Source organism: Galeopterus variegatus, unplaced genomic scaffold (genome assembly GCF_000696425.1).
Source record: "Galeopterus variegatus unplaced genomic scaffold, G_variegatus-3.0.2 Scaffold4790, whole genome shotgun sequence".
Taxonomy (NCBI): Eukaryota; Metazoa; Chordata; class Mammalia; order Dermoptera; family Cynocephalidae; genus Galeopterus; species Galeopterus variegatus.
Genome location: NW_007730901.1, coordinates 109470 through 175883, shown reverse-complemented (window position 1 = coordinate 175883; position 66414 = coordinate 109470). Strand labels below are relative to the sequence as shown.

The 66414-nt window shown below is 38.7% G+C and overlaps 1 protein-coding gene across 1 annotated transcript; it reads left to right on the top strand.

Moving 5' to 3' along the window:
• Positions 1-9575: 9575 nt before the first annotated feature.
• FNIP2 (folliculin interacting protein 2) lies at positions 9576-52061 on the top strand (the record flags this gene model as incomplete). Its single annotated transcript, XM_008588369.1, has 10 exons — positions 9576-9745; positions 17150-17351; positions 17678-17766; positions 20663-20809; positions 20928-21097; positions 27080-28433; positions 29335-29491; positions 45922-46122; positions 49769-49884; positions 51890-52061. Coding segments are annotated over 10 exons (2685 nt in total), but the record flags the coding sequence as incomplete, so codon positions are not given.
• Positions 52062-66414: the final 14353 nt, after the last annotated feature.

Here is a 66414-nt window from a genome sequence, read left to right as displayed (position 1 = left end):
GTGACCAGCAACAGGATCGCAACCCTCAGTGTCGCGCACGTACCGCGACCGGCAACGGGATCACAACCCTCGGTGTCGTACCCGCACCGCACTCAACCAGTGAGCGGACTGGTCTCTATATGGGATCTCAACCCTCGGCGGGAGTGCCACCGCGCTCCCAAGCGCCGCACTCTACCGAGTGCGCCACTGGGCCGGCCCTGCTCTCTCTCCTTGAGGGCAGAATATCTACCTAAGTTATTTGGAATTCTTTTGCAAGGAAGATATATCTCTTTCCCCAATTTAGTTATTTATTTGGTTATTATATCCATATGGACTCAAGGATATTTATTTTTCGAAGGTTCCTGCATGTGATTATAACCCAACACTACTACTTTATTTATCTTGTTGCTCAAATTGTTTCATCTTTGGCCATTGGGAGCTCTTTTGTTAGGCTCTTGTGTTCTTTAGCATATTCTCACCTGTGGGAGAGGTGGGTATTTTGAGCAGTTCCTTATTACATTCTGGCACTACAAGGTGCTCCAAGATCATCTTTCCTACCCCGGTCCTAGAATCGGCCATTTCTCTATTCATGGAATGTGGCTGGAAGAGGACACAAGTAGGACAGGTATGGAGGGGGAATGCATTCTCATTGTATTCTCTTGGATATTTTGAATGTGTCTTCTGTGCATATATAAATCACAAAGATAGAAATTAGAAATTTTCAAGTAAGATCTTAAGAGAGAAGAGAAATGGTTTGAGCCATACCAAGAGGTAGTACTGGCATGACTCAGTGACTAATGGGACAGGTGATATGGGGGAGGAGGGAGGAAGCAAGGACGACTGTCCAGTTTCTAATTTGAGAAAACAAGCAGAGGATGATGGCATTAACCAGTACGGGGATGATATAAATTTTTAGCTAGAAGTGACTACAGGTTCTCCAGTTGTAAGTAGTCAGCTGTAATTTAGAAATAGGAAACTGGCTCTAAAGAGATGGGTCAGAGTCGTAGCTAAAATTTGGAAGTCTTGGGTACATGAGAAGAGTAAGGTTCAGAGGGATAGGATTGAGACCAGCATCATAGAGCCTTGTCATCTGACCTTAATTCAGCCTTAGATTCTCTTCCTCATCAGAATGTTCAAATCATTGGCAGGAAAAAATAATTTTCCCATTCTCTCTGTAACTACATTTCCTCTGTTCTTAAAAGTGGTAACATAAAGAGATCAGTATGAGAAAACTTCTAATATGTGCTTTCAGAAAAAATAATTTTCCCATTCTCTCTGTAACTACATTTCCTCTGTTCTTAAAAGTGGTAACATGAAGAGATCAGTATGAGAAAACTTCTAATATGTGCTTTCAAACATTTTTATTTGTGTTTAAAAAAAAATGAACCTTCATGGTGAGAATACACATCGTCATAGTGTTCAAATAAGATATGTACTTTGGCCACTCTTCAGATAAGGATGGATGCGCTCTCCCCTCCCCCCACCGAACAATTTGGTTTGCATGGCAAGATCGATGACCCCCTATATACACACACCAAAAGGATATGAAAAGGTTTACTACTCACATAATAAGGATTTTCTTATGAGAGCAGGGTGGGCTTCCCAGGCTGGTCAGAAAATAGCATGAGAGAACAGGGATGTTCTCAGATGTGGAACAGAAAGGGAAGGGGTAGAGTGGGACTGGGAGGTGAAGCTTAAAGCAAAAATTGAAGTCAGATTCATTCTAACTTGGGTCACCATTGAATAATACAAAATGATATCCCATTTTTATCTAAATCCTTCACTGACTTAACTGATCAGTGCTTTGTAGAGAGGAGCAGTAGTCAAGGAGGGTACTGTTTTTGTTTGTTGTTCATATAGGGGAAGCCCATGGCACCTGTTGACCTTGCAAGTATCCATATAGGCAAAGGCATCAACTGCAGCTTATCTGAGTCTTGGCAGTACAGCTTGTGATCCTTCCAGAACAGGAGAAGATGGGAGGCCTTTAAGGAGCTGCTAGGAGGTCATCTCCCACTTACTTTCCTATCATCCCCTGGGAGGCTGTCATGAGACAGTTTCTCATTACCTCCAGGGCTCTGAAGAGATATGAGGCTTTCTGCCCTACTTCTCCCCCAGCCCCACCCCCCCAGGCTGAGCTGCAGAATATAGAAAAGTAATTAGCCTAACTTTAAAGTATTTTGCTTAGCTCTCCAGCAATGGGGTATCCCACAACTTGCACTGTAGGCATCCAGTCCTTTTTGTGTTGGTGTTATCCTTTTTGCTGTGTGGAGAAAGTATCATTGGGAGCTTGTACCTTCGCTTATTCTTTTCTCTGTGTAAGTAATAAACGGTCCAAACCTAAACATGTCTGTTCACCATCAGATCTTTACTTTGGCCTTGCTTTGCCTATATATATATGAGAGCTTGACAATGCACTATAGCTTAAGCAGAACTCAATTCCTCATTTCTTTATACTTCTCATATTTCAATCACACCTTCGGTATTTTCCTGAAGTGGATATTTATCTTCTTCACTTTCACAAATTTGTTAGCTCTTCAGCTTTTCCTTTCTAAGCTTGCATTCTCATATACTTATTTAAGAAAAATTAGGATCAGAAAGTAATACAAATAACAATGAAAATTATAAGGGATCTAGGAATAAATCTAAGAAAAAATGTGTGATCCTGTGATAGAGAAATCTTTAAAACTTTATTAAAAGAAGACCTCAGTAGATGGAGAGATTGTTCCATAGATTAATCTATAAATTCAGTGTAATTTGAATTAAAGTTCCTTCTGAAGCCAGATAAATAGCTCTTACTTATATGGAAGAGCAGAAGACTAAGTTTCTATGCTTTTTAGAAGTCTTTTGTAGACACTTTATTTTCAGAGCCCAGACTATGGATAAAAAGAACAGTTGTGAGAAATTAGTAAAGGACCACAGAAAACGATTACATTGTGTGATGTTGAATATACTAATTATCCTGATTTGAGCATCACATATTGCACTTTGGTATTGATGATATTCAAGGCAGTACCCCACAGCTATTTATAATCAATTATGTTTCAATAAAAAAAATTTTTTTTAAATCTTTGTAGTATAAATAGAGACAGTGAGTTGATCACCAAGGCTGAGCTGGAGTTTATATCCTACCTAAGAAATTAAAATTTAAGGTGTTTTGCAGTCATGGTGATGAGAACATTGTCTTTTCATTCAGGGGGCTTTATATGGGATCTTATTATTAAAACTTAAAAGTACCAGTGGTGCTTTTGAGGACCCTTTAAAGTCCTAAAATCATTTTATGGCTTGGGAACTAAAATGTGTTACCTGTAATTTGATTTGCCTATTAAATTAACATGTTTGGTTTCTTAAAAATGAAATTTTCCTGTCAGACAATTACAGCTCAACTCATCGATCTTTTAAATGCTTCTATTTTGCTATGTTTAGAAATACAACTGCTAAACTTTAAGGAGCCTTATATTTTTCAAGTGTTTAAATAAACAAAAGCTTGAAGAGCAGTACTGTCATTATTACATTAAACAAAGATTATTATTGTGTTTTGGATGTTGTACCCTCCACGTCAGATAGATGTAAAAAGTGCTGAAGTTCGGAGCCATACCACCACCAGCACCATCAAAAAAACAAAACAAACATTTTAAAATGAATGTGGGGGGCAAAAAGAGAAACTCTAAATGTTGGATGTACAGATTTGGCCACAGGAAACTTTTAGTAAATTCAATCTTTGAATTCTGTCTAGAAATTTTTTTCTCTAATGCTTTGTTTCTGTCGTACTTATTGAGACAGATATCACTATCCTTCACATAATTATTTTCTCATTCTTCATTCAGCAACATTTCTTGAACAACTCATCTGCTGGACATTTTTCTAAGATATGGGAGGAGTTAGATCAGTGATCAAATAGACATGATCCCTGATCTCGTAGAGTTTATATTCAGTAAAGGAGAGATGGATAATAAATAATAAAATGTGGACAAGCAGTTATCACTGAGGAAAAGAAAACATATGGGGTCTTCATGGAAGGCCTCTCTGAGAAGTTGAAATTTTAGCTGAGACTTGAATGACTGGCTATGTGAATATCAGAGCAAAGAGCATTTCTGGCATGGGAACAGCTAGTGCAAAGAACTTGGGTGGGAACAGACTGCAGATTTGTGTATAAGGGATAGAAAGGCCATTGTGTATGTGGGAATGTAAAATGTATGATACCTTTCCTCACCCATCATAAAGGCAACAGCCAGGTTAACAAAAGACAGGTTAACAAGAGAAAAGCATTAACAAATTTAGTTAACTAAAGTTCATGTGGTACAGAAGAAATGAAGAACCAAAGATCCAAGAAAAACTATTTTTATGCTTAGGTTTGAAGAATGGACAGCCATGTAGAAATATGATTGGACAGTAGGGTATGATCTAGTTAGGTAATAGACTCAGTGAGGAAACACAGCAAGTCCTGTCTGCTCAGATTCTTCTTGGACTGTTTGTGTACCATTCCTTCTTCCCAAGAATAGGGCAGGACCCCTCTGGAATGAGAGTCTTATGACCTATTATCAGACAAGGTAGGTCAGAGAATTTCTTTCTGGCTAGCTCCTACACAGAGAGTCAGAGGAAGGTTAGAATAATATTTCTAAGTTTTCTGGCTTTTTTGGTGGGAAAGAGGAGTTTGAGTTTCTATGACCTGCCTTGGGGAAGAGAAATTCTGTTTTATATGACCAGCTTTAGGTGAGAGAAAGGGGGCCGGAGACAGGAGGCCAGTAGGTCAGAGAGAAACTTTGCTTCTGAGGCCTTCTAATCTCCTTTAGTTCTCAGCATGTGAAAGCACCATTCTTTGGAGTATCATTTTTGGAGCCTCAACATGTATAAAGAATAAAAGGAAGGCTGGAATGTAGTGAGGGGAGAATGTACAAGATGGGCTTGGAAAATAAATAAGGGGCCTGATCACATTAAGATGTTTTATTTTTATGGATGTGTTTACAAATAAATATATTTAGATAGCTGCATGAGAGAAGAGTAGGCATTATCTGCAACATCCTTCCTTCAGATGTCTCCTTACAAGTGAGATACGTTTGGCAGGGCCTCAACCTGTTACTTTAGACATGAGTTTGGACCTGCCCTGAACATTTGTTACAGCCCTGTTCCTGCATGAAGTCCTGAAGGTGCCACTTGCTTGGTATTATGATCACATTTTTCAGCAGAATAAATAAGCCGACTTAAAAATTCTAGAAATTGTAGCTGCTTCTGAGCTCTTAACATTTGCATTTCCTTTTCCCAGTGTCAGAGTTGCTCCTTGTGACTTACCACATTCTGTGGTTATCTTGTTCATTTCTTGGAGAGTTTCGTTTCTTCTTATAGTTCACACTATGAGCTCCATGAGTTCAGAGACCCATACACTCTGTCATGTTTACTGCTCTATTCCCAGCAGCTTGTGCAGTGCCTGGCATGTGGTAGATGCTCAATGAATATTTGAATAAGAGCAGAAAATATGTTCATTCATGTTTATATAAGTAGAAATACCCATAGATTTAGGGGGAATAATTATTGTTATTATTCAGTTCTTTTCACATGGAATATCTTTCCATGGCTGGCTCTTGATGGCATTTAAGTCTCAGTTGAGATGTCCCACATTCATAGCGGTGTTCTCTGACCACTGATTATTTACTTCTACTACCCTTGTAAACTTTTGCCTTAGTTACTTAAAAAAAACATAGTAACTTATTTTTATAGTAGTTACTTATTCCATGAGTGTAAGCTTCTTAAGAGCAGAGACTCTGTTTATATCCTTTAAGTTTCCGTCCCTTGCATGGTGCCAGGCTCTTACTTAACAGGTGCTCAGTAAATATTTGTTGAGTGAATGGATTTGATTTAAGAGTTTCAGGGCACGATTTATTCAAATTCTGTAGTCAGATCATTAGTATAGTGTTTCTACTAAACTCTCAAAATAGGAAAATTTTTTTCAGAGAAAGTTAAACTTTTATCTTGAACTTGTGTAGCAAAGGCCAAGAACAGCAGCAATCAGCATTTTAAAATCTTTAGACTTATTCTTTTTTCTAATTTTTAATCTCTGCAGGAATAAATGGATGCTAGTTAAAGAGTCCTCCTTAGTAAGGAGGGAGGGGATGAAAGCACAGTTTTTTAAAATTGGGAGTTAACCAGGTTTAAAATATGAACAACAGTCTGGTGATGGGATTTGGGATAATTTTAATTTTCTTATTAATACATAAAACTGCAAAAGTCTTTGCCATCTATTTGTATTAACTTTTTTCTAATTATAAAAGTATTGGAAGAAGAAAAGTGATAGTAAAAATATTAAGGAGTGTTAGACATAGCACTTTTAAATCTGAAACTGAGTCTGTGAATAATTTAATTAAAAGTCTTACATTTTATAACTGAGACATCAGTTGGGGAATTTCTTTATCCAGTTCATAGAGCTAATTGCACAGCTGGGGCTGGAACCTACCTTCACTGAACTCTCATGCAAAAGCTCTTTTCAGTATCATGGAGATGGCAGGCACTACTACAAAGGTCGTGAATCAACTGAGGGAGAGCCTATGCAGCTCCATTTTTAAGCAAGCTCCCAAGGTGGATTAAATGAACACCAGCTCTAACATTGCATCAGTCCACACTGCCTTTCAGACCATGAGCCGAGCAACATTCAAATGCACTACGTGGTGATGGAACAGTTATCTGAATCCACCCTTTTCTCATGAAAATGGCAATGGTTTGTAGGCCAAGATTAGTCCTGCTCTTGGATTTGAAAGTAGTACTGTATTGTTTCCCAGAGTACATGATTGACAATGTTATGCCACAGTACTTTTACCAAGAAATCTTAAATAATGTTTTTGATAAGGAAATGCTGGATAGCACTAAGCCAACACTTTAGCTTAAAATGTCTCATTCGTATGCCATGCCATAAAAATTGTCTTTCAGCAGGAAAAAAAAAAGAATATTCTATTTTATTTTTTTACCTTCCCTTTACATGTCTATATTACAAACCCTAGAAGGTTCTTTTTATAATTAACTATTCAGAACTAATAATCTTTTAGTGCTCCAAAATGTCTTACTTGGCCCACCTTTTCCAAGAAATTATCTGAGGGAACAAATTTATTGTGTGGGGCTCTTGTGTGTTTTACATGTGCTGATTTGTTTAATCTTCACAGGGACCTTATGAAATAGGTCAGTGTTATTCAGACTTTTCATTTGTCTGCAACCCATGCTAGTACATTTTCCATCATGATCCAGTAACAGCTTTATATATAATGAACAAAAGTTTTATGGATTAGTAATGCAATATACTCTACTATTTTCTATTTTTAAAAAATATTGGTTCTTATCTACTAAACAATTCAAAATCCACTGGCAGTTGCAGCTCTCATGAAAAATACTGAGGTATGTAGTACTTTATTGTTCCTATTTTGCAGATGAGAAAACTGATGGGTTAAGTAAAACTGCCCAAGTGTCATAGCTACTAAGTGGCAGAACTAGGATTTGAACCTGGAGCCTGGGCCCTTACTCAGTTTGCTAAACTGAGTTATGCAATACAGATAATTTCCAGAATAAATTGGACCTCAGCATCATCTATCTTATTTCTGTGATAGGAAAAATAAATATTAATAATCCAAGTATCACCCTTAAACCCTGTCTTCCACCTGTCAGGTAGAAGTTGATTTGTTCAGTATTAAACAAGGAGAGAGACAGGGGACTCTGAAGATGTGGGAGAGGGTCTTTGGATTCTGTAGGTGACTTTGGGAGCTTGGAGGCAGGGCAGAAATGTCTAATTGGGACTTTTTATTAAGTAATTTTGTAACTTTAAGGAAAAGCTCTCTTCTATCTCGCTACAAAATTCTCAGTGAAATTACCAGCTCACTGATATTTGAAACTGGGATTTGGTTTTGGAGATTTCAGTCCAGCCTCAAGACTGGAACCAGGTCAGAACAGAGGAGCCTGCTAGAGCTAGCCACATCTGGGTAATACCTTAGTAAAAAAGTGCGCTACATTCAGTAAACATTTACTAATTGCCTGCTGTGTTCAGGGTATTGTCCTGGATACAAGGGATACAAAGATGATTAAGACCTACTAAACAAATTTTCTGTGAATATTGACTAGATTAGTAGAAAAGGATCTCATAGGCCTCTGCTATGGAAAGAAGCTCGAGATGTTATTTTCATTGATATTATAGACTTGAAGCTACATGAGGGCAGATTCTGTCTTATTCACTACTATATCCCAGTCACCTAGCACAACACCTGGCACACTTCAGCATTTGCTTGTTAATTATTGACTGCTAGCCAAGTAAGTCCTGTAGTGTTTAAGAACTCATGTTGGGGAGTCAGGTTATTTAGATCTGCTTGCAAAAGTATAAGCAAAAACATAGCAGTTCATGTGGAGAAACTGCCTTATCAAGTGATATCCACGAGTCTAGTATTCCATGTTTACTAAAATCAATTTCCTTTCCCCTATGATTTGCTTGTGAAAATGTTGACCAGCCATCTATAGCACTCCATTTCCTTTTCTACTGGACCAAGTGGCATTTCAGTGTCTAATTCCTTACCTCAGAGAAGTAAAAGCAGAAGTCTCTCTTCTCCTTCCATTCTTCCAAACCAGTAGATGTCCATCAAGCAGCTGTAATTTGAAAGAAACCCTTTGCCTATCCTGAGAAGGACCAGTCCCTCCCTGTCTGTTAGAAAAGTCTGGGCTGGCACTGTCAGTTCGTACTTCCTGTGAGCCAAAGTGTAGGCATCTAATGTTATGTAACGGGAGGAGGCAGAGAAAGGCTCAGAGGCAAATGAGTAATCCAAGCAGAAAGTATGTTTAAGACTGGAGGTTGCTCTTTCACAGACAAGGGAGTGGCAGGGGGGATGGAGGGAAGGAATGTAAGTACTGACAAGTTTATTTGGAGATTGGGGAAGGGAGGGAGAAACGCTTATTTGCCTAGATTTTACCTCAAAATATAGAATGAAGTAATAGTCATGGGGAGGAAATATGTATAAGTAAGCATTGTATATGGCATTAGTTACCAGGTAGCAATCTAAGCAGTTATGTTCTAGAGAACATTTTATCAGAAATCTGCAGTCTGTCCTCTGATTGAGTAATAATTATTCTGTATTTGTAATGTGGGCCTGATTATTTATGCACCTACTATGTCTGTTACCCTTATTTGCTTTAATTTGTTTTCCTTTTTAAAGGATGTTTTATTTCTTGTACAGAATCTCAGTAAGAGAGAAATTATAGTCTCCCTCTGCTGGATACGACTGGTAGAACCTGAATATTTAGGTTATTTGGCATATATATTTTTTACTGTGCTAAAACATGTATAACAAAATTTACCATCTTAACCAATTTTAAGTGTACAGTTCAATTGTATATTTTTTATTGTGCTAAAACACGTATAATAAAATGTATCATCTTAACCAATTTTAAGTGTACAGTTCAATTGTATATTTTTTATTGTGCTAAAACACGTATAATAAAATGTATCATCTTAACCAATTTTAAGTGTACAGTTCAATTGTATATTTTTTATTGTGCTAAAACACGTATAATAAAATGTATCATCTTAACCAATTTTAAGTGTACATTCAATGCACGTTATGAAGCTACAAAAGGATTGATTTACCTCAGCTTTCAAATTTCAAATTTACTTCCCTACAGCCTCATTAAGCAGCCTTTTGATTACACCTTTTCCATCTCCAAGCTCCTCTACATCCTCTTCCAGCAGTTACCAGCGCCGCTGGCTTCGAAGTCAGACAACAAGTTTGGAAAATGGCATCATTCCAAGAAGGTGAGTTGCAAGTTTCCGCTTGCTGAGAAAGATACTAGTGTAGGCAGCTTGATGAAACTGGCAGAGCAACCATCCTTGTGTGTGTCAATGGAAAAAGAGAGCTGTAACTTTCTGATTAGCTTTAGCTTATCCTGAAAGTTTACAAGTTAGAAGTTCTATGGAAAGAACAAATAAAACCTTAAAATAAAAAAAATAAAAATAAAAACTCTTCTGGTTTGGAAGACATTGGGAAATACCTGGGTAGTTGTGCCGTATATGAGCTAGATTTGGTGTGCTCTCTGTTCAAATTGGATCCCTTCCAGATGTAGCTCTTATAAGTAATGAAGGGTGAGATAAATCTCTTCCTTGGCTACAGTGATATACCAATGTGGTATTTGAAAATGTATGAAATCAAGGGTATGTGACATATTCTTTGTAAAACTTAAATTCTTAAACTAAACAGACGTGAGTATGATTATTAATAAAGATGGCATCTAGGTATTTTCTGTCTTCGTTTCAGTTAGTTTTTGGATCTAAAGTTTAGTTGTGTGCAGAATGTACATCAGATGTACATTCAGTAGCTTTCAGCATCATCTTCCTACAACCCAAAAATTTAAAAAGGAATTTTTACATGTACCTATAAAAATTCACATGTCAATTAATTGCTTTAGTAAATTTACTAGTAATCATCATATGTAGGGGTCTGCAAAGATATAAAAATGGTTCACCTACACGTCTGCACTTGAGTAATTTGCGGACTAGTAGGGAGGATGATAGGCACATGAATATTGGTACGAAGATGTTACGTGATAAATGCCACCAGAAGGCATAAAGTGCTTTGGGACTCAGAGGAGGGAGAAAATGCAGTGGTGGTCATGGGAGGAATTGGGGATCCCTTCATGGAAGCGATGGTACTGAAAAGATAAGCTGAGAAACAAGGGGTTGGGGCATGCATGTAGCGTGTCAGACTGTTTTCTCCTGTTCCTCTCACAATCCTAAGAACTAGACAGGGGGATCCCTTCATGGAAGCGATGGTACTGAAAAGATAAGCTGAGAAACAAGGGGTTGGGGCGTGCATGTAGCGTGTCAGACTGTTTTCTCCTGTTCCTCTCACAATCCTAAGAACTAGACAGAAAAAAAATCATAGCTGCATCACTCTCTGAGGAGCTTTTTCCCCCTTTAATTCATTAAAAAGAAATTTTTAATTGGCAAATATCAATAGTACATGTTTATGAGGTACAGAGTTGTATTTCAATACAAGTATACAATGTGTGATCAAATCAGGGTAATTAGCATATTTGTCATCACAAAAATTTATCATTTCTGTCTCATGAGAGCATTTAAAGGAGCTGCTTTTTGGTCTGTGGACTTTAAGTAGAATAATTAAGAGCTTGGAATCTGGTGTGAACAAGTCCTAGCTCTGCCACTCACTAGATACATGACAGAACAAGTTAACCTGGATTTTAAGTGTTGTTTCCTCATCTGCAATATGATAATAGTTACCAGTACCAACTTCAGAGTATTGTTGGGAGGGTTACATGGGATAAAGCAAGTCAAGGGTAAAGCCAGGACAACGGGATATGATAAAATATTGGCTAGTCTGACTTACCTACTGTTATTATCGGTATAGTTATCATTACCAGTGCCGCAACTGTCAGGAAAAGGTGTCACCACCATCCTCACTGTCATTATGACAGTTTCTGTGATTGGAAGAGATGGGTTTGGGAAACCTTCCCCTTCAGATATCTTCTCTTTACCAAAAATGGTTTTTTGTCCCTTCAGGTTTAAATGCAAAGTTGAATAACATTCTCTAATCCATTCCTCCAGAATTCTTCAGAATTCTAATTTGAATTGGCAGTGGGAACTAGTGAATCTCTAATGAACTTACACCCAAAATAAGTATCATATGTTCAGAAAGCCTATGAGTGCAGTCAGGGCTGGCTACATAATTTGTGGGACCAGTGCAAAGTGAAAATGGGGGGCCTCTTGCTCCAAAAGCAAGAAAGGTGCTATTAAAGGTACCAAAAAATAAAGTTTTTCTTTAAAAACATTTTACCTGCAAAATACAATGGTGATATATGGATAACAACATAAACTTACAAATTCCAAAAGTAATATTTTTGGTGTCATAATTTTATATAATACAGTAATAATAATAGTATGATATCTTGAGTCATAAGATTTTTCTGGCTCGCTTTTCTGCAAATTCATTTGTGAGGTCATCAAAATTTATACTTTAGCAACTTGACTTTCAGATTTTACAATTGAAAGTGATATTAGTTGCTCGCAGCAAGTGCAAGGTAGCAAATAATTTTTGATAATTTTTTACTTGGAGAAGGATCTTCCTGCTTATACAATACTACATAGCTTTATAGGCTCTTACAACATTGGGATAAATTTATAATAAACTTTCAAAATATAAATTTTAGTACATCTAGGTCAGGTGGTTCTTGTGGAACAATTTTTCTAAAGAGCTTTAATTTTTCACACAAATCCATTGTGTGTAAATCTGAATTTAATCTTAGATGTTAATTTATATTAGGTTATGTTAATATTTCCTCTGACATTTCCTGTAACTTACAGAGATCTTACAAGAAACTGAAAATGTCCTCTGAGTTATATATAATTCACAATTCCTATTTATGCACTCTGTCACTGTGTCTTCAATTATGAGGAAAAATTAATTTTTAAATGTCTTACATTAATAATTTGTTCATCTGAAGCTTCATATGAAAACAATGTTTTTTGGGTTTTTTTTGGGGGGGAGGGGGGGTCCAGAACAACAGTCTTTACATTTAATTTCTACTTCTATGCCTGTGAATATTTGCTTTGCAAAGTTGCAGCAGTTTTCAAAACCAGAGATTATAAACTCTTTGCAGAATTCTAATAACTGCCTGTTATGCTTTATTGCAGTGTTCATGTATAGGCTTTTACTTTGTCATAATTTACCATCCTGGAGTTCAGGTCAGAGAGTTAAATATTTGTGCAGACTCCATAGGGACTGGCTCCAGTGATGGATGGGCAAGCTGGCCTCCCACCATGGTTCCTGGAGCTGCAGGAGTTCCTCATCACTCTTCTCCTGACTCTCCCATGAACACTGCTGCATCTGCTGTTGCCGCTGTCAATCTGGGTCCAAGTCCCAGTCTTGCCACCTTGGGGCCTTATGGCATCCTGGCCTGCCCCAGTCATGTTGAGTGTGCCTGACCACCAGGCCAGTTGCTCAGTGTCTAGGTTGCATGCCCTCGGGCCTGAGCCCACCCATGAACAAACTGCTGCCTGGTGTCTTCACTGCTCTTGTGCATGTGTAGGGGTGGAAAGGGTGTGATACCTTTTCTCACCCATCATAGGGGTCATGGCCAGAACTCGTATAACAAAACACAGGTTAACAAGAGAAAAGCATAAGAAATTTACTTAAAATTTTGCATGACATAAGATGCTTTAGAAATGAAGAACCAAAGAAAACTGTCTATTGTTACGTTGTTTAGGTTTGATGCAGAATGGACAGCCATGTAGAAACGTGATTGGACAATAGGGTATGATCTAACGGTAATGGATTGGGGGAAAACCCAGCAAGTCCTGTTTGTTCAGATTCTCCTTGGCCTTTCTGTGCAGCATTTCTTCCTCCTGGGTATAGGGCAGGACCTATTCTGGAATGAGGGCCTTATGACCTACTATGAGACAAGGTAGATCAGAGAATTTATTGCCAACTCTCACACAGAAAGGCAAAGGGAGGTTAGAGTAATATTTCTAGGTTTTGTGGCTAGCTTTAGGGGAGAGGGGTTCTAGTTTCTGTGGCTTGTCTTGGGGGAGAAAGGAGAGCAGGAGAAAGAAGGGCAGGAGAAGGTCAGAAAGATCTTGTTTCTTTTTTTTTTTTTTCCTTTTTTTGTCTTTTTTCATGTCCGGCAATGGATCGCAACCCTCAGTGTCGCGCCCGTACCGGACCAGGACTGGCAACGGGATCGCAACCCTCGGCGCTGCGCCCGCACCTCGCTCAACCAGTGAGCGGGAACCGGTCTGTATGTGGGATCCGAACCCTCGGTGGGAGCGCCGCCGCGCTCCCAAGTGGCGCACTGTAGCAGTGCACCACCAGGCCAGCCCAGAAAGATCTTGTTTCTGAGCCCCTTTTCTTCAGTTCAAAGTATTCAGCATGCCAACACACCATATTTTGGGGTATTGTTTTTTGAGCTCCAGTGTATGTTTCATTGTCCCATTAGACTTCACTTACAGCACACAAGCTCAAAGATAAAATTATTAAGAATTCAAGATGGCAATTGCCGAACATTAAACCAAGCCTGGAGCCCATCTGAGAGCAGGGCAGGGGTGCATGCCCCTGAAGCCAGCCTTGAGTACAGTACTGGTTAACACTGAGAATACAAGTGTAGCAGACGTTTTGAAAGGTCCCTTCACTTAAAGAATGTTTCAGTAGGAGAACAGTGGGTACCAAAAATTATGATTACTTCTGGCTTTGAGAGACTATTCACAGTAGTTAAAAAGTTCTTCCTAAGAGAGGTAAAGGTAGTCAGGGATGATATTCACAATCCTTAACAGTTGATTCCACACTGACCTCAGGGCCCCCTTCTGTGCCAGGCAATAAGCTTTGCTTACTGGATGGGGAATGGGCTTGGGCATTTAACGGCTAGTACAGTAGTACTGCCTGTAGGGGAAAAGAAACATCAAAGACTTCATCACTTATTGAGGCTATTGAAACCTTAAAGCTTCAAGGTATAATGTCCCAGGAAACCTTTTGATATGGATTATTAAATTGAACCAATCATATAAAGCTGGATGTTCTTTGACCTACAAAAATGTCAGTTTCATATAGTGCAATGTAATACATAGATTCAGCATAAGTTAAAAGCTGACATAAATAGACTAAGCAATCCTGATATCAATTATAGATTATTGAGATGTACTTAAATAATTACAGTTTTTGCTTTGTTTATGATCTTGAAGCACTTATAGTATGCATAAATTCTTATTCATAAGTGTCAACAAAATCCTATTTGATTTCTTTATAAGGAAAAAAATTGTGTAGCTGCAGTCTTTCCTTGATTCAAAGGCCTGCCAGGTGATCTGATTGCCTCCAGATCCTTCCCCTCAGTGTTCCAGCTGGCATGATGCATTGGATGGCATGAGCACCAGCAGATGCATCAGTCATGGGGTCAGAGTCACTGGTCATTTCTAGTGTCCAAGAAATGAGCCTAGACTAGATGATAGAAACCCTGGCTTCTAACTCCAGCATTGTCACTAAGAAGCTTTCTCTTCCTGAGGCACGTCGATTAAGCATTCTGCCACAGTTTCCACATTTGTAAAACAGCCTGTGTACCTTATCTGTTGACTTGGTGATAAACATAGGATGACATATTTGGGTGCATACTTAAATTTTTGAAAACAGCTTCAAACATCCTTTTATTGTGGAATAATTTTTAAAATATAATACCACGTGACCTGATTTATTCCAGTTTGCATGGTTGGTCCAGGACTACAGAGTGAAACTCAGTTGCTTTAAAATTCAGTAGAGGAATATAGTGTAACAAGTAAGAGCTATTCACTCAATTATAGCTGTGGAAGTTTTTCAGAAATTCAGTAGGTGGCACTCTCTACTATGTTAAAACTGATGATAGTTGGCTGTTTATTATAGAGTAGAAATGAAGATGAGTAAAGCTGCATAGAATTCAGTGTTTATTACAAATTGATTGTTAAAGACCAGATTGGCTTGAAGATGAATGGACTGATATGGTCATTTTACTTTTGAGAAAGAAGGGAAATAGGAGATGCCAGACAAAGAGGAAAGGGTTGCAAGCAAGTCTGGTTGTAATAAGCACAGAAGAATTTCCTATACCGAACAGAAATAAACTAGTTCAGGAAGACAAAGTTTTAGTACAGGTACTTGGAAAAGAGGAGGGAACATTGTATGAAATTATGTGAAGTTCTAAGAGAGCCTCAAGAATTTTTTTTCTGATGATTAGATCTAGGAATTTCTCAGACAGTTGATGGTTTATTATAATGCGTAACAGTTACATCAGCACCTGGAGATCATGTGCTGCCAGTGGCATGTTTGTGAGAGGCTTTTACTGATTTACCAACCCCTACCTACATCTTGGGAATCTTGCTTAAAGTTTAGGGAAACCAGTAACTTACACCTCTGAGGTGAGAACAAGATTTCTATCTCTTTTTCTTTAAAAATAGCTTTACAGACCTTAAAACTTCTGATGTTTGTATGTTTAATAAAATATGGATATATTTGAAATCACAGGAACATTATAGACTGTGAGTAGAGCACTGAATAAGAAGTTTAAGACCAAGGGTGGGAGGCTAACTGCCTTGAATTCTGCCCAGCGTAAGTAATTGTTATGTTGTAATTTGTAGTAAAGAAAATGGAGGAAGTAGCACCCTCTTGAATTTGGCAGAGTTAGGAGGCTAAATGGTGGAATCAATGAGAAAGAGAAAGTGTATTGCATACATACTGTGTGCCAAGTTATGTGCTTTCATTTGCAATGTGTTATGTTCTTTCCTTTGTTGTCTTTGTAGAAAAACAAATTAATTCTTTTATTTTCACTCTTGCTATTAGTACCTAAATGGTAGCTATGCTGGCTTTACACAATAGTTACATTAGAGACATAGTTAGGCCGTATTTGTGAAGCTTACCCCTTAAAACTGATTGAATATTTATTCAGAATTTATTGGCTTCATTGCTCTCTTATCACAGAAGCAGTCTCTCAAAATTATCATAAGTTTTTTGAGAATTTGAATGTTATAGAAGCAAGGTGAGTCTCTCTACTTGGGGGAGTTCCCAGAGAGCTTAATCAGTCATATAGCTTAATCTGAGCATTTAGAGGAGTAACTTCATCTAGTGGTTTTAATAGCCTTGGTAAGGTCAAGGGTTCGAATCCTTATACTGGCCAGCCACCAACAAATAAATAAATAATATAAATAAAAATAATTTAAAATAGCCTTGGGAAAGTAAGCCTGGAAGTACCAGTAAATATTTGAATATCGTGTCTTTATTAAACACAATACCACGTAGGATCATTCCTCTTATGACATTTCATCTATTGGTATCTGTCAACCAAAATGAAGGGCCTATGTTTTGAGTAAACAGATATTGCACACCCCTTCCTAAATACCAGTAATCTGATGTAAAATAATTCAGGGGAAAAGGACAATAGTGTAACAAGGGGACATTTAATTTTAGTTTTCATTTGAATTTCTTTTCATATTAGGATAAAACTGTGCGGCAAGCTCATGTTCTCATTTTGCATGACAGGAAATCATAGCAGAGAATGAATTAGAGATAGGTAAACTCTTAGTTAAGACTCCGGGTGTCCTGAATTAGCTTTCTAAGTGTAATACCCTGGCATTACCATTTATCTTCAGTGTGATTCACTGAGATATGGCAACTTTTCAAACTTATTTTTCCTCCAGGTCAACTGATGAGACATTCAGCTTGGCTGAAGAAACCTGTAGTTCTAATCCCGCCATAGTTAGAAGGAAGAAAATTGCCATAAGCATCATCTTTTCCTTGTGTGAGAAAGAAGAAGCACAACGGAATTTCCAGGACTTCTTTTTTTCTCATTTCCCCCTGTTTGAATCTCACATGAACAGGCTGAAGAGTGCAATTGAAAAGGTAATAAGAGAGTAATCCAAAGCAAGCAGAGAAGTGATTACGGGGCTTTAAAGATGATAGAATCTCTTTGTTTATGTATCAGATCACTTTCCTAAGGAACTTAAATTATCCACGGCAGTGATAGATCCTTAGGCATCAGTTGATAGTTACTAGATATTAGATTGTTTTAGGAAAGGAAATTATTGCTTCTTCATGACTGAAGGCATTATTAGCTTGAATGTTTTTAATTGATTATAATATAATCTTTTACTAATAAAATCCGATAGATAAGTTATAAAGGAATTTCTTCTCAGAGACTCATTTGGCTTGCTTTCTCTTCAATAAAGGCCATGATATCCTGTAGGAAGATAGCAGAATCAAGTCTCCGAGTCCAGTTTTATGTCAGCCGTCTCATGGAAGCTCTGGGAGAATTCAGGTAAAGTGGCGAAGTTTGGCAAATTCAACAGGGGATATTTATGAGCAGTAGTAGCAGCAGCATCCATGGCTCTCGGGATAGAGACAGACCATGACTTGGAAGAATTGGGGGACTGGTAATTATTAGTCACTCTAGTAGCTCCACCCTTCAGGATGGAAACTAAGACCAAATGGAGCAACATATTTAAGTAACCCAACACTAAGTAACCCTCACTACTGCCTGACAGACACAGTTTATTACAGTTTATCTTCAGTGTGATTCACTGGGGTATGGCAACTTTTCAAACTTATTTTTGATATACAGATATGATTGTTTTAAACATGGTAAATAGAGAACACTAATATTCAGGGGTCTAAGTCTGTTCATTATCTTTTGTCATCCTCACAAAAGACCTAAGGGTAAGCACTGTTAACCCATTTTACAGATGTGGTAACTTGAGTTCAGAAATGCTTATCCAAAGCATAGATGGACAGACTATGCATGTCAGGGAGGTAGACATTCCAGTTTGCTAGGACAATCCTAGTTTATACCCAGTGTTCTTTCTTTTTGCTTTTTTTTTTTTTGAGACCGGCCGCACCGCGCTCAGCCAGTGAGCGTACCAGTCATCCCTATACAAGATCCGAACCTGTGGCAGGAGCGCTGCTGCGCTCCCAGCACCGCACTCTCCCGAGTGCGCCACTGGCTCAGCCCCCCAGTGTTCTTTCAGAAGTGTTCTGGTCTGGACATTAAATTATGTAATCATCCTAGTGTGTCTTCACTGTCAATTTCTTTTTTTTTTTTTTTTTTCCTTTTTGTCTCTTTTTTCGTGTCCGGCAACGGATCGCAACCCTCAGTGTCGCGCCCGTACCGGACCGGGACCGGCAACGGGATAGCAACCCTCGGTGTTGCGCCCGCACCTCGCTCAGCCAGTGAGCAGGAACCGGTCTGTATGTGGGATCCGAACCCTCAGCGGGAGCGCCACCGCACTCCCAAGCGGCGCACTGTAGCAGTGCGCCACCGGGCCGGCCCCTTCACTGTCAATTTCTAATTAATGATCTTTGTAGTCTGGCAACTGGTTTTCTAGAGTCCTTGCTCCTAGCATCTGGATAGAATGGTAATCTGCGATAACTTCGTATAATGTATGCTATACGAAGTTATTAGGTCTGTATGTGGGATCCGAACCCTCAGCGGGAGCGCCACCGCACTCCCAAGCGGCGCACTGTAGCAGTGCGCCACCGGGCCGGCCCCTTCACTGTCAATTTCTAATTAATGATCTTTGTAGTCTGGCAACTGGTTTTCTAGAGTCCTTGCTCCTAGCATCTGGATAGAATGGTAATCTGCTATGGGTGGCAGGTGGGATTCTCTCCCACCATGCTGAGCTGGGATGGTTGTACCATTTCTTAGAGCCAATTTATCGGTGGGGAATGGAATCCCACTCCAAAGTAGTCATGAACTAATGAGTGAAACTGTTACCTGCCGCTAAAGGACAAAGAAGTTTTACAATTCTTGTAATGTTAGAACATTTTTATGATGCTTAAGGTATATGCTGATGAACTTTATAATGCTACTTGGAGCAAAATCACCAGCTTTTTTGAACTCTGGGTTATGTATAAAGTACTCAAGTAACACATTAGTCATTATCTGGTGATCTTTAAGACTTAAGTCATATATTTGAGAAGTAATGTGAAGTCGTGGTTTTGGATGGCAATCTGATGATTAGTGAACCTTCTATAACTTCATGTGCTACCTTGAGCAGCACGAGATTTGCCTGTTGCTCAGCTGTGGTCAGACTAGACTCTGGCTTGTGCTTGAGAGTCTGGATACTGCTTTAATGAAAGTATCCATTTTTCTGGAATTAAGAAACGGAAAGTACAGAACCGAAAGCCTTACTGTGTATATAAACAGGTCTTGTTCTTACTTCAACAATCAACCCCTCCAGAAACGGGGACAGAATAAAGTGTTAACATTTGGAGACTTTAGTTTTAGTAAATGAATCTCAGTGCCATGTGACCATAACTTGTCATTGCTACCCAACTCAGCAAATGCTCTGTTCTTTGCCAAGGTGGAATTCAGTTATGTCCCAATTCTTTCATGCACAGTTAGAAAATCAAGTCTCATCTATCTTGATTTGGGAAGAGTGGGTGTGTTTTAAATTTAGAGATACAGTGGTCTTTTACCCAGTGGCTGTTCTAAGCTAAGTTAGTATGCTCTTTGGAAAAACATTGTGAGTCATGTAGCTTGGAGTGGAACTCTCTATGCCAGGCATTGAGATCTGAATTTGCATCCTGACCTTGTCATTAAATATTTGTATGTCTTGTGCAAATAACCCAATCTCTCTAGGCCTCTGTATAAAAAGTTAGTATAGGGTATAGTAAACAAGAGCTATTTGTGTAGTTTTTCCCCCTAAAATGAATAGGATGCTTTGGCTTAGAGAACCAAAGCATTAACCAGAAACTGGGAGAGTTGAGTTGTCTCTGGTCATATTCTCAATAAAGCATATGCTTTCTTTCTCCCCTTATTTCTTTAATATCAAAATGGTTGTAAATTCTGACACAAGGCATAATGAAAATAAATTGTTTTTTAAATGAATATTTTATATTGGGTTGGCACACTTATTCTGTAAAGGGTATTTATCACAGATATTCAACTTTGCCTTTTCCTGCAAAAGCAGCCATAGACAATATATAAATGAGTGAACATGGCTGTGTCCCAATAAAATTTTGTTTATGAAAAAGGTGGCACTCAGATTTGGCCTGTGGGTCATAGCTTACCAATCCATGTTATATGTATACTGTTTGAATCCCTTATAGACTACATAGATCCAAATTATTGCTTTCTTCTTTATTCTTTTATATCAGGATTATCCAAAATAATATTTGTGACAGTTTTATGTATCCCTTCTCTTTCTCTTCTATAGAGGGACTATCTGGAACTTATATTCTGTTCCAAGGATAGCTGAACCTGTATGGCTTACCATGATGTCCAGCACTTTAGAAAAAACCCAGCTCTGCCAGCGCTTTCTCAAGGAGTTTACCCTTCTGATAGAACAGATCAACAAAAACCAGTAAGCTTCAGCTCTCTGGAGACTTGTATGCAAATTCCATAGCCACTGTACGTGCTACATAGGACATGTCTCTTCCTCCATTGACTAATATGGTTGTATTTTCTTCCATTTATCCAAGGTTTTTTGCTGCCTTACTGACTGCAGTGTTAACCTACCACCTGGCCTGGGTTCCGACTGTCATGCCTGTTGATCACCCTCCCATTAAAGCCTTCTCAGAGAAACGTACCTCTCAGTCAGTGAACATGCTGGCCAAAACACATCCATATAATCCTCTCTGGGCACAACTGGGTTAGTACCTAATTTGACTATCCGGAGAATAATATGTGGGATGGAATAGGAAGAAGGCAAGAATTTATAGTTTATACTGGCTATCAAACCCAGTAATTCAAGGGTTGTCATTGGGCAGGCAGGGAATAGGAGGTTGGCCCTCGGATTCCAATTGTAAGGCTACCACCTTCCTCTCCTTTCTCTTGCTAGCAGCTTTGTTCTACTCATTTATTTTTTATAAATCCAGTTTGTTTTATTTTATTGGTTATGAATATTCATGGGGTGTTCTACTCTTTTAAAGCAGTGTAGGTAATCTGTGTTCTCCCACTCCATAGTGGCTATTCACCCTAGAGCCCTGGTTTCTTAACCTCAGCACTATTGATATTTTGAACAAGATAACTTTATGTTGGTTGAGTTGTGGTGGGGCAGTGGGGGGGAGAGCTGTCTTATACATTATAGGATATATAGCAGCTTCCTCTGTTCACTAGATGCCAGTAGAACCCCTCTCTGCCCAAAGTCGTAACAATCAAAAATATCTCCAGACATTGTCAAATGTCCTTCCCCTGGTTGAGAACCACTGTCCTAGAGGATAGACTGGGTGGAGAAAAAAATAAAAGAAAAAAGAAAATAATACTCCATAATCTCACCTCCTTCTTAATTTTAGCATAAATTAGCAATTTTATCTTCTCTACACTGCTTCCTTGCAATTAGTGGTGGCATCTATTTCAAACTTTGTACTTAGGCATGGTGGAAGAATCTAATGCTTTGGCATAGTTGTTTATAGAGATTGGGACTTGTGAGACTGGAGTTGCATATTTGGGTTCATGTGGATTAGAGGTGAACTCTAGGGACTCTCAGTCATCAAACATGAAAGTGACACAGTAAAACTCGCACACTCACTGTGTTTCAGACCCTGTGCTGGATGCTGGGATGGGGAGCCTCAGGAAGCTAGCTGCCCAGTGGAGGCAGATTTCAAAATGTCCTGATTACTCCTTTGATAGGAGTATGCAAGAGAGAGACAGAATAATGCAGAGGCAAAGAGCACGGGCGCCAGAGCCCACTGCCTGGGTTCCAGTCTCTACAGGCAGTCACTTAGCCTCTCCATGCCTGTTTCTTCACCTGCAAAATGGGGGGATGATAGATAGTACTTACTTCATGGTTGCCGTGGGGATTAAATTAGTTATATAAAACACCTTTGTTATGGATGCTGCTGCTGAAGATATTATATTGTAGTGGCACCTAGAGAGATAGGGTGAGGGGATGAAGGGGATTTTCAAGGAAGGTTACTTGAGGAAATGTTAAAATGTCATTTTCTAGAAAAAGAAGTATGGACTAGGGAAAAGTACTCTAACCTTAGAAAACAGCATATTGTATATAACAATAACAAAAGCTGACACTATGAGCCAAGTGCTGTTTTAAGTGCTTTTTACACACATTAAGTAATTGGATTCTCATTCCTACCCTATCACTATTGTCCTCATTTTATAGCAATAAAGATGTTGTCTTGTGCCTGTGCCCTTGGTCATGAGATGTGTAAGAAAGAGAATACAAGTCTCACAGTGAGGGGTTGATAGGTGCATTTAAAATGAATTAAAGAATTTATGGACTGTTGACAGGAGTAGTGTGAGGAGGGGATCAGGCCTTGGCACAGAGGAGGCTTTGTAAAGCCAAATGTGGATAATGGTCAAGTTTCCATTACTGCAAAAAATTGAGGGACTTCAGTAATTTGACAGAGGAGGCACTTGCTTCCAATTTTTTTTTTTTCCATTGAGTATTTAGCACATCACAGTAAACAGGAAAATATAAACTGCTGGGAATATACAGCGATGCAGATGTAATTTTAATCCAGGTTCTAAATAACAGAAGAGATTCTATCTTAAATTATTTCAAAACCTTACCTGAGAGCTGGCCAGGACAGGTACTGCGTGCTCACTTCTGCATTACTTCTCAGCATTCCCAGGGAAGGGAAGAGGGGAGCTGGAAGCAATGGGCCCTTTCACACTCCCAGATTTGCAGATCCAAAGCTGAGCTGTCTTTGCCTCTGCCTAACACGTGCACTCTATGCGAGGGTCTTCCAAAATGTGGATCACCTACCCGTTAGTGGGCTGTGGAAGCAATTTAATGGGTAAAAAAAGCATTTAAAAGGTGTAATAGATTAGAATATATCAAAGTGACTTACTTATTTTGTAAAATATTTGTTTCAGAGGGTGTGTAAGTTTGCAGTATAAAATGTATTTCTTAAAGTGGGTATACAAGGTCTGAAAACCACTGTTTTATATCACTGATTGAAGGAGTTCCATGTCAGTCCCTTTTTGACCTACTGATCTCAAGGATGTGTGGAAATGAAAAGCAGCTTTTCTCTTCAAAAGAACTTTGGGGTCACTGATTTAAATTAATATAGGTAAAAAAGTCTGAAATTTCTTTTTAATTTTTTCCCAAAAGTTTAAATTATATTTTTCAGAATGCAGTGGAATTAGACTATAAATCAATTTTTTAAAAAAGGAAAGAAGATTCTCACCTGCTTGAAAATTAAACAACCCCATTTTTATAACCCATAAACAAATTTCACAAGAGAAATTTGAAAATATTTTGAACTAGTGGTAAAGATACAATAAGCCAAAATGTATAGGATGTAGGGAAACACCGTTTAAAGGGGAACTCCACAGCATATACTTTATTAGAATGTAATCAATGAATAGGCATCCCTTTAAGATCTTTAAGATACTTAGTTTCTCTTCTTGCCTCCTTTTTTATTTTCTCTTATTTTCTCTCTGTTTCCGTTTTTGTTTCTCTGTGTCTATATTTTCCTACCTCTCTAAGCTCCTCCCTTTTTTCCATCCTCTTTACCAGGCACCTAAATTCTCTCAGCTTCTGCACCTCATTCTCTCTCCCCTCTCTAGTTTCAGTTTCTATCTTTTCACTGTTTCCCTTGACACTTTTTTCTTTTCCTCCCTCCTTCTCCCTCTGCGTGTGTGTGTGTGTTTCCCAGTGTATGTTTTGCTCTTCGTTGTCCTCACCTCCCATTCTCCACCCTCTGTTTGCTTCCCTCTGGTTTGCTGTCACTTTGCATCTCTCTCATCGCCACCTCTCTTCTTTCTCCTCTCCTCTCTTTGCTCTTCCTTTTGTTCTTCCCCTCTTTCTTCCTGAGCTTCTGCTCTCTGCTCACTCTGTGTCTCCCTCCCTCTAGTCTCTACTCTGTTTGTCCCGTTTGCCTTCTTTATTCTCCTTTGCTTCTGATCTCTCCTGCCACCCCATCCAGCATCCCTTCCTGCTTCCATGCGCTGTCTTTGGCCTCTGTTTCACCTGCAGGCACTCTTTTTACCCTTCTCTTTTTTCCTCTGTTTTTCTTCCATTTTTTCTCTCTTAAGTTTACATTTTTTGATGTAAAATACATTTATATAAATATATAAAGGTAAAATATCTTAAGCATTTCTAAGTGTATAGTTCAGTAGCATTAAATATATTCACATTGTTGTGCATCCTCTTCTTTATTTTTAAAAATTATACTCAAGAAAACAAAGGAATCTACTGTAAATTAGTAGCTTCGTTAGTCCAGGACTCAAAAGATTGCCTTCAAATTTAAGATCCAATAAGTCTTTAATGTTATGGGTCTATTATTTTAATGGTGCATTATTTTATGAAGTTTGGCTCTAAAGTAATAACTCTGTTCCCATACACATTGCTCTCATTACTTTATGTAGCTCGAATTGTTATAAATTATATTTTTAATAACCATCCTTGTTTTAGTTTTTTCTATTTATCCCTTAGTTATTAAAATATTCAGTACTAAAAGTTAAATGCATTGCTAAAAAATAATATTGTTATTCTGAGTGGCTTATTACACCAGATTTTAGATATGTAATGCTTCTTCTCTATTAACATTGAGACTGATTTAACAAAAATGTCACGACTTCCTGAAGTGATTGTGATATCCTGCAGCAATGGGCAGATGCAATCAAAAGGAAAGTAACAGTAATAGGCTCTAAGTCAAGAAAGTTTTCGAAAAGTCCTAACCTGAGACTACAGTTCTGAGTTACTCTTGAATTCTAGGATGATTTCTGCCAGTTGCAAAAGTCTCAGAGTTAAATCTCTATTAGCCTATAATCTAGTCTTTTCACAGAGAGTATTGTTTATTATTATTTCTGTCCTGCTCTTTAAATGTTCTTAGGAGCAGAAAGGGTCCTGTACGGTAGCCTTGTTCTTTTGAGAAAAACTTTCCAGAGAAAGCCAGACACCATAATAGTTCCCAAATTCCTATCACTGCAGAACAGGAGAGGCCGTGTGTAGGTGTTCCTGTCCATTTGCAACTGAGCCTCGCCTTTCTGGCCTCACCTCCAGCCATGTGAGTGAAGAAGCCTTCTCGAAAGCTTCCTCCAGCTCCCCTTGTCCAGCCCAAAGAATCAAGTCACCCTCGGCCTTCCTGTCTTCCCACATCTGAGGCCCTAGAAATTGTGGTGCATCAAGGCATCCTTTTTCGTGTCTTACCCAAGTTCCTGTTCTGCAGAAACCATGGTTGGTTTACGCCATAAAGTTTAGGGTGTTTTGTCACTCAGCAAGAGATCATCAGAACAGAGGGTAACGGTTCTATTCTGCAACTCATCAAAATGCATAGCAATATGCTGATAAAAGCAGGGTGAATCTAACAAGAAATATCAAGTTGATTTCTATTAAAAATGCAGCAGTAATACTGCAGTGATTTTTAATTCTGTTGTGGAACCAAAGGGCAGAAAAAACCAAAATATTCTTAGGAGCCCTAAACTAGGGAATATTCTCCAAAGGAGGTGCTTCCTAATGATTCCCTAGGGAGAAATATTCCCTGATGGTTCTCATAACTTTTTTCTCAGTCCTAATCTATTGATTTTTATTAGTTTTGTCTGAATGCCCTTATAAGTAAATGCCTTCCCTCTTCTCTACATGCATTCCTCAGATGGGTTCTAACTTCCTAAGTTCTTATTTATAACTAGTACCATGTATTACCTGTCTTCTATTTAGTGTCTTTTTTGGGTTGTGATTTCCAACATTCTGGTTATTTCTTTAATGGTTTCTAACTCCAAGTTATACAGAGGTCTAATGAGGTAAATGTTTAGGCTATTAGCATAGTGCCTGCCCAGTCAGTAAATGTTGGCTCTTTATTGTGGCTGTCCATACTATTATCATCATCAAAGTATCAAGAGTATTACTTGTTATCAAATGTAATCAAATTATCCAGTGCAATAGTTCTAATAGGTACTTAAATAATCTTGATGAAAAGCTCGTACTGCTGGGTATTTCAATGCTACATTTGACCTTCCTCTTCCTCCCTTAAGCTAAATGTAGAGCCCGTGGTCTTTAGCCAGTTTTTAGTCAACTTGTCAGGATATAACTAATGAGACATATTTTTTTCCAGTAGAATTTTCATGTAAAGTAAAACAAAGAAAACCTTCAGATTTATTATGCATGACTAAGGGATTTTCTTCTTGTTATTCATACTGATTCTACTTGGCATGTGTATGTATATTGAGAGAATTCCAAGCAGACTACCTCATTAAGTATTTTGAAGTCATTTACTGCACTTCTGTTCAGAAATCCTTGAATTTGCATTAAGACCCATTGTCCTGGGATTCTTCTAACAAATTCTTATCATTCTAGTTTTCAAGATGTAGTATTGATGGGTTGACATATTCAGAAGTCTGCCTTTAGCCTTCCTTGGGCCAGCTCAGTGGCTGGCCCAGCAAGCTGCACAGGAAAACCTGACAAGCACAATGAGGGGCTGTATACACAGCAGAACCACTCCCATGCACTGAGGCTGGTGGGCTGAAGCCTGTGCCAGGCCTTTCTAGGCTGACTCTTCATTACAGAAGCAAGGCTAAAACATGGTCATTACTAGAAATTAGATATCAGGTGTCTGAAGAAATGGTTCTAGGTTGGGAATATAAGTTATCTGTTTTGCTGTTGTAAAGGCTGACTTATCCATGACATGCTAACCCTGGAGGACTTTGTCCTTGTGTCCATCTTGCTCTCTAGGTGATCTTTACGGAGCCATAGGCTCTCCAGTGAGACTGACTCGCACTGTGGTGGTGGGGAAACAGAAGGATTTGGTCCAGCGCATACTTTATGTCCTGACCTACTTTCTTCGTTGTTCTGAGCTACAAGAGAACCAGCTGACCTGGAGTGGGAATCACGGTGAAAGTGACCAAGCTTTAAATGGGAGCAAGATCATAACAGCCTTGGAGAAAGGAGAGGTGGAGGAATCTGAGTATGTGGTGGTTACAGTGAGAAACGAGCCTGCTCTTGTTCCTCCCATCCTGCCACTAACGACGGCTGATAGAAGGAACCCCGGGCTCACAGGGCTAACTGAGGCCCCACAGGGCACTGATCTTAGGTACCTGGATCCCAGACCTGATGGAGAAGGAAGCAAGAGGCCAGAGCAGAGTTCTGAGACTTGTGGCATGGGATTCCAAGAGCAAGCACCAGACAGTTCTTGGAAACCTCAGGGTGCATTTTGTGGGGATGAAGAAAGTAAAAAAGAAGAATCACAAGATGGCTCTTCACGATTTTCCAGCTGTGTAGTCCTGGGGGCAGGAATGACCGTTGAGCAACTGACTTTCAGTGAGGAGTTGAAAGGGGAGATACCTAAGAAATCACCAGACCGGTCAGCAGCCTGGCCTTGCCCTGACAGACATTCCCAAGAGAAGCCTCCCTTAGAAAAGGTCACTTTCCAAATTGGAAGCTCCATATCTCCAGAGTCTGACTTGGAAAGCCGCACAAAAAAAATGGAGGAGCGACTACAGGCCTGTAGACGATATCCAGAGTTAGCCAGTGGTCTCTCGGCTGAGTCCAGGGTGGACACTGATATGGCTGAGGACCAGCAGGTTTCTAGGTACTCCTTCATACCTGGCTTTCAACAGAATGTCTGCTGTCCTCAGGATCAGTCGTCTGAGGGGGATGAAGGTGAAGCTGATGGAAGTTTTGCTGAGGACAGAGGCATGAGGACTGGCATCGTGGCAGATGCTGCCAGGCAGCTCCACCAAACTGCTGACTCATTTGCACCTGGTGACAGTGCAACAGGAACTGGACCAAGAACACTGGAGAAGATGAGAGCTTTGTATTTGAAGGATGCAGAAGCACCTTTGTTGGAGCCTGTTCTAAACAGGTGTGTACAGCAGGACTCTGGCCTCTTGGTTGCTGCAGATGTCCCCTGTGGGGATACCAAGAGGAAGGCCGACTTCAGGATTGAAGGAGATATTCCTAGAAACGAAAGCTCGGACAGTGCTCTTGGAGACAGTGACGACGAAGCATGTGCTTCAGCCACGCTGGATCTAGAGCACAGCTGTGACAGGACTGAAGCATCCTTGGAAGTGGAGCTGCCTCTGCCAAGGTAACGCTGGCAGGCTGGGAAGCAGTGGGAAGTGGGTTCAGACCCTGTTTTTCCGGCCTGACATCCATGCTCATGTTAGCTACTCTTGGCTGCTTTTCATTTTTTGTTTTTTTCCTAAAAGTATTAGAAGTGTTATCAAATCAATACAAGTGGTTTCCAGCCTTCCCTTTTTCCAAGGATAATCCCTGGCTTAGCGCGACTGAGCCCTCTCATGGAGGAGGCCACTGGTTGACTTTGCAGCTATTGTGATGTTTTGGGGACGCTAAGGGATGTGGTCGAGGTGGTGGTAGGGAACAGGAGTTTAATTTTGTCTTGTGTATGGAAGTTATATGGCTGGCAGCAGATGCCTTGCTTCAGGGGTGGTGGATTACACTCACCACGTGGCTTCTCTCCTGCCAATCAGAGCAGCATGAGGTGATTGGGAAACAACACCTCTTCCTTAACACTCCATCAGGTTGATTATTTGGTCTGTGATGACTGAAAGCAGTAATTAGAGATTTCTTCTGTTCTTCTGCACTGTTGGAGACACCACCCTGTGCAGATATGTCAAATTCCTAAGGCCAGAAAAGAGCCCCCCCTCCTACCCCCCAGACTTTCTCTTCACTCTTTTGACACAGACTGCCTGGTGGATGTTCAATATAAGATACAGGAACAAACTTGTAACCAGTCATGGAAATACTTGTTTTTTTTCTGGCCTTCCATTAAAAAAAAAAAAACAAACCTCCCTTCTCTCTCCAAATCCCCTTCCTTTTCCCCACACCAATTAATTTACTTGAGGATTGGTGAAATAGACCACCCAGAATCTAATCTATCTGTGTCATTGGGGTCTTTGTTACAGTTGTAACAAAAGGAAGAAGTATATTTTTAGCTATATAATTTAATGGGCCAAATGTTGTTGTAGGTCTCAGAGCATCAGCAACCAGAATGTAAGAAACTTTGGCCGCTCACTTCTGGCAGGTTACTGTCCCACATACATGCCTGATCTGGTGCTTCACGGGACCAGCAGTGATGAGAAGCTGAAGCAGTGCCTGGTGGCCGATCTTGTCCACACGGTACACGTAAGTGAGCCCAGCTTGAAGCTTCTGGCGGCTGACAGTGTGTCAGCCAAGGTCTTGGCCAGCAACAGGTGTTTGGACTGAAGCGAGTTTAATTCAGGGATCGTTTATAGAAGTGTGGGCAGGGTTATGGAAACCACCAAGGGCTGGTGAAGCACCCAGAGACTAGCAGCAGCCAGAAGCTGTGAGCACATCTGGGCCTGAGAGAGTAAGGTGGGGAACATGACACCAGAACTGTAGGGAGCTGGAGCCAGGAAGAGGGGCTGCCTGGCTGCAAGAGCAGTGAGGAGGATGGGGGGAGGACTCCCTGCCATCCCTCTCCTCCTGTCCTCCGATCTCTTCTGGTGCCTCCCTTCAGCTGAGCCCAGCTGGAAGCCAGAGAGCAAGGTCACAGCTGATTCATATACCATCCTGTGGTCCAGAGGTCAGCCTCCTGGAGCCCAGAACAGGACAGAGAAGGCCAAAGAGTGGATCTGGGGGTGGTTAGGGGGCAGGTAGGCAGGGAAAACAGAATAAACAGCACAGATGATGACAATTATATGCCATCATGGGGAGGACTGAAGAGATGTCACATATGGTTTGCTTTTTATCTGGTCCTTACAAGTTCCTAAAAGTAATTTATTTTTTAACTGATTTGTCATTAAGTTCACTTTGATGGCTGCATGAAGATGACTGTGTAAAGATTAACAAGTCTTACTGGAAAATCGCCTTGTGGCTGCTGTTAAGTGCTTTTCTGCTATCTGCAATGTGACAGGAACTGAGCAGTTAAGGAAACTGTGTCAATCTGATGGGCCTGTTTTTAATTGAGCTGCTATTGGGCAGATGTGCAAAAATAGATGTTTTGCATTAGAAACATATTGTATCTTGTACGTAGAGAAAGTCTTCACTGCATTAAGAAAATTGGAGTTTGGCTTGTTACCTCCCTCCTCACCCAACAAGTATTTTCTGCGAGGTGGAACAGAAGGCATTGCATGTTTTATCTTTGGCCTTGAGCATCTCCTCTGTGAAGACTAAACATACATCAGACAGAGGCTAAACAGGCTAAGGATATTTGTGTGAAATAAGGAGAAAAGCTCAGTAATGAAGCCGATGTCCTTATAACCCCCTAAATGGGGAGGGTAAAGAGATGAGGAAAGGGCGGGCCACAGCTGGGTATGGCCAGCCCATCGTGCATGTGCATACCAACATTCCCTACCCCACCCTGCTTTGTGGTCAGACACCACCCCTCCCCAGGATGTTCCTGGAATGAAGTTATGAAGTTGCTTATTGTCTCTGGTAATATCATAGTTATACTAAACACGGTATCCTCATTTATGATCTGAGGTCCATACATCAACGACTTTAAAATAGGAACCATACCCTCATAATGTGGCATTATCTTTCTGAGTTGTTCTAAACAATGTGTGATGCCTTGCTGATTTTATAGACTATACTGTATCTGTTTAGTAGATGTCTGTAGCATTCAGGCAAGGAATTAGAGAACTTCGTATCCTTTTCGGTCAGTACCTTATGTTTATATCCACATATGTAAAACCAGTGGGTTTTTTCTTTCTGCTCTGCTGTCAGTTTGATTCCTAAGAACATTAGTGTTGCTCATTGGACCTTTCTTCTATGAAGCCCGCCCAGTATTCTGCTTCTCACAGAGGCAAGAAGAGAGTGCCTGTGAATTAATGGGACTGTCCTCAGACATTTATCTTACTAACTGGGGGATTTTGCCCCAGTACCCTAGATTTGCTCATTGATCACTATGAAAATGTGCTCTATTGACTGATAATTCTCCTTGAACTTTTCTGTGAAATCATTCATCAAATTTTGTATATTTTCAATAGGCTGGCAAGTTCCAATTTTTGTATATTAGATTTTCATGGTGACCATCTGGCTCTATAATTCTTGTATTTGAAAAAATACAATATATTTACTCTATCATTACTCTTAAAGCTTTTACATATTTTTCCTTCCTTTCAGAAGTAGTGTTTTCATACTGTAGCTTTTCTCATTTCTTTAAACCATGCAGTCACCCTGAGAGATAGAAAGCTACGAAGCATAATAACCTATATTGTGTGAAATTGTGGGTACATCCAAAGTGCAGCCATGCATGAGTGTTAATAGGAAATCGTGAAGGGTTTATAAAAATATCTTCAGAAGTTTAATACATTCAGAATATATCCAATTAGCATTAGTGGATTTCTAATTTCACTTGACACATTCATCATAATGAATTTTGCTTTTGAAGTATTCCATTTAAACTGCCTCTCAGACTGGCACTGTGATGATCTACAGCAGAGTGGGGAGAAAAAAAAAGCCACACTTTCAATTTTCATTTACAAATATTTGTTGAAATGTAAATTAGGAGTATTTTTAAAACATTTTATTGAATTTACTGCTCCATAAAACCTAGCGATTATTTAAATTCTTGCGTATGTTGCCAGAGAAAGAAGCAAAGATCCAAGAACAAGTACATGACCAGTTAGATCTAAAAGAATAGCTTGTTAGGGCCGGCCCGTGGCTCACTTGGGAGAGTGCGGTGCTGATAACACCAAGGCCGTGCGTTCGGATCCCTATATAGGGATGGCCGGTTCGCTCACTGGCTGAGCGTGATGCTGACAACACCAAGCCAAGAGTTAAGATCCCCTTACCGGTCGATGGCCGGTTCGCTCACTGGCTGAGCGTGATGCTGACAACACCAAGCCAAGAGTTAAGATCCCCTTACCGGTCAGGCCGTGCGTTCGGATCCCTATATAGGGATGGCCGGTTCGCTCACTGGCTGAGCGTGATGCTGACAACACCAAGCCAAGAGTTAAGATCCCCTTACCGGTCATCCTTTTTAAAAACTAAATAAATAAATAATAAAAGAATAGCTTGTTGAGGAAGAGAAGATTGGAATAAATTGTTTTATCATTACTTGCTTTCAAACGTATTTTTTAGAAGTTAATAATTTTTGGTGTTTATGCTAGACTTCATTGCGATTTGATATTCATAATTCTTCTTAAAGAAGGATTTTAAATAACTGTTTAAAAGCAATCAATTTAGGTTATTGATCCATTTTCTTGACCTGTGCATGATTTGGATTGTAAAATCTGTCTTTTGTAAATGCACACTTTTATAACCACAGTGGACTAGTTTGGAGTTTTTTCTGTCATTGAGGGATTGCTTTTTAGAGCTTCCAATACTAAAATTTCTTTTCTTAGCTTTCCTTATCCTAGATTCTGATGGAAGAAAGATATTTTAACTTTTTCATTTATTTTTATTATTTACCTTCACATATTAAGATTCAGATGTTCTTTAAATATTTAAACACATGTTCTTGATTAGTCCCTGTACTACCTCTGTTCTGTCTTTTGAACTTTTTCTCTGCCTCCTAACATAAGGGTTGTACAGCTGCCTTAAATTAGTGTAAAGTAATATTGTTTCCTTTTTTTTCCCCTGCCACATCTGAATGTGCATTCTTTCTTCTGTTTTCCTTTTGACTTTAAATGGAGATAGTACATGCCAGCAGTACTCTATACCTGTGACTCTCAGGAGATTTTTCTGTCTTCTTTTTTCCTTCTGTGTCCTTTCTGCCCATGGTTGCTGCCGACATGGGTGATATTGGGGGCTGTTAAATTACAAGGCAGTATAAGGTGATGGAAGAGCACTGACTTAGGCATTGATGGCTCGGGTTCAAGTCCTGGTATTACCACTCATTTGCTGATAATCTTAAGGAAATCAACAGTCATTGCTAAGCCTCCAAAAAATGTATTTAGAGTAACAGACGAAATATAATCCAATGGATAAAAGTTTGACTTCTGAAAACAGACAAACCTGAGTTTGAATCATAGCTCACCCTTACTAATTTTGTGGCCGTGGGCAAGTTTTTTAAATTTTCTAATCTATAAAATGAGCAGTAATTATATCATAGGTTTGGTTTGAAGATTCTTGAGATAATGCATCTCGAGTGCTTTGTACAGTGCCTGGCACATTACCAAATGTCCAACAAATGTTAGCTATTAAAATAATATATGTGAAAGTGCTGTGTAAATTATAAAGCAATATAACATGTTTTTAATACGGGGAACAGAATGACAATTATTACATTAGTAAAAATGAAAATTACTATCAGAGTTAGTAAGTTATATGCACATGTACTTAAAGTCCTCCTAACTAGTTGGCAAAATTATAAAGCAATATAACATGTTTTTAATACGGGGAACAGAATGACAATTATTACATTAGCAAAAATGAAAATTACTATCAGAGTTAGTAAGTTATATGCACATGTACTTAAAGTCCTCCTAACTAGTTGGCGAATTTGTCAATCCTAGGAAACTCCTGTTGGAGGTGGCTGAACAGAACCCGTACACATATTCATTCAGTGCCAAAGGTGTCCACTTTTTCTTTGCCTGTGATATCACAAGGAGTAGCCCAGGCAGCTCTAACTCTGCAGGACACGGTCAAGACCAAAATTAGCATCACATTTTAATGTCCTTTTAAAAACCATGCTCCAGGGCTTCAGGCATTTTACAGAAAACTCTATAAAATAAAGTAACAGTTGGGTATAGCAGCCTCTTCCATTTAATTTTAAAAGTAGCAACAGATTGACTCCAGAAATGGAATCAGTGGCATAGATAAGGAGCTTTGCTAAAAGCCTAGCTGTGATACATGCTCACGAATACCTAATTAATCCGTGCAGTGTACTCAATCAGTAAGACTACAAAAGAACAGCAAGTCCCATCAAATGGTAAATCATTACTTAAATAACACAAATAGCATTAAATGCCTCTGGTCAACAACAACCGTAAAATCAATAGGTTGCAAAGGAAACATTTATGTAGCACAAATCTGCTATTTTAGAACCTCTTGTTGCTTTGATTTCCCCATGTTGGGTAATGAACATGGCAATGTTTTGGGCCTGTCTCAGTCTTCTGTGTCTATAGTCCTGAATGCAACACTACTGGAACCAGCAATAGCCTTTGAGAATTTTTTAAACTACATGTTTTGACCCATAACTGGGTTTTGACTACCAGGTTTTTTTTTTTTTAATGATGGAATAAAACTGAAATGATCACATATAATTAGAGTAGTTATTATTTAGTGAAACTTTGTATTGTATACATACAAGTGGACACACACACATTCGCACATGTCCAAAAACATGTATGCTGGGGGATCATGATGTTAAAATATGTTTCTCATTGTAAATTGTGGCTAAAATTTTTTTTGGAAAAAAGAATACTGATCTCTGGGTATCACTAACTCCAATATGAAATCTTTGTGATTCTCTCCCCTTCTCACTGTGATTACAATCTTCTTTAAGTTTCCCTTAACCTTCCCAACTAGTATCCCTGTGTCTAGTTTTCTCCTTTCCCATCATCTTGTGCAGTGCCATGGGAGGACTCTTTCTAAAAGCATGAATTTGATCATTTATTCTGTCACTTTAATAGTTTCCTGTTTTTTAAGACAGTAAACTATAAACTCCTTGGCTGGAGTTGTTCCTTTTATGCCCTTCAAATACACACACATACACACCCTCCTTTGCTTCTTTTATGCTCCTGTCACATCGTTTGCCATTCTTTAAATGGTCCATTTTTCTCACACCTCTCTGCCTGTGTAGATTATGCTTCCTTTGCCTAGGGCACTATGAACAAACTTGCGTACATTTTTGAAGACTCAGTTCAAATGTTGCCTCTTCTTTGAAATCACCCCAGGCACCCTGCCTCCTTTCTCTCTCAAATGTCTGTCTCTCCCCCTAGGGCTGCAGGTACCTTAAAGCAGAAAACAAGGACTTGCTAGGAATACAAAGGAAAATAAGCACATAGGAAGTGATCGTTAATGTTAGTTGACTATTGGGTTTAGGGGCGTGTATGTTTATTAGTTACTGGTAAAACTACCATGGTTAAGTATGTCCCTTTGTTCTGAAGCAAAGAGAAATAAATGGCAGATAGTCTTTAAAAAAAAAAAATAAAGGGGAAGAGTAATGTGTTCAAACATGATGCCTGTGGCTTCTTGTGTTCCTTGTCTTTACCAAAGAAAATAAAAATTTATTATAGGTCTCTCAGGTTTCATGTCTCTTGCATCGTGTCAGAATTAGACACATGTCTAATTTTGATGTCTTTCACAAATTTTTTTTGATGTCTATGCTATTCTCTGCAAAAACGCTACTAACCCTCTCTCATTTTATTTTGGAGTTGCACATATCCTCACATTGCTTTATTCTGATGACCTTTTTGAACTTGAGCACCTTTCCACAACTTTAAACTGTGTCTTAACTCAGTTAAGTGGCCAGCCTGACAGCTAAACTGTCCAGAGGTTGTGCACTGTATCTTCAAGGCCATCGACTGAACTTGGCTGTCAGTCTGTTGAGCCTACAGGCAAAAACACGCAGAAGATCAGAAGTTTTCTTTGCAACCCTCCAGACCATCTCACCACACTTTGGACCTTCCCTTTTTCCCTCTGCCCCAGATCTTCATGATGTCTTTGGGCTTCCCAGGATCCCCACCTTGGTGTACCTGCCAGGATCCCTGAGCAGTGTCCCATAGTCTAAAGTGATTGATTTTCCTTTTCCTATTCTGTACTCTTAAACCTTTAGTGACTGACACTGAACCTGTTTCCAAGAGAAGGAACTTTTGGTAAACAAATGCTTACAGAGTTATGATAAAAGCTTATATAATTGTTACCCTTCTGGTATTTTCATATGTTAAAAATCTGTTTGACGCACTAGAAAGTTCTGATGGTGGCATTTCAAATAGTCTGGCTGACTCATTTCACCAGTGATGGGATAGGGAGGCAGGAGATGGCTCTTGAGGAGGAGAAAGAGGAGAACCATACCTTAGAGATTTATTTATCTGTTGAAAAAGGCCTATTTAGTACATTTTATGTGCTAGTCACTGTGTTTACTCAATCACAGTCTGAGGTGGGAGGAGTTCAGCAACATGTACTAAACTGACCTAGGTGGCATGCCTCCTCTCTAAAACTGTAGATATAATGGATAAAATACTACCATTCAAACCCTAGCCGCATTGTTATACTGCCGGTGCATAAAGAAAATGGAAATCCTTTCTTGCCAGAAACAGATAGAAATCAGAACCAGAGCAGTAAGCGTGGGCGGATGTAACAGTGGCCCTCTGGGATTCCAGTCTGGATGCAAGTCCTAGGAATTGGGTGCTGAGGTACTAGAATTCACCCCAGGATGAGATGTGGTCTCACATGAACATTAGCCTTCGGATCTGGAATTGAGCCACTTACCTAAAGACTGGAACTTCAAAGAGCCATTCTTCCATGGAAAGAGGACTGGCAAACTTCAGACATAAGCAGTCAAGCAGCAGAGAAACAGGCGGGAAACTTGGGTGAGGAAATGTAAAGTTATTTATGAGAAATCAAAACCCTAAGCCTGTGCTATTTGTGGGTTTAGGGTCCAGACTTATTCTACTCAGGTGACTTGGGAATCCCTACCCAAGTAATAAACTTAAAAATGAGGAGCATAGCAACCTCTAGGACTGTGGCAAAAGGAAAGACACTACTTTAAACACTTTTACAACTACAAGCTCATGAAACACATTTAGAAAAATGAAACAAATAACTCCAGCAAGGGGAAGCCACATTCCGAAATTACAAACCATATATGAGGAAGCCTGGAATCCACCATGAGGGAGAGTAGGCAAAGATAAGCAGGAGAATTAGCACTCCTCCAGTCCATAATAACTAGCTTTGTTTAAAATGTTTACAGTCATAGAAAGGAACTGTAGCCTTTAAGAAAAGATGGAATAAAAAAAAAAAAAAGAAAAGATGGAATAATGTGATAAATGATTATTTAGACTTGTGTAAGAATTAAAAGGAACTTGTAAAATTGAAAAATAGTCATTAAAATTAAAACTCCAAGGATTGGTTAAAGAACAGAGCAGATTAAATACAGCTAAAGAGAATTAGAATTTGTGATATGTAAGCTAGATATGAAACTATCTTTTTGAGTGCAGCCCTGAAACAATAAGACATGGCAAGTATAGAAAAGCAAGTAAGAGATGTGGGGGCTAGAATGAAAGGATTTTATAACATATTCAGAAAGAGAGAATAGAGGAAATGAGTGGAAGCAATATTCAAAGAAAGAATTACTGGAATTTTTCAGATTAAATAAGCACACTGACTCCCAAGTAAGTTAAATATAAACAAGCCCACACGTAGCAACTGAACATCAAAGATAAAGAAAACTTTTATAGGCAGCCAGAGAGAAGACATGACACTTTTTCTCAAGGAGTTTGAAATCTCACAGGAAATACAGAGAAATAAGTAAGTAGTAAAAACAGTGTGGTGAAGTGTACAGCAGCGGGAAGCCCATGGTGCGGTGCCCAGGCAGCACACTGAGTGTCCACAATAGAGATTCTCTGAGCCAGGGCATCAGAGGGAGAGAGGAAGTAAAGGTGAGAACAGGGAAGGGTGCAGGGGACAGAAGACCCTTCTGGCTGATGGAATTGATGATCATCACCTTAAACTACACACAGAGCTGGCTTTGCCACCAACAGGAGGTTTGTCTGCCCCCTGTCTTTGTAAAAGTACTGTCAAGAATGTTTGGGTGCTCAACACGCAGTAAAAGCCAATTTTCTAGATGACTTTATATACTAGAGGAGATTGTTTAAGAATGGTAGGTGATAACTAGGTTTCTTTTCTCTGGATGGATATGACTGAAGGGTTTTTTGTTTTATTTAACTTTTTGAAAACTGGTCAATTCATGCAAATCTGCAGTCCTTTATGTGGTTCTCAGCCATCCAGAAGTGGAATGGGTTGGCTAAGAACTATCTTACATGGCTTAAATCTTCAATTCCAAGGCCATGGAGGATGTGGTTATGTACAGGAGTCTTTTCCCTTCGGGAGGTACAAGAATACTGAAGGGGATCTGAGGACATTTAACTAGGAGTAAGTGCTGAGAAGGTGAACTTCACTTGTGTAAGAATTACATTAGCCATTAATCATCCCATTTTCTTTGTGTGACTAATTAAAAGCCTTTGTGGAAGCTACCTAAAAGTTAATATTATTAAGTCATGGAGCTGTAATGTAGTGATAAGAATCATTGTGGAAAGGTATTTTGTCATGTAGCATCCTGTTTTTCAAATAGTTTAATAAAGTTATAAAACTTACCAGAATTATCTTACATAAAATAATGAACAAATTAACATTCAAAAAAGCCAAAGAATCTTATGTTTTATTATCCAGAATATCTCAGAGAAAAATCAAAGATATAGGAAAATGCTTCTAATTACTAAATCATAAATCAACTGTTCTCTTTTGTTTTAAAGAGGCTGCCCGGTGGCTCATCCCTGACTGTTAAACCTGTGCTATTATAACTATTGTGCAGATTTTAGAGCTGGTTATGAGTACAGAAGTTTCTCTACTGCTGGCTATAATACACAAGGGGACTGAGACATATTTGAGGATTGATAAAGAGTCAGCTTGGAGTATCTGTTGGGCAATGTGAGCAGCATAAAGATGGGGGAGTTTCTTAGCAAAATTCATAACAGAGGTAGCTGTGTTTTTCCTGTTGACCGTAAGTTTAGAGTATTGTTCACACATCTTGCGGTCTTCTCTTCTAAGGAATTTCCACCCTTATGAGATCCCAGGATTTCATAGTAGAGAGGTTGGCAGGTACATTGAGCTAAAAGTTGGAAACATTTAGTGAGTTCCTAGACTCTATTTCTGACATGCCATGATACTTAATAAGCTCTTATATTTTTTGTCCTCAGTGCTACCATTAGTAGAGCAGGACTTTGTTCCTGCCCACTCCTCAGGAAAAATGTCATGGTGGACTAATAAGTAGTTATAGAAAGCATATATGTGAGAATGGCATTTTCTTACTCTTTATCAAGTTAAAAATAGATAATCATGTGAAATGCTGGTCATTTCAGTGTGGTACATGGAAAACGAATATATTAATAACTCTGCAGATGACTTAATAGGAACTGGATTGAATCCAAAAATAAATTGTTCAACACAACTAGAACGTATTAGGCATTTCCCACATGCTTAGCACTGTGTTATGCTCATTTCAGAGGCTGCAGAAGAAGAATAAACGTGATTTATCTCCTTGAGTTACTTATAAAATCTCTGAGTAGACAAACAGATGTGAAGTCAAGAACAAGTTAAGACAGTTTGTGATTAAATGCCGAAATGAATGATGTAGACATGAAATGCTCTTAGAGGTCAAAGGAAGAGCAGTAAGTGTGGGAAGGTTTCATGGGTGGGGGAGGGCACCCAAGCTGGGCTCTTGAAGGATTGTAAACTTTAGGTGACAGGGAAGACATTCTGGGCACAAGTTGAGGTAAGAGGCAGGAGTCTTCCTACCCTGGAGAAGAGAGCACTGGGAGGGAAATACAAAGGTACTTCAAAAGGTTCATGGAAAAATAGAGTTAAAAGATAACTTCTGTGGACTCCTCATATGTATAGGTGGGGTGAGCCCGCACTGAGGAGCTTTAAGTATGCGGGAAAACAGTTTTAACTTAACGGTTTGGGTTGGCAAGGAAAATGATAATGTGGTATTTTAGGAAGTTTGAGGGTTTACGTAAAGTACATAAACTAGGGCAGTGCTGTCCAGTCTGTCCATGAGCTCTGAATTTGAGGTTTTAGGGGACATGATCAATTTAGAGAGGGGATGATGTAGGAAAACAAAATGAATGTTTGAGTATCTAATGTGTTAGGCACTGAGGCACATGTTTCACACACACTTTTCTCACAGAAAACTTGTGAATTAAACCTCATTTAAACTGCACAGCAGGCTGGCCAGTTAGGTCAGTTGTTTAGAGTGTGGAGTTTTAACACCAAGGTCAAGGATTCGGATCCTCATACCACCAGCTGCCAAAAAACAAAAAAAAACCTCACAGAACTCTTGAATTTTTATCCCTTTTTACACATGTAGAAACTGAGGCCCAGATTAATGAGCTGCTAAAGGTCCCATAGCTAGTAAGTGACTGAGGTAGTAGCCAAACACAGTCCTGCCTGACTTCAGAACCCTTGCTGCCATCTTACTGTTGCCTTTGTTGAATTACCAGAACCACAGCTCTTCTGATTATCTAAATCTTGTACACACTTCTTTTTCCTGAAGTTTAAGTTAAGCAGAAATCACGTGTGTGAGTTGAGGCAGCATATTTTGTATATTGAGAAATCTGGCCTAGAATCTTGAAATTCGAATGTCCTAGGCATTTACCACTCCCAGGAAACAGACCCACAAGCCCTCAGAGGCTACAAGTTAACCAGGTTTATTCTACTGATTTCAACAAGCTATAATAGCCAAGAAATTTTGAGAAAGTTCTGAAGATCTATAAAACAAAGCATTTCATTTGCTAATCTGTCTTGAGAAATATTCCCAGGAAAATAGTTTGGTAAATAAGGTACTGACAAGGTAGAACTGAATAAATGATTGTTTCTAACTTCTCATGGAGCAGAGCAAGGGAAAAATGGTAACAAACATATGGCCGTTCCTTCTTTCCCTGATGGAGATTGGTCATCCACCCTAACAGTCATCTGCAGCTCTTTGCTGATCTCTGGTGTTTTTATCCTCCTGTCCCTGTCAGGAGCTTCTGAATTGCCTGGGGAAGTTTCCATGGTAGGCATGGAAACTGTGACGACAGTGGTTCGGAGAGGGGGTGCCAAGAGGCACCAGGCTGGTAGCTCTACATCATCACCTTGGTTGTGACTGGATACTCAGGGAGGTGTGGGCATGCAGGGGGGCAGTGATAAAGCAGCACTTTTGGGGCCTCATATTATGGAAAAAATAGAAATATATTACAGACTCATTCTGATTTTCTGAGAATTCGACAAATTCTGTGGGCAGGAAACTTATTTCAAAAATGATTCCCTTTAGCTTGAAAGAGAAAAGGAAAATTAACATATATAAGAAGGGTCCATAAGGTTCACAAAGTTTCTCAAACATACAGGCATTTTAAGTGGAAATTACTGTTTTAATAATAGTATTTCCCTCAGATTTTCATTCAAAACTCAAACATCAGAGGACCTGATTAATCTGATACAAAAATTTAGAGGAAAACTTTTAAAAGGGTATGCTGTGGGTTTTTTTTGGTTTGTTTTTCTGGTGATATTTAGTCAAAACAACAAAGCCCTTTGGGGGGAAAAAAAAGATTTTAACATTAAGAGGAGGAATTTTACCAAATAATCTTACTTACTAAGCTAATGGTTATCTACAATGTTTCTCCCTTTTCCTTAATGTATACAGGAAGCCAAAGTGAGACTCGCGTCAATGTCAGTGTGCAGCCACGCCTCCCCTTCCTCTTTCTTTGCACCAGTCCCCATGCCCAAACTCCAAGCCCTAAAAAAGTGGATGGATAGGTCAGGCTTTTAATAGGTGTTTGAATCATTCAGTTTTATGTTTTATAGCATTTCTTAGAGTACTTATTTCTTGAAAGTAATGCTCCATGTATGTTGCTATACATGGTGTGTGTGTGTGTGTGTGTGTGTGTGTGTGTGTGTGTGTACCCTAATAGGCTTGTGAACTTGATAAAATCGTGAACTTAAAAAATCTGCTTGACAGATTTCACCATTAAGGTGTGGCTAATAAGCAAAAGTTAGTATTAAAAAGAAACAAACTATAATTCAGTGTTTCCTTTGTTTTTTGTTTATATATTTGCTTTAAAAATAGAACTTTCCCTAAAAAGAATTTAAATTGAGTACAAGGGCATAGGATGTGTGTATTTCTGTGACAAATTCAAACACGGTTTTCTGGATCTTGGAGTTCTTTAAATTTTGAAGCTTAGAAATTGACTGATAAGTCAAAACATAATTTTTGTTTGTTTGTTTGTCTTTGTTTTGGTGGCTGGGATCTAAACTTTACCTTAGTGTTATAACACCACTGCTCTAACCAACTGAGATAACCAGCCCACCCCATAATATGTTTTAAACTGCCCTCTCTCTAATAGGGGTGAATTTCCTTGGAAAATATATCAGAAATCTCCAGAATCACCAAAACAAGATTCATCTCTCTGACCCTGTAGAAGTTCAGGCCTGGGCAGCCAGTGGTCCTAGTACCCCTTAAATTGCAACTAAAGTTGTTGCTGATTGTTTTTTATCTCTTTCCAGCATCCATTTCTTTTTCTTGACTGTTTAAATTTCCCTCTATTTTCTTCTTCCTTTAAAAGGTGTTTATTCTTCAGTAAATATATCAGTAGCTACTAAACGAGGTAGTTAGATGGAGGTAATTGGATTGCCCTGTGAATATATTCAGGGAATTGTGTGTTAAGTATTTAGTAGACTAAGAATGTGTGATTCTTCGAGTATTTTTTTAAGGTATGCTTCTGAAACATTCAGCTTGTTCTTTTCTGTTCCTGGAGCCAGTATACATAAAAGTCAGTGATCCCATGCTGTTAGGGAATGCAAGATGCTCCTCGGCTCTGCTGTCTGCTTTTTAACTAACCTGTTTCATTTTTATTCAGTAAATCACCTTTTTCAAATACTAGTTCCTGTGCTAGGAACTAAGGTTACAGGGAAAATATTCGACACCACCCCCACCCCCTTCAAGGAATGGGCTCGCAAATTCCTATCAGTTGACTCAACCCTTGGACCCCATTAGTCTTTAGTCTTACCTCAAGTCTATGCCTCTTTGCTCCAGTGATTTAAAAATGACTTGTGCTCATTTTTCATATTAGATTTTTAAAAATATTTCTCTTACCTGTTTACTTTTATAATAATTAAGACAACTTCTCTGCCCCTTTTTATTATTGTATCTAGATTTATAGCCTTTTTTTGTTTGTTTTTATTTTTAAATTTATTTTTGGCAGCTGGTTGGTACAGAGATTGAACCCTGGACCTTGGTGTTATCAACACCACGCCCTAACCAACTGAGCTAACCGGCCAGCCCTAGATCTACAACCTTATGATGAAACTCATGCTTGGAGAATCTTCCATGCATCAACCTAGTTAGCTTCATTGCCCTTATTCCAGCAAATCGTTGCTTAAAACAAAGCTGTTTGTGTTGGTGGTGGTGCCATATAATTTGTAGTCTATAGACTATTGGACAGTTGGATTGACACACTCTTCCCTTCCCTACCACTGCAATGGGGAGATCATTTAGAAGACTGAGTTCAGTTGAAACCTAGGGCCTAAATTATCTACTGCAAATTAATTCAAAAAAAAAAAAAAGACAGCTAGACTTTACTGTGAAAGATGATTGGCATGCATTTAAATCATTGTATATATATATATTGGCATATTGTCAGTAATGAAAGAAAGTTTCATATTATAGATCTATTCTGTGGCGTTACTAGCACATTGTGAATTTCTGACAAACGCAAAGCAGTGAAAGGGCTTGAGCTCAAAATACAAATCTTCTAAATTTTCAAATTTCCATTTTCTTCGTTTATAAGGACCAGGCATATCGATGGCAAGTCATTATCATCTTGCTGGGAATTTACAACACACTAAGTGAGAACTTGCAGGCACTTGTAAAGGGAAGTCACTGAGGCCCTATGTCTTTAGCTGTCTATTTTGGAGAGTGTGTATATGTGTGTGTAAGAAGGGTAGTGGTGAGGGGGTCATGAAAACCTTTGGGTGAGAATAGGAGTGTGGGGTCATTACATATGTGAGAAAACCTTTGCTCTTCAGTTAATTATACAAAATAAGAGCCTTCTTGGGAAACTGGGCTTCATTAATTCCAAGGTATGCTTTATGAAATTCTTTATTTCTCATATTTAAGATTAACATATGCCTAAGAAAATGTTGGGGCATTAGGCCTTGCCTGATTGCTATTACTCTAAATGGAGAAAATATAAGTCCTGAATGTTTCCCCCTAGGATAAGTATAGGAAAAAATTGTCCCAACAAGAATTTAATTCAGCCCACCCACCAGCCACTTCTTTTCCATCTTGGAGGAGGAATACAAAGCTGCATAGGCTCCATTTTTAATAACAAAGTTCAGGACTAGAAAGTAAAATCACTTGTTAAAATTACAGTATGACAGCATACATCTTTGACTTCTATTTTCAGCCTTCCCCCCTACTTGTGTTAAGTCTTAAAAATTGCAGGTAACAAATTGTCAGATGGCAGGGTTGTGTATCTGTTTTGATTCTTTGTTGCAATTAGCAGAAACCAACTCTTGTTAACTTAGGCAGAAGGGACTTTACTGGAGGGATGTTAGGAATTCACAGAATTGATGGGAAGACCAAAGAACGAGGCTTGGAATAGATAGGATACAAGGCAACTCTGGCAGTCCAGGAACCAGGAACTACCAGAAGGTATTTGTGCTAATTGCTGTTGGCGCAGGAATATGGTGTACCAACCATTTTCAGACTGCTGTGCCCATATTCACAGGGAGATCCCAGAAAAGTAGCATCTAATTGGCATAGCTTGGATCATGTGACCACACCTTCATAAAGGGAAAATGGGGTGCTGATTACAGTCCCACCAGGCTTAATACAAGAAAGATCATTCTCCAAAGGGAAATTAGGATGAATTTATTGGGAGGAAGTTATGCAAAACAGCCAAAAGCAACAAATGGCCACCATAGCATAGTGGAAGGGATTGAATGACAGAGGAAGGCCAATACTACTTTTCCTTTGGTAAATGAGCGTTAGAAAAATGTGATCATGCGCATTGGCTGTGAGGTACATATGTCTGTCAGTCTCTGTCTCTCTGTAACCTCACCCCCATTTCTCTCTCTCTTGATTTGGGGCCTAGAATGGCAATCCTGTTGTGATGTTGATTTGTATACTTGCAGGATACTACGTATGTGTGCCAGAGGTGCTGGTGGTAAAGCTTTGATCAGATTTGAGAAATTAGAGTTTTTAAAGCCCTTCTCCTTAACTGCTTCAGTGTTTACCCTATTTACCCTATGGTACAATTTACTAGTTGTTAACCTGCTTTATTCATAACTGCTCAGTTTTTGAGAATTTTACATTTCAAATACATTTGCCAGTAGCCATACTTTGACCTTTTGGACTAATTTGGATAAATAAATTCATCTCTCAGTCTAATTTTAGTTGCTTGTTATGGATTATGTATGTAGCACACATAGTTAACTATATGAATTATGCTTAATGATTAAAGCTATAACTTTAAGGAATACTAAGTTAACCTCCCTAGCCTTGTTATTGGCGAAATGACAGTGGAATCCTATACCTTGCTCTGATTTTCCCTCTTTTAAAATGAGAGTGCAATCTTTCAGAAAGAAATGGATTTTAATATCCTGGAATTTATGAACAGTGTGTATATTTTTGCCTATCTCTGAACATTTAACATTGATAGTGTACCTCCTGGGTGTAAGAAAAAAATGATTAAATGTAATTTTTATCAAATTAATTTTAAATGATGATTTAGTGACACCTCTATTTAAGTCCTTATAAAGCTCTAAATTTCAGAAACTTCCGTCATCACTTTAACCATTAGTCTAATGCTGAACAAAAACTCTGGACATTTTGATTGTCACTTGGAGGTGTTGTGGAAAGTTGACCTACTGTGTTTCTCTTTCAGCATCCAGTGCTTGATGAGCCAATAGCTGAAGCTGTCTGTATTATTGCAGACACGGATAAGTGGAGTGTCCAGGTAGCCACCAGTCAGAGGAAAGTGATGGATAACATGAAACTAGGCCAGGATGTTTTGGTGTCTAGTCAGGTGTCCAGTTTACTTCAGTCCATTTTACAGCTTTACAAGCTTCACCTCCCTGCTGATTTTGTAAGTATTTATTCTCATATATAGTTTAAAAATGCTTTTAACAACATTTTGATTATGAAATCACAAATTCAAATGTGTTATTTTTAATATAATTGTAGGTTAACATAAGTAAAAATAGAACATGCAACATAAAACCAGCAAACAGCATAGATTTTGGTAACAGTAGCCCTTCCATGAAACAACATAGAGTGGCACTGAAATCTTTTTGAACAAGGTATATGGTAAAGTAAATAAGGTATGGGGAGGGATCGAGCATAAAAGGAAATTTTAAATTCTCCATTGGAGAACTCATTAGTTCTCCTTTTATTAGATATTGAGCAGGCCAGTTTTTGAAGGGATTGTAGTTCCTTTTTTTCAGTGACTGTCTTCACAAAGGTGTTAAGGATAAAACAGAATATTGTTGTGTAAACACTTCAAATTTTAAAGTGTTGTATATGTTGTACATATGTAAGATGGTACCAATTTTTCCTTTTCAAATGGGCTTTTTTTTTTTTTTTTTTTTTTTTGCAGCTGGCCAGCACAGAGATCAAACTCTAGACCTTGGTGTTATTAGCACCACATCTAACCAACTGAGCTAACTGGCCAGCCCCATCAAATGGAATTTTAAAAACACTTTCATAACATTATTTTAAATACAGGCAACAAACAGAGACTATAAACTCCTAGAAAATTATCAGCAGCTCTCCCCTAGCCACTGGAAATAATATACACAACAAATTCTTTTCTGTGTGTGTGTATGTGTGTGTGTGTGTGTGTGTGCACGCGCACACACACACATGCTCAGAGAGATTGAGTGAAAGAGAAAATACACTTAGAGGGAGAAAGGTTTCAAAGGTAGAAGAGAAGTTTAAGGGCAGATTGCTAGGAAAACTTAGATGAGCTGACCTTAGGGATACATGCTTAGCTGAAAGAGTCTGCTTTCTCTACTCTTTCCTCCCTTCTGCACAGTGTTGCTCTCTGCAGCATAGCCCCAAACCAGAACATCTGTTATCTCCTTCCTGGCCTCTGAAAGTGATACAGACCTATTTAACAACAAACTGCACTAATTGCTCATGAAGTGGTTGCTTTCCTGGGTTCTTATGACCAAATCTATAATTGCACCACATTCCTCAGAAATAGTTGAGACTTTGGTGGCTTTGAAAGAGGTGCTCTGAAATATTGTCTGGTTGTTGTCAAAGAAGTAGCAATGTGGTATGGCAGGAAGACCACTGAACGTAATTGAGTTAAAGTCAAGGTTTGGCCATTGGTTAATTGTGTGACAGTGGACAATCCTAAGTGTGTGTCTGAACCTAGCTTTCTCATTTATAAAATGAAGATAGTAACTATTCAACAAGTGTGTTGTGAGAATCCTCTCAAAATTAGTAAATGTACTGCTTTTTAAACTGTCAAAGCACCATGCCAATATAAGATACTTTAAAAGCCAGTATACATCCATGGCCAATGCAGGAGCTTTGGAGTTCAGTAGCGTGGAGTCAGATCCAAATTCTCCTGCTTACTGACTGTGTGACCTCTCAAAGCCTCAATTTCCTTATGTGCAAAGCTGGAGAAATAAAGGAACCCATCTCATATGGTTATGAAAATTAGAGAACTAATGTAAAGCACTTGGAATAGTGTTAGATGTTATACACATTCAGTAAACGGCTGCTGTTAGTATGGCAGTTAATAACAGTTTCATGGAACAATATTAATGGTTATAAACAGTGACAACACCTTTTTGCTAACACCTTTATTTGGGCTTTAAACTGAACGATACTTTTGCAGGACATCTGCCCCAGGGGTAATATGAGAAGTACCTATGGGTTATTATGACCTTATTTTTTGTTCTACATTTGTAGGCAGTTTTTCTTTCTATAAGCAGATTGGATTATACCGATTTTGAGGCTGACATCTCCTTTTCTGTAAGGGAAGGAAAATATATTAGACTTCATAGTTTTTTTTACTGCTCTAAGTATGTACCAAACTTTTATATTTCATTCTGTAATACGTAGCTTTTGTTACATTTGACATCTTAGTTATCAAAGCAATAAGTTGCTATAGCTAATTCTCTTTACTTCATTTGAATGGAAGTATGTTTAACCACTTAATAGTATGAATGACTTATTTAACCTGACAAAAGCAAGATCAAAGAAGAATCTTATCTGCTGTTTAAAATCCTCCTTAAAAATCAATTGAATGAAACACGTGATTAAATGACTATTAGAGTCTTCAGTACGAAAGGAGAAAGTAGCTATTTAAAATTTCAGAGTTAAAAATTGAAGAAATCCATCTCAGGAATAAAATCCTAGCAAGAGAAGGAAAAAAACACCAACACAGTTCTGTTTAATAAACAAGAATTTTTTAAAATTTCTAAATGCTTTGATTTCACATTTAGTATACATTCCATATAGACCAGAGTTCTCTTTATTTCCACATTGCATCATAAGTTTTCATGCAGACTGTGAAAACACTGCAAATTAACTATTTTTTAAAATAAAATATCTTTTAAAATAAGGGAATCAATGTAATATGAATGTTCTTTTTAATATTTTAGAACACTCTTATTAAAAACTTTGTATTTCACTCTGTAAAGAACTGCAACTTAATAGGAGATCTTTTCACCACTTTACTCTGTTGACTCAGGGAAACATTTCCATGAGAATTGGTAAAATCCTCCTCGCTTTCATTATTAGTCTTAGTCAGTTAGTTGTTTCATCCACCCGACACAATGCATTTAAGATTTTAAACCAATGAGAAACTGAAAAGATTGCATCTCTAATAGATACTTTTTCCATGTCACTGATCGGCCCAGATGGTCAAAATCAACATTTTCAAATGCATCTGTTAATCTTTTTTACCTTGAAAATAACAGGCCTAATGGTCTAGAAGAAAATTATGTATGATGGAATTACCCTTGCCAAAGCCATCAGGTGTCTTACTGAAGATGCTTGGATAGCTCTGCCTGCCAAATGCAAAAGCATTTGCCTTTGGTGAAAGACACAGATGGTTGCTATTCTCTAAAAAATGAAGCTGGACACAATTCCAAGGGTAAAGATGTCTTGAAAATAATTGCCTTTTCTTTATTTTATTAAAGACCTAGTTAAAATACAATCTCAAAAGCAAAAAAAAAAAAAAAGTTTAAAATGACTTTGTTCCATTCAGGGAATGTACTGGGCTAAAATAATCTGAGATGAAGGAAAAATACAATAAAAAAGATGTTCATGACAAAATTATTTATAACAACAAAAAAATGCAAATTGCTATGTGGTTAAGTAAATAATAGTAAATTCACATTCTCAAGAACTATTTAACCATAAAAATTACATCGACAAAGAATTCTTAATAACATGGGAAAGGATTATAAAATTTTTTAAAAGCAGGAAATAATTGTATTTACAGAATGATTTCAACTATGTAAGAACTGCCTTTTTAAGACTAGAATGATGTATATATGAAAAATCTTAACAGTTGTTAGAAAAAGTAAACCTTATTGTTTTACAAAACCTTATATCTACGAGAGACAAGGATTGAGATGGTTTGTAATTTAAGTGTGTTTAAAATGGATGAGACTATATAGCCACGTATTTAGAAAGTCAGAGAATTCTAACTTTTAAAATATTGGCAGAGATTTGATTTCTAGCTCTCATTATGAATGTTATTGGCTTCACAGTGCATCATGCATCTTGAAGATAGACTACAGGAGATGTACCTTAAAAGTAAAATGCTGTCTGAATATCTTCGGGGACACACACGAGTCCACGTGAAAGAATTAGGTGTTGTACTGGGGTGAGTTCTGTGAAGTGCCACCACTTCTTCCTGTGATGAGCTGTCCCTAGCATTGTACCTACTGACCTGTTTAGCTTGGGCCACCCTAAACCTGCAGGCCCTGGTAATCCATCGGGAGTGTTTGGGGTCCATGAGATGTGGGTCCCTACAGCTCCCCAATGAACACCATGTTCCTTGTACGTGATACTGAGTTTCACACCTGGAAACAATTGCAGAACTTTAGGCTAGTGGCACTTTGTGTCAGTCTTACCCCTGGATTGATTTTATGCATAAAGGGAAAAATTTATGCCATTCTGTCTGCCCATTTCTGGTAATTCCATAAGATGCCAAAGTCACAGGCAGTTAGACATGCAGCAACAGCAGCAGCTTGTGTTTACATTTCATTTCCTGGAGGAGCAGCGAAACCTGGCACAGGAAAGGCCCTTCTCTTGGACTTCAAGGAGCCTGGCCTGCATGTCCATGGGGTGACTATATTTTCCTCCAGATAGGAGACTTGCTTATGTTACTGACAATGTATATCATCTTCCAGAGGATATTTGCCATAATTTCTCCGGGGAAAGGAATTCTCACTTTTGTTTTCCTCTCTACTTAATTTTTCAGGAGAGGACTAACAAAAAGACATTATATATGTGGGGAATTGTTCCCCTTATCCATGATGATGATTCCCATGACTGGAGGCAGGAAAATATTCTGTTTATAATGTTGACCTTTAAATTCTGTATTAAGCCTGCTAATCAAAGTATTATTTTAAGACTCAGGCCTCGGCATTCTCATCAGACTTTTTATCTTTCACACCTAGGATGTGACTGACAGTATTGTTTGGCCCTTAGCATTTCCTGTCATAAATTTGTTTTACTTACTTCATTTAAAAAATATTTTCCCCTTTTGATGTGTTTGCTTTAGCAGTTAACTTGCAATATATTTTTGTCACTTTTTTTCTTAGTTTTTTGTTTACATCTGTTTAGTAGCTTCAAACTTTCTCATTAGGTTTCTCATTGCCAGATATGTAACTTATATTTCTAGGACTTTTACCTAGTCCCTGGCTCTGACAGGTGTCCACTGTCAACCCTGTTATAAGGAGCGTAAGAATTTATTTCCCTGTAGTACTCATCTCTAGGTCCTCATAGTATGGTATTAGTGGAGTCACGTTCATCCTCTCTTCATCCCCTTCCTCCCATAGTCAGGCCCAGGTGCACTAAAAGTACTAGAGAACTTCTTATATGCCCTGAAATTAGGTCTGTAATACTACTGAAGAAGCAATAGAAAATTTCATGAAGTAATAACAGCAACCATTTTTTATTCTTATTTTTTGGAATTCAAGGGAAAGAATTAGGGCATATTCCACAGACTGAAACAGTCCCCCCAAACTTTTTTACAACACCTGGCAGCATTTAGCTGTTGACCATTCTATATCCACCTCTGCTTTGAGAGGCAGCCAAGGCTGTGTCCATTTGAAACTGTGATGTCTCTTAATACAGTATTTTTTAGTGTCACTTTGCTCTCAGAATATTGTGGTTCAAATGCTTAGCAAGGATGTAAGTCATATTACCTGTTGAACAAATCCTCAAAGTTTTTGAAGAAATTACTACCATCATCATTTTCCTAAGACTGATTTGAATCTGGGTACAAAATCGGTGTGCATTCGGCATTGTCGACTGGAGGAATGAGGCGATAATGGAGAAAACCTTAAAGTATGATGTAATGAAGTTGTACAGAGAATACAGAAAAGTTGTAGACTGAAAGTTGGGTGGCCCCTATTGTGGGAAGAACATTCTATGTCCACACATATGCTCAGCACACCTTCTGCACCTGTCTCCCTTTGCCTCCATGGGCAGTGTCTACTGGGAAATTTTACTGAAAGCCTAAGTTTATTATCTTTCCATCTATTTTACTTTTTCATTAGTTTTAAACGATGATCTAACAAGCTTCGTACCTAGAAATAATACTTCCCTATAAAATCATGCTATTCTAAAGTAATATTCTTTTTCTTTCTTTCAATATTCAGGATTGAATCTAACGACCTTCCTCTGTTGACTGCTGTTGCCAGTACCCATTCTCCTCACGTGGCTCAGATACTCTTATAAGCTAAAGCTCAGGACAGTTCTTCCTTGGAAGAAAAAAAATCAAATTCTCAACTGAAGGAGAAAGGAATAAGCTTTGTAAGATCAGTATAAGAGCAGCAGTCATTCCACCGTTTCGTGTTTTTGTTTTTAAGCAGATGCTTCATTGGAAGACTTAGGTTTATTTGACATAATGGCATTTCTGTTTTTCATGAACGCTCTAGACCTTGTGTTACCCATGAATCAATGGAGAGTGAGCTTTCTGGTAGAAGGAAACATAAGCACTACACTAAACACTAAGCTGCTGGTACCGATTGCCTTGTGCTGTTTGGGCAGAATAATGACGAGTGACTCTGGAGCAGAGAGGTAAACAATGTACATAACATTCCAGTAGAAAAATGTTTCAGAGTTTAAGCGTGAGCTCTCCAAACTGGAGAAAGCATATTCTGCTATTCTAAGAAGACAGTCAGAACAACGACTTTGGATTCCAGATCGGAGTTTGCTTTTTACAAACAAAGCCACATTGTGCCATCTTCAGCTCTGGTGGCTGTAACAGTTACTGTTGGACAAAAGAAATTAGGAAAGAGATTTGCCTGTTGGGAAGAGAGAGTGCTTTAGGGACCCACTGTTTTCATTTCTTCTTGGAGTTTACTTTGTTTCAGCTGCAGCCACAACTAGGTCAGAGATGGATCGTTGGTGCAATAAACCCAAGAATCTATGTAGCATCTTAACCCCATCAAGATGTAGTTTGTAGCAGCAAAGTGTGTACAGCCTGATATCATATATTTTATCCTTGTTAATACTTTAGAGCTTTCAGCAGCCTCTTAAAGAGAGGCCATTTACCAAAGTTTTTCTATAAGCTCGAGTGTGTTTCTGTTGGTAAATTCTTCCAGCCGAAGCTACTTTCTTCCTATCATAGTTATTACAAATGACTGTACTTTAAAAGGCACAGCTGTCCTGGTGGGAAATGAAACCTGCAACAGTTCAGGATGACTAATGAAAGTAATTTGTTTGAACATTTAGCAACAATCCGTAAGAGATCTAATCTTTTACATTATCATCTCTGTTCCTTCTAATTTCTATGTTCTTTTCAAAACATCTTTCAGAAATTAATTTACCCATCAAATAAAACCTAGCAAAATGAAGAATTATTAGCCCAGTTCACTTAAAAAACAAAACAAAAAGAAACTTTAATTTTCTGTTTATAAAAGAAACTTAGTTTACTGACAATGAAACAGACTATGTACTAACATCCAGGGTGAAGTAAAATAATTTTTAAAGCAATTGATCATTAAAATACAGGAGCTAATATAGAAAAGCAAAACATTAGCGCTTTGCAGATCTTGAGTTTAATTAATTATAACCAGGCTCTGATTTCCTTTCACTGTTACATGAATTCTAGTCTTTTCCATGTATCCTTTGTACCTAAGAATATGAAGTAACCTCCCCTTTAGGTTTTAGAATGACTTCAAATTTTCTAGTTGATAAAATCCTGATCCTAAATACCAAGTTACGTAAGTTCATCTCTTTATTCTTTTACAAATGCAGGTTATTTGTTTGAAAGAGTGTACCAGCAGTACCAATGGAGAAAAATCAGTGTATTATTTCTTAGGAATAGGTCAGAGCTGCTATCTTTCCCTTTCTTTTTTTTAATGACATAAATCACAGATGGGTACATGAAGGCCCTTAAGATCTTTAGTTTTCATTTGATGTCCTTCATAAAATTGAAGTTTTTCATTCTTTTTAATACTTTTCTATTTCCTTTTGCCTAACATTCGAGTTTGGTGTTTTAAATTATCTAGTTCCATGACATCATTGTTTGCTATTATGTTACAGAAAGAACGAACCTCACCCGTGGCTCAGCTCACTCAGCATTCGTTTTTCATTACGTTTGAATAAATTGTCATAGCTGATGTTACAGCATTTTCATCTGCACTAGTTTAAAGCATTCCCCTCATCTCCAGTTCTCTTTTCTTTGTTTACACATTTTGGGCACTTTCCCTCATTCACCACCTTCCAGGATTTCGTAGAAAATAACTTGATACAAAATCAATTCAGTTCTAATATGTATATAGTGGCATGTTGAAAATTAGACCCACATAGGAGAAATTAAGCTTTTTTTTTTTTTAACTGTATTTAAAGTCTTAAGGAAATTAAGCTTTAAACGGCTGATTCTAAACTCCATACATAAAAAATTTAGCCCGGCCCCCTCAAAGCCGGAGAAAATTTAATTTGCTTCAATCTGATGTCCACAACTCTCTCTCCAAAAATGTGTTGGAAGACGACAGGTGGGTCATATGTGGGGGTTGTCTCAGCGACGCTCAGGATTCCAGTGAGAGCCTAATCCTCATATCTATTGCCTACAAAAACAGACCACGAATGTTGCTGCTCTTTTATAATCCTTCTTTAAATATTTAACACTCAAGTTTTTTTTGTCTTAAATTCTCACAGAATTGTGTTGAGATACACCCACTGACACATCACGCACCACCCAGTGGCTTCATTCTGTCTTAGCCGGAGAGGCAAGAAAGGGGTCCCACCCTCTCCCATGCCCACCTCAAGAAAAAAGTAAATACTTAAAAAACAAAGAAATCTACCTCAGTTGACAGGATTCCACCTTTAGGGTTTCTTCAACTTTTAAGTCTTACCTGTTGAGTGTAACTTTTGTAGCATCTTGCATTTTTAAGCAAGCTAGTGAGGCATGACAGAGCAGCAGTGTGTCGATGTTACTGTGATGGACCTCTTTCTAGCATGTTGCAGTTTTATTTTTAATAAATTGATAAGTGATATGAATGTAAAGATAGTTGTGTATGTTCGAAACATGACAATGAAAATTTTAAATGTAGCTTCCATACTTGTGCATAATTCCAAAGTATTTTATTTTTATCAGTGTTAAATAGCTTTTTGTACAGGCTTCAATCCATTTTTCTGAAGTGTGCTGTTTTTTAATGAAAGTAACTATAATCTTTTCACATCCCATGGAACTGCCGTTTACACATTGCAACTTTTTAAACTTACCATATTTTTCAAAATTAACATTTTTGGAGGGAGTAAAATCCCCACTTGCTAGATAATACTAAACTATTGTTTGGGCTCTTATAATTAGGTCCTGAGATTTTATAAAAATTTACTCTGTAGCTTTTTAGGTTCTTCACTAGAGTTGGTTGTACATAAAAATAAAGAATATAAAATGACCCCAAAAGTCCTTTAAATGTCTGGATTTTTCCACTAATATGTACTTTTGAGAGTATTTTGTTCATGTATACTTTCACCATTAAATTGAAAAAGTCTTTAGCTTCTCTTGGTAAATGTGAGCCATTTGTTTTTTACTGTACTTTGGGGGAGAGGATATTTTAATATAATTTTTGCCTAAATCAAGCAGCCCCCTCTGAATGTTAATTTTTAAATATCAAAATTTGGTGAACCATATATCTTGGAAATGAGCTTGCAATATGCTTAAATTTAAGTGTTTTAAAAAGGAGAAAATTCTGGGATTTGTATTATTGAAACTCCATTAAGAAAAAATGGTAAGATTTTATATTTTTGATCAGTCGAATAGATACCAATGTCAATGTGTGAAAAATTTTTCTTAAAATTTATTCATGTATTATTTTGATCCATGTTTCTGTGGCATTTGGTGCAATAAACCTTTTGACTTTATCTTGAACATATTTCTGGTGCTGCACATGATTTGTTTGTTACATTTAATCAAATACAGTAGTCTCATTTTCAATAATTCATGCTGAAACAAGTTCATTATATGAAGCCCAGAGCAGGTCTAGTAGCATATAGAGGGTGGGGACTGGGGATGATAGAGAACTGTCGTGCAGTCTGTGGGACAACCCCAGTTAATGAGGATTGTCCCACCTCTTGTGTGACATTAAAATATTCTTGTGGGCTGGCCCAGTGGCGCACTGGAGAGTGCGCCACTTGGGAGCACGGCGGTGCTCCCGCCGAGGGTTCGGATCCCATGTGGAGACTGGTTCCTGCTCACTGGCTGAGCGCGGTGCGGGTGCAACACCGAGGGTTGCGATCCCATTGCTGGTCCCCGGTACGGGCGCGACACCAAGGGTTGCAATCCCGTTACCGGTCAGTAAAAAAGACAAAAAAAGGAAAAAATATATATATATTCTTCTGACCCAGCCACAACTAGGCAAGCTGTTGCCACCACACCAGGGCCCCACCAGGGACCTGAGGCATGGAGCTAGGGAAAGCTGAACCCAGATGCAACCAGGTAAAGAGCACACCAAAAACACCATTTTCACACAGGGAGCCCTCCATAGCCACCACAATTGCCATGGCTGCCCCCAAAGCAGCTAATCTCTATAGTAGCAGTCACAGCCACCAATGCAGATGGCACGTCGGACTCTCAACTTCATTGACACAAGGAGAGGCACCAGCGGAAACCAGAAAGAAGAGGTCCTCTCTCTCCGCAAAGCACACTCCGGATTAATAGAAGAAGCATCTGATTTATGATAATAGGGGAGGACTTGACCACACCTGTCTCAGTACTGCATAGATCATCTAAGCAACAAACCAATTAATCTATCAGAGGGAGAGAACAAATCTATGGTTATTAGAGAGGAGGGGGAGGAGGGGTGACGGAGGAGGAAGGGGAGAGATTGGATAAGGGGCATAAAGACAAGTATGATTTGTAACAATGAATATGCTAATAAAAAATATATTCTTCTGGACACTCATGTATGTGAGTGAAAAGCCTGTTTATAATTATCTAAGCTGAGAGTTCAATTCTGCTTTGTATAAAAGCACAGTGTATTTTTTATATGACTTTAGCATATGCTGAATTTTCCACAAATGCAAGTGTTGTGTAAATTGAGGGAAGATTTTAGTTTGTAAGTTTCAGAATTTTAATGAGAATTGGTCACTTGGTCTTTACCAAGAATCGTGCTTTTATGAAACTACATTACCAACTGCTCATGGAGTTTGAGTCACGAGTACAGTACATCTCCACCAGTCTTCATTCATAGCTGTTGCATTCGTGGAGGCTATACATAGATGCAAGCATCTGCCTACTTCATTATATTTTCTAATCTACTAGTGCCCCAATATTTATGTATTAAAGCATGTACTATAATTACTTTTTAAATAGTACATCTAGAGCATTATATTGGTTTGTTATAAATTATGTAAATAGGTTATATTTGTGAATTTTATTTTAGAATAGTAAAGAGGGCATTATAAAATATTTGCTGTGAAAGGGATGAGATCCACTGATATATGTGGTTTCAGAAAAAATATGCAATTGTAACTTTTGTACCAACATAATGTCATACTGCATTATGTTATCTTAAAGACTATAAGGAGAATTTGTTAGATATTTCAAAATTCTAATTAAATGAAAGTTTCAAGTGTTTTCCATATTCCCTGAAGCAGTTTTAGAATCATGCCATTAGTAAAGGACTTAAACACACATGTGAACCACTCTGTTTTTTGGTTCCCTAGTGCCTGGACTGTTTAGTCAGATGCTTTATGTATGTTACCTCATTTAAACCTTCTCAACTGGGTGAGGTGGGTACTGTGATAGTTAATTTCAAGTGTCATCTTGGCTAGGCCATGGTACTCAGATATTTGGTCAAACACTAGTCTGGATGGTGCTGTGAAGGTATTTTTTAGATGAGATTAATATTTAAATCAGTAGACCTTGAATAAAGCAGATTATCCTCTATAATGTGGATGGTCCTCATCCAACCAGTTGGAGAGAGCAAAGACTGAGGTCCCCTCAGGAAGAGGGAATTCTGCCTCCAGACTGCTTTTAGACTTGAGGTGCAATGTCAGCTCTTCCTTGGTTCTCCAGCCTGCTATCCTACCCTGCAGATTTCGGATTTGCCAGTTCCCATATCACATGAGCCAATTCCTTAAGCACCTCTCTCCCTCTAAACATACACACACACCTCCCATTGGGTCTCTTTCTCTGGAGAACCCTGACTGATACAGGTATTTAAGAGATCAGTCCAGTGATATATATGATAACCCAGTAGGGAGTTGGGTAGGATCAGAATACCGTCATACCAAGTTATAGAAAGTAGACTTTTTAGCACAGGTTTTTAACAGAATAAACAGTACAGACTTTACAGTTATCCCTTAAGGGTTAAGTACAAGTCACATAGTCTCTGAGTATGTGCTGCAAGAAGAATTTGAAAACAAGTTAGAAACAACCCTCTGAGATGGGAAGGAAGGAGGTAACACAATTAAAAGTGAAGGAAAAAAGTCTCTTTTCTACAAAGATCCATCCCTACTGCTGTGTTAACTCCTGTAGTTGTGCATCTCCCTCTGCTTTCTTGGCCTCAAACCTTCAGTTATCCCTTTGTCTCATCTTTAGGTTCTCAATCTACTGATGTTTTCTGCTCAAAGTGTTTTAACTTTTTTTTTGTTCATCTCACCATATTAAGCCTTTCTCCTGTTATGGGATAGACTCAGCAAAGAAGCGGTCAGCACTCAGAGGGTTGGAGTGTCAGGTATTTATTACACCAGAGGACCCAGAAGAGCTAGCACTCCAAACTTTGAGCCCAGAGCTCAAGTGTTACAAGGTTTATATAGGCAAACTCGTCCAGGTTTTAGGTCTCAGTTTCTCAACACTCATATGGCTAAGGCAGCTGTAAGTTTTGTTTTCTCAGAATTCATGTGATCTAAGCAGATAAGCAAGCTTGGTTACAGAAGCAAGGAATGCAAGCAGTTGATTTACAGCCAGGCTGATGCAAGATGCAAGTACTATTTCAAAAGCAAAGCAGGCTACAGAAAGAATTAATTCTGAATTTTCCCAACATTCCTACACTCCACTGTCCTTATCTCTTTCTGTTGTTTGGCAGGTAAGCATGTTCTAGAGAGGTTTACTTGGCTTTCACTTCTTTGCTTCCTAGTCATTCTCTGCTCTGCCTGGCTCCCTCTCCCACAGCTCTCACCAGGATCTCAGAGGTCAGCCTCCACTTCCTTCCCACGGAAATCTAAATCTTTCCCTACATTCAGTCAGCACTGAGAGCTGTTGTAAATGCATCACCTTTTCTCCACTCTTTCTGCCTCATTTCAATCTCTCTTCATTTCTCAATTGAGTTATTGAATTGCCTTCTGAACTTGGCTCCCTTTCATATCAAACAGCTCTAAACAATCCTCTTCTTGGCTGTCTAAATCTTCCAAAAATGAACATTTAATTCTGTCACTTCTCTCTTTAAAAGTCAGCTCAGTGAATTCCAAGTTTGCACTCATAATGACCCTACTGATCCAACTTGTGCAGTCTCATTCCTCCTCTTTACACTCTATTCTCCAGCCATATTGAACCACAATCACTTCCCTTTTTGTGCTGGGTAATCACTGCCTTTGTCCTGTAAATCTGTTCTTGGTCCCCCTCTCCCCTTTGCCCCATCAAGTCTCTCCTGTTCCTAGCTCAAAATTCAATACGTTGTCGGATATTCTTAACACCTTCCTACTCAAGATCCCCAGACCAGCAACAATTAACTGCATTGCCTAGGAGCTTTATAGAAATGCAGAATCTCAAGCCCCATTCCAGATGCATTAAATCATAATCTACATTTTAATGCCATCTCCAAGTGATCTGTATGCATATTAAAGGATGTATCAATCACGGAGATGGATGTCCATGTATTGGAATGAAGGGGAGCAATGAGAATATCTGCAAGCAAAGAAATAAAATAGAAATGGGTGATGTTAAAAGTGTCTGTCACAGTCACACAGCACTTAGGTAGCTAATACTTACGTGGAGAGAAAAAAAATACCAAAAATCGGGAGAAATAACACATAGAATAGAAGATAGAACTTGAGAGACATTTTGTGATTTAAGAAAAAGAAACTTGGGGAAATATAGTAGAAAAAACAGATGAGAAATTTCCCCAATTGATTTCCAAAAATATTTGTAAGAGCATGTTGGGCAAATGTATATAAGAATGATACATACCATTAAATATCACAAATTTCACTTTTAAGAAACGTCATAATTAAGCTCTAAACTTCAATTTATAAGTGAAAAGCCAAACAATACATGAATGTAAAATATCCCCATTTTTATGCATCCATCCATTTCGATTAGAAATCATGTGATTATTGTATATAGGCTTATGCTTTTAAAATTTCCCCCAAATCCCTCCTTAACATTGACGAATTTTAGGGTTGGCTGGTTAGGTCAGTTGGTGAGTGCAGCCTTGTAACGCCAAGGTCACAGGTTCGGATCCCTGTACCGGCCAGCCACAAAAAAAAAAATAAATAAGAAATTAAAAACCCACACCAAACTAAAAGGTTTCTTCTGTCTACAGAGAGCAAGCACACTCAGCACAGAAAATCTGGCAAAACACAGAACATTCAAAAGAAAAAACACAAACACTACTCATCACACCCAAACCCAGAGACTGCTGCTAATGTCTTCATGCATTTCATTCCACGGTTCTCTTTCGTTTCACTTCCACCCAGCCACAAAAAAAAAAACAACCAAAAAACCATTGACTAAATTTTACTTTTTGCAGCATGAGAATAGTAATGGTAGCTACTCACTGGTGGCTAACTGTGAGGCAGTGTGTTGGAGGCTTTTCACATGTCATATCCATTACTTGCTTTTGGATACTGTATATAAGAATGCTTGCTTTAAGTTATTTTCCCTGAAGAGGATTTGTATAAAGGAGGGGGAGGAGTGAATATGTATTGAGGTATCCACAAGAACTCTCTAGGACACTCCAAGAAATGAACTTGGAGGACAAGTTTCTAATCTCTGGAAATTCAGAAGAAAGCCTACTTGACAAAAAGAGATTGTTTTGAATGATACAGAATTTTGTTTATGTCTGGAAGGGAAGGGGCCTGACCAAGTGATCAACTGCCCTCAGCAGTGATGAGTTAACTGACATCAGGTGCCTCTTGACGTGATACACTGAGAATGACAGGACACCACTTATCTGGGATTCCTGCCAAAAACATGCCACCTGAATCCACTCGTGAGGAAGCATCAGAAAATCCCATATTGGGAGATCTTCTACAGAACTGGTCTATACTCTTCAAAAATGTCAGTGTTAAAAATACCAATACCGAAGAACTCTTCCAAATGGAAGGAGGCTAAAGAGACATGATAACTAAATGTAATACATGGTCCTAGATCAAATTCTGGGTCAAGGAAAAATACAGAGGTCAATTAACAAAATTTGATTATGAACTACAGATTAGATAATAATATTGTATCTCTGTTAATTTTCCTGAATCTTATAATTGTACTATGGTTATCTGAGCAACTATCCTTATTCTTAGGAAATATACCCTGAAATATTTAGGAGTGAAGGGTTATGATGTCTGCAACTTACCCTCAAATGGTTCAGAAAAAAGAAATACATGTACACACAGACATAAATATGTAGAGAGACAGCATTAAAGCAAATAAAGTTAACAATTGATGACTCTGGGCAAAGAGTATTTCAGGAGTTCTTTGTACTATTCTTGCAACTTCCTTTGTAAATTTAGAATCATTTTAAAATAAAGTCTTTAAACAGATTTTAAATGCACAAAAATTTCAATTGGATTTAGTGAATGATGGAGGCATTTGGGATAATTTAATCAATGGTAGTTCTAATCCTACACGAAATTAGTTCAGTGACAAAAAGTAACTAATCTGAGCCTTCCTCCACACACACTGCAACAAATTATCTCATTTAGGCCTATCCCAAAATTCAGACCACATAGGAATGTTAGAAGCTGAACTGCTCCCTTTTTCAATACAAAATGTCCCTGGGGTCAGGACCTACCAAGGGGGACTACTACCGTTCCCACAGAATGTTTCAAATAGATGTGATTAATTGCTGATGAATCAGATCTCTGGCAACGGAGGGTAAGTAATATTTTAGTGAGTTGGCAAGATTCTTTAATGGATCAAGAAGACTTTTTTTTTTTTTGTCTTTTTCCGTGTCCGGCAACGGATCGCAACCCTCAGTGTCGCCCCCGTACCAGACCGGGACCAGCAACGGGATCGCAACCCTCGGTGTTGCCCCCACGCCTCGCTCAGCCAGTGAGCGGGAACCGGTCTGTATGTGGGATCCGAACCCTCGGCGGGAGCGCTGCCGCGCTTCCCAAGCGGTGCACTAGCGCAGTGCGCCACCGGGCTGGCCCCAAGAAGACTTTTTATGAAGGCATCAGGAGTTGCTGAATGGATCTGAGCTAAGCTATTCCCTTTTGTATCATGGAAACTTGTTCTCAAACTCAATATTGAAATACTGGACTACAACGAAGTGCATTGTGCTGTGGGATTATGCAAAAAGCTAATAGAGGAGAGTGGTTTGTACATGGACCTCAGGAAATAGTTCTTGAATATATACTTTCACATTCTTTACTTGATTCTTATGCTAACTCTACAAAATATTCGGGACAGAAACCAATATCCCCATTTTACTTATAAAAAAACCCATATAGGGAAATTATGTGACTTGCCCACAATTCCATAGATAGTGAAGGGGAAAAAATAGAAGTTGAAGTAGTATATTCTTACCCTGCTAACCAGTCTGTGAGAGTGTTAAGGGGTGTATAGACTTACCTCTACTTCACAGACTGAGTGACTTTCTCAGCTTGTGGAAACCGAGGGGCTGGCAATTCTCTCCAGGTTAAACCATGTGATAAAAAAGCAATTCTAGGGCCGCCCGGTGGCACACTGGAGAATGCGTGGCTTGGGAGCGCGGCGGCGCTGCCGCCGAGGGTTCGGATCCCATGTGGAGACCGGTTCCCGCTCACTGGCTGAGCACGGTGCGGGTGCAGCACTGAGGGTTGCGATCCCATTGCCGGTCAGTAAAAAAAGACAACAAGGAAAAATAAATAAATAAATAAAAAGCAATTCTAGGGCCGGCCCGGTGGCGCACTCGGTAGAGTGCGGTGTTTGAGAGCACAGCGGCGCTCCCACCAAGGGTTCGGATCCCATATAGAGACCGGTCCGCTCACTGGTTGAGCATGGTGCGGGCGTGACACCGGGGGTTGCGATCCTGTTGCTGGTCGTAAGAACATATGATCATTGACTCTATGCCAGGCACAGAAGAGGGCACTGGAGAGACAGCAGTCATAAGACAGTTCCTGTTATCATGAGCTTGGATCCCAATAGGGGAGGCAGACAATAAACAGATAAATAAAACATTTGGGAAGTGCTATGAAGAAAAATAAAGGCACATAAGGAATAGGCAATCCTGGGCATGCTATTTTTGTGAGGGTAGGCAGGAAAGGAGAGGTAATGTTCGAGCAGAGAGCTGAATGAAGCAGAAGAGCAAGCAATTCTCACAGGACACGAGGGTCAGACACTGCCTTCCCACTCCTTAGGATCACAGAATTCCTGCAGAGGGAGAGCTGTTTGTTTAGAAATAGCCAGGCCATGCTCCAGCAAACACTCCACTGACACGCCATAGCCTAAAACAGAGTCTCAACTCCTTAGCATAGCATGCAGGGCTGTTTGTTGTTGCCATTTCTTTTTCATCTATTTTCTTTTTTTAAATGCTCTGACCATGATGTGCCCTTCTGACCTGCTCTCCTCAGCCCATCCCTACTCTCAGACGAGCACACGGTCCTTCACTGTGCCGCTCCCCCGCCCCGGCCCCTCTGTGAACTCTGAAGAAGCCATGCTCTCAGACCGTCTGCCTGCTGCTTAAGCTTCTCCTTTGCTTGTAATTCCTGCTCCTCCTCCTTTCCTGTCAAATTGTAACCAAGGTGGGGCTTTAAACATCAGACAGCGATCTTTCTCCTTTGATAGCACTTTATATTTGACTACTTTTGTAGACACTGTTAGAATATACGTAAATTTCTTGCTCAGCAGTCTCTCTCCCATCAAACCCAGTGCTCCCTAGAGGGCTCAAATGTACCTCATTCATCACTGGACCCCCAAAGCCATCACCCTCTTCTCACATAGTTGACAATCAACTAATCTTGAAAGAGGAAGGAATGAGGGAGGGAAGGAGGAAGAAATCAGAACTGAATGACTTTAAAGGTTATCTACCTTCCCTCCCATTCCTCTGCTTTAAATTCACAACATCCTATGACCCTTCGTTCTGTCAGTTTTTGCTTCATGTGTTCTGGGGCTCTGTTGTTAGATGCACATTTGTTTATAATTGTTATGTCTTCCTGATACACTGACCATTTTAACATTCTCAAATGTCCTTCATCTTTAGTAACAATATTTGTCTTGAAGTCTAAATTGTCTGTGTTAGAATAGCCATTCCAACTCTCTTTGGTTACTACTGCATGATGTATCTTTTTCTGTTCTTTTACTTTCAATGTATATCTCTCTTTGCTTCTAAAGTGTGTCTCTCATAGATGACATATAGTTGAATCATGTTCTTTTTCTTTTTTCTTTTTTTTGGGGGGGGCAATTTCTGCCTTTCATCAGAATGTTTAGTCCATTTACACTTAATGTAATTATTGATAAGATGGGATTTATGCCTGTTATTTTGCAATTTGTTTTCTATATGTCTTATATATGTATATATTGTCCTTTTATCTCCATTACTGCTTTTTTGTGTGTGGTAAATAGATATTTTCTAATATACTATTTTAATTCCGTGGTTGTGTCTTATATGTTTTTTACTTACTTTCTTAGTAATTGGCCTGGGGATTATTATTAACATCTTAATTTAAAATAATCTGGTTTTAAGGGCTGGCTGGTTAGCTCAGCTGGTTAGGGTCTAGAGTTATAACACCAAATTTAAGAGTTCAGATCTCTGTACTGGCCAGCTGCCAAAAAATAAAATAAAATAAAATAATCTAGTTTGGATTCAAACCAATTTAATTTCCATTATGTACAAAAACTTTGCTTCAGTATAACTCCATTTCCTTCTTCCTCATTTGTGCCATTATTGTCATACAAATTAAATTTTTCTAAAATAGAAGTTCATCAATATAGTTTTATAATTATTATTTTATGCTGTTGTCTTTTAATCATAGAGGAGAAAAGAGAAGTTACAAATAAAAAAAATACATTAATACTGACTTCTTAACTTACTTATGCAGTTATCTTTACCAGTTCTATTTCTTCACATGGATTTGAATTACTGTGTATTGTCCTTTAATTTCAGCCTGAAAGACTCCCTTTAGAATTTCTTGCAGGGTAAGTCTGCTACTGACAAAATCTCTTAAGTTTTTGTTTAGCTGGGAATATCTGAATTTATCCTTCATCTTTGCCGGGTATAGAATTTTAGGCTGACAGCCCCAAAAGCCAAAAAAGCCAAAAAGCCAAAATAGTCAGCACTTTAAATATATCATCTCATTCCCTTCTGACCTCCAGGGTTCCTGCTAAGAATCAGCTATTAATACTGTTGAGGATCACTTGTACATAATAAGACACTTTTCTTTTGCTACTTTCCAGATTCTCTCTTCAACTTTAACTTTTAACAGTTTGACTATGGTATGTCTAGGTGTGGATCTCTCTGAGTTTATCTTACTTGGAGTTTGTTGAGCTTGTTGGATGTTTAGACCACTGTTTTTAATCAAATGAGAGATGTTTGGGGACATTATTTCTTCAACTATTCTTTTTTCCCCTTTGTCTCTGTCCTTTTTAAATGACGTTATGCTATGTTGGTACACTTGATGGTGTCCCACAGTCTCAGGGGCTCTGTATGGTTTTTTTTATTCTTTTTTCTCTCTGTTCATCAGACTAGATAATCTCAGCTGACCTATATTCAAGTTCACTGATCCTTTTCCAGCAGAACAAATCTGCTATTGAACTCCTCTAGTGAATTTTTAATTTATTACTGTACTTTTCAATTTCAGAATTTCTATTTGTTTCTTTTTATAATGCTATCTTTTTATTGATATTCTTTTTATAATGCTATATTTTTATTGATATTCTCTGCTTGGTAAAACATCATTCTCATACTTTCCTTTAATTCTTTAGACATGGTTCCCTCTAGTGCATTGAATATTTTGTAATAGGTGAGTTACAGTCTTTCTGGCAAACCCAATGTCTCAGTTTCCTTGGAGATAGTTTCTATTGACCGATTTTTCCCCCCATGTATACAAGCCATTCTTTCCTGTTTCTTTGGGTGTCTCATAATATTGTTGTTGTTGTTGAAAACTTGACATTTCAAATAATATAATGTATCAATTCTGGAACTCAGATTTTCTCCCCTTCCCTAGATGTCGTTGGTGCTTCTTGTTATTGTTTTTGGTAGTGGTGGTGGTGGTGATATTGCTGCTGTTTGTTTAGTGATTTTCCTGGACTAATTGCTTAAGACTGTCATATGTTCACCCTGAAATTTCTGCTTGATCAGTATAGTGGTCAGCTAATGACTGAACAGAGATTTCCTTAAATACCTTGAGCCAATAATTCTTCCTGCCTTTGTATGTGCTGAGGCATACCTTCAATGATCTGGCAGGCAGTTTACAACTCTGCCTTAGCCTTCATTTGCTGCTTGCATAAAACTTTAAGATCAGCCAAAGGTCAGAGATTAGGACCATCTTAGGTCTTTCCAAGGCATGAACATAGCCCTGCACATACACACAA